General features: G+C 34.9%; 2 protein-coding genes across 6 annotated transcripts in view; one reads left to right on the forward strand and one right to left on the reverse strand.

Annotated features, from left to right (window-relative positions):
• Positions 1 to 18,562: 18,562 nt before the first annotated feature.
• Positions 18,563 to 27,636, reverse strand: LOC129001955 (nudC domain-containing protein 2-like). Its single transcript, XM_054429405.1, has 3 exons — positions 27,282 to 27,636; positions 19,160 to 19,366; positions 18,563 to 18,722 (listed from the first exon to the last, which is right to left on the reverse strand). Exons 1-3 carry the CDS (start codon positions 27,471 to 27,473, stop codon positions 18,621 to 18,623), a joined length of 501 nt encoding a protein of 166 aa, XP_054285380.1. The 5' UTR covers positions 27,474 to 27,636; the 3' UTR covers positions 18,563 to 18,620.
• Positions 27,637 to 58,200: 30,564 nt separating this feature from the next.
• The window catches only part of LOC129001948 (uncharacterized), a 57,369-nt gene continuing 43,480 nt past the window's right edge, over positions 58,201 to 72,089 (forward strand). For 2 of the 5 annotated variants that reach the window (XM_054429394.1, XM_054429395.1), the window contains exons 1-5: positions 58,357 to 58,571; positions 60,792 to 60,914; positions 62,048 to 62,117; positions 65,874 to 66,001; positions 71,124 to 71,333. In XM_054429394.1, coding sequence (XP_054285369.1) covers positions 60,850 to 60,914; positions 62,048 to 62,117; positions 65,874 to 66,001; positions 71,124 to 71,333 — 473 coding nt within the window. In that variant the 5' untranslated portion in view covers positions 58,357 to 58,571; positions 60,792 to 60,849. Of the gene's footprint in view, positions 58,312 to 58,356; positions 58,572 to 60,791; positions 60,915 to 62,047; positions 62,118 to 65,873; positions 66,002 to 71,123; positions 71,334 to 72,089 lie in introns of those variants that run through there. The other 3 variants (XM_054429391.1, XM_054429393.1, XM_054429392.1) reach the window with 2 other exon arrangements.

The raw sequence follows: 72,089 nt of genomic DNA on the forward strand, positions 1-72,089 counted from the left end.
AAATAAATAAATTCACAGATTTAATCTGTTTTGCTGTAATTGCAGGAGATGTTGATAAAATCTGCGCGACAGCAACCAATCTTCCCTATTTTGCCAATTATGTAGGAGACGTCACTATTCATCCGCTAGCACAGGAATATGTCCATGATTTTATCGTGACCCCGCAAACTAGGAAGATCATCACGATTTCGTCATGATCAAAGAAGATGCAGATGATGCCTCTGCCCTTGCGCAAGATATTAACCATTTCTCCTCGGTCATAGAAGTGGTTTAGGATTTTGCTGCGATAGGAGGAGTTGAAGATGATGTTTTTTCCCGCTCGCAAAAGATGTTAACATCTCCATAGGAGATATTCATGATTTCGATGTGATCGCAGAAGACGAAGATGATGTCTCCAGGATCGCGCAAGATGTTCACTATTTTTAAGAAGACATTCGACATTGATTATTTTCCTGCGATCGCAGAAGACGAAGATGGTGTATGCACGATTTTGGGAGTATTGCACAAAGTCTAAATATCACAACATTGTGTAAAATATCCGCGATCGCGCATGATGTTCACTATTTTGCCGTGAACGTAGAGATCTTCACGATTCCTCTGTGACCACGGCGGATGTCCAAGATTTTACTGTGACCGCAGAAGACGCTTGCAATTTGGTTGTGATTACAGATTTTGCATAAACTTATTCCAATTTTTTTCAAAACTACCTACGGTACCTAATTAGTATCTGAAGCCTAAAGGTCCAAACATTTTATTCAACCCAAAATAAATTAAAATGTCTGGCCCCGACCTAAGCCCCTAATATTATTATTTACAAATTAATGGACTCTATTAGCTAGATTCCTATGTCTTATTACCGATAGGATTGTTAGAAAAAAAAGAAAATTCATCGAGTTGAATACTTTTACTTTACTTTTTTTTAAAGAGGTTGGCGGCCTCTTTTAACCTTGCATTTGCCCGTCCAAATAGACTACAGATCTGTGCGTGGAACGTATCCAGCAAAGCAAGGGGTGAGCCGGTACAGTACAAAGGTGAACTGTACTGATAAAAGTTTGTGGCAGTGACCAGGATCCGAACCCAAGACGCTACAGCCTTGGGCCCGAAGTCCGCGACGCTACCAACTGAGCCACCGACTCACCAAATAATTACCACGTGTATTTTTAAACTCTTCAGTTCCAATTTTCAAAGAGTCAGAATATAGAGGGGCTTTATAAATTCCAAATACGGCCCTGTAAATACTATATCCTGTTGGAAAATATTGATAGAACATTTAATAAGGACAGTTTTGGAATCAAACCCTCCTCTATGGATTAGCGATAGCTGTTGGCAACTGAGTCCAAACAAATCTAAACACGGAACATGGTGGAAGCGTCAATTATATTTTACTATGTTTTTAATACTATAACAAGGCTAATCAAACCATAACTGTGGGACCACCAAAAAGTTTAGAATCATTAAACACAGGTAATTTAAAATAAGTGGCGGTCTAGTTAGGATTCATTTTAACATTTCTTTGAAACTGTTTTAGATCTTTCCGACTGAAGTGGGTATCAACTTTGGGGAGAAGATCGTCATAGAATGAATTACAACTTTAAGCCGGACTTGAACTCACAAAATTTGCTCACTTGGACTTCGCTATTTGCAGGTTTTGAGTTTCTGTCATACCAAAGGTAGGAACATTCCTTTTGTGTGCATTATGTGTTCTGCCATCATTCATCGTATTGAGTCTTCGCTTCACTGAAGAAATCCCCTTCGTTTAGTTTTAGGTTAATACAAAGAGGTTAGGGATGGTTAGAGTTATCACAGATAACTAAATTAATTTTATTTATAATTTTTATTAGATCAGGTATTTTTAGGTTTTTTTTATCATACAGTGTTAGGTGAAATTTTACTTTATCTTGTCATAAATTGATTAGCCATTGGCTTTTAGAACAGATTAGGGATTTTCAGGTTTATTTATTAGATAGTGTTAGGTGAAATTTTACTATATTTTTTTCATGAATAGATTAGCCATAGGCTTTAGGACAGAATAGGGATTTTCAGGTTCTTTTTATCAGATAGAGAGTTAGGAAGATAATTAAGATATTATTACAGTAGCTCAAAAAGGTTTTATAGCTATGATAGGTGAGTGCTAGGCCATCCTCTACGAGAAATCTTCGAGAGCAGATCTTCATATTCAAGACGCTTAATTATTTGTTTGTTTTGTGTGTGTGTACTTGGATTCATTTCCATGTCCAGTTTCAAATCATCTGATATTGTTGCACAAACATAGTGATGAACCTTGATTTGACGCGATTTCAGATATGAGTCATAAAGTTGGATAGTTATTTGAGTTGATTGTTAATATTAGTTAAAAGAACCAGAAGAAGAAGAAGAGCATGAAAATCACGAATAAAAATACAGTGGTAAGTTGTGTAGTTTTTTGTAAATTCCAATTATATTGATTCCTCAAATGTTGCATACTGTACATATATATTTATTAGGTATTAGATATTGTTTTCCTTTAACTAGGTGTTATTAATATGCCTTCTTTAAGTTAGGGAATAATTGTAGGATATACATATATTTTGTGTATTAAGTTATTTATTAAGTCATTTTTCAGTAGCCTGGTAAAAGTTTAAGAAGTTTAACCATGAAAAGCCGTAATATAACTCTTATCTACTTAGGCAAAGCCAGTAAGTAGGGAATTATTTACACCTTAAGCTGATGGGGACATCAATTGACCAAAAAATAGATTCCTATGGGATGTTTTGCATGATTAAACTTCTAAGATTCTTACCAGGGGTGGCATGGAGGGATAAATGGGCTTCGGCCCTCAAATTATTTCAAAACTCATATCGTGCAATATATTTAATAAAATTCAAAATTTTTTTGGGAGTTTTGAAAACAGTTTTTGATTATTAACTTACACCTTAAGCTTGTGTTACGGCCCTACCACAGTACGGTAATATTATGTGGTAGAAACAGGAGGCCCTCCACCTGAACATGGCCGAGGGAGCGCTTGTGGGTAGAGCGAAGAGGTAGATAAAAATAATTGTGTCTGGACCTCCTCTCCCTACCACGGGTGTCCTTTATCCAAAGTATCCCTTAAACCTCTTTCCAACCCACTGACATGATTTCCTTACTTTTCTTCTCTTCATCCTGCTAGCTTCCATAAAGGCATCGCCAGAGCTGTATTCGACTACCTAAGTAAGTATCTTATCTACTCTACCAAATAGAAACAATAATGATACAACCTTAGTATAAGTAGATGGCAGAGATCTCAACTCATAGAATATTTCAAGTATCCAAGCCAGTTTACTACAGGTTTAATGGAAAAAAAATGGATGTCAGCAAATAAGATTTTAGGTCAAGCTATTCCATATTTAAAATTAAGAAAAAGAACTGCCAACTATTAAACTGTCCCTTTAGGATTAGGAATTTTTCCCTCAAGAGATTGGAATTTTTGAAGTGACAAATGTTGATTTTAACCAATTCCACTAAAGCTGCATCACACAACACAGATAAATAGAAGTAAGTTTTGGTCCAGATCGGACCCACATATCCAAATCGGAGAGATCTGAAACAGGATCAACGAACTATTAAAAGTAATCCTAATTACTTTTAATAGTTCGTTGATCCTGTTTCAGATCTCTCCGATTGTAGCGGGTGAACTTTCCTGAGAAAATCTCACAGCAAGTAATTCAACTACTTCCAAGTATGAACTTCCCGCTTCGAGAAGATGTTAATATCAGCGGTCTTTTTTATCATTTGCAGGTAATTTTTTACATATCTTATAACTATATGTTTAAATTGATAAGAATATGATACTCAATGGATTTACGTTACGACCTACATGCTACATAACTACACAGCGCTCCCAGTGGTGTGTGCCATAACCTATGGTAACCGCAGCTCGGTTGACAGTTTATATTTAATTATTTTAGTCTATGAAGATACACAATGGATTTACAGATCAGCGTTACTAAACAGTAAACATGCAATAGTATGTTAATAAACCGATGTATAATTTGGAAAAATAAACTAACAAATAAAATAGATCTCATGATAGATTTAAATTACCTAACTGAGTACTGGCGTTTGTCCAGAATAATCAGTAAATTCTATATACCTATATCGAAGATATGATAAATTAAATTCTAGACTTTGTTGATTTCACAAGAAACGTATATATTTAATCATAATTGTGTTAATCCTTTAATCCTTTTAACCCCTTGATGTGCCTTGTTGCAGGAATATCACCGTGGTGTGCTGCTGTCTGCCAATCGTACCAAAAGCGTTTCATGGAATTTAACTCAGCTGTAAATTCTGCCCCACGTCGGCCACGTCAGGCTCCTTGAACAGTTTCGTCCCTTAAGGTAATTATCTTACAAATGATTTACTATTTAAAACAAAGAAATTAATAGTTGTTAAATACATAGACACTTTAAAAGGTCTCTTAATTTTTTTAAGGTTCTTGCTATATTGAGCTGATCTGTTTCCCAAATGAGGTTCAAGAAGAATATCTTGTCAGTGGTAAAGCAAAATTCCAAACTACATAAATACTCAGGGCTGTATTTCCCTAACAGCGGAAACAGCAGTTGCGGGACCTAGGCCTAGGAGGGGGCCCATCTATTTTTTTTTTATAAATTAATTTCACTGATTTAATCTGTTTTGCCGCGATTGAGAGAGACGTTGATAATCGGATAATGGAAGACGATAATAATGTCTACATAGCCAAGGAAAATAGTCAGAATTCACTACAATCACTATTTTTTTCATTTAAAATTTTTTGTCGCCCCCCAAAAAAGCGAATTGTCTTGCTCCTAATATCGGTCCTGCACATTCCGGTTAGTAAACCAATCCTATCCTATCTAACAACCACATCATTCTTTTGTGGTGCATTTGTCCACTGAAACTATGATCCGCGACTCTCACCCGACTGTCGTGCTTGCAAGGGCGTACATGATTAAATGGGTGCTCACCCACACCACAATTTTTTTGTCAGATGTCGTGCGTTCTCCCCATTAGTCCTAGTTCTCGTTGCACCTTCTCTCTGTGCACTTTGCATACTGCGTTTGTTTTTTGAAGTGAATAGTGACAGTTGTGAGTGACAATGGCATCAAATGAATTATCGTGTGGATCGAAAATAGCAACTTAAGTGATAATTGACAATGATGTTTTGATTGAATTAGTGGAAGCAAACCCAGTACTGTGGGATACAACTTTAAACTATTATAAGGACAGAAATTAAATGAAAGAAGTGTGGAAACTAGTTTGCTCTGCTCTGAGAGAGGTTTTTGAACAATTGGAGGGTAAAGAAAAAAAACATTTATTAGTTATTATTTATTATTATTAGGGTTTTTAATCAATTAATAACTTGATTAATTGGGTTGAATCCAGTACTTCCTTTCAATCCTACGCTGCCTAATTCTGCACCACATTGCAACCACAGGTAACAGATTCATTGTTTTACTATTTTTGATACAGGACCACTCTTAATATATTGCTCAACACACACTCACTCGTCCACAGCTACCGAGCAACTGGTCATTTACCCGATAAAAATACAGTAAAAAACAGTAAACATGCAATTGTACGTAAATAACCGATGTATAAATTGGAAAAATAAACTAACAATTAAATAAGATCAAATTATAGATTTTCTAGACTTGGTTGATTTCACAAGAAACGTATATAATTAATTGTAATTGTGTTAATCCTTTTAAACCTTTAAACCCCTTGATGTTCCTTGCTGCAGGTATATCACCATTCACCATGGTGTGCTGGTGTCTGCCAATCGTACCAAAAGCGTAGCATGAGATTTAACGCAGCTGGATCCTGCCCCACGTCAGGCTCCTTGAACACTTTTGTCCCTTGAGGTAACTATCATACACTTATTTACTATCTGAAACAAAGAAATAAATAGTTGATAAATACACTTTAAAAGGTGTCTTAAGCTTTTTTTAGTTCTTACCATATTGAGCTGATCTCTTTCCAGTATGAGGTTCAAGAACAATCTTCTTGTTACAAGTAGAATTGAAAATATATTTCTAACAGTGCATTTAGAGTGGAGTCAATATTTTAGTGGCCCCAGTTACCAAGCTTTTGTGTTTTAAAAAAATACACAAATACCAGCTGCTTTAAAACAAAACAGCTGTTAGATTAGAACCCTATTTGCGGTGCCACTTCAAGGCTGTGGCCTGAAGTTTAATGAATGTAAAAAAATATTACAATAAAAGGTTTAAATTACCTGTATCCGTCACGTTTGTAGTTAATTGACTACAGCCGTTTCGTGTTGTTAAAACCTATCTTCAGTTCAAACGTACATTGATTTATTCCATGGTCGTCATAAGGTTTAAAGTTCACAGAAATAACACATACACGTACACAAAACATTAAACATAAATTGGCCAATACAAAAAGTACGAAAACGTCTATGACCTACCTACCTTCTACCGGCACCGAACGTGTCCGATGTCTATTACGCGTTTTTCGTATTTTTTTGTTTTGGCCAATTTATGTTTAATGTTTTGTGTATGTGTATGTGTTATTTTTGTGAACTTTAAACCTTACGACGACCATTCCATGGAATAAATCAATGTACATTTGACCTGAAGATGTGTTTTTACAACACGAAACGGCTGTATAGTCAATTAACTACAAACCAGGACCACTTGACAGATACAGGTAATTTAAACCTTTTATTGTAATATTCTTTTATACAGAGGCTATAGGCTACCATAAAAATGAAAAGAATATTCATTGAAAGAGACTATATACAATTAATTAGGTCCCAGGTCCTAATATCAGAGTAGTATGTATTATATAGTTTGTATTATGAGCGACTTATCAGTATTCAAAGTATCCAAAGTATCAGGTAGTATGTCCCTGATACTAGTGATGATGTTGTCTTTCTTCTGATAAGATGGAGGGAGAGTACTAGTTGCCGACATGGACCTGCTCTGTGTCGCCGTCACAGGAACAGTACAAGCTGTGCAGACCGACTCGCCACTCTGAACGACTTTGGAAAGCGAAGTATTGGAACATGCTCTGTATATTTCTAATCTTTTTTTGTATTAAACTCCGTTTACAAAATTTTGGTGGTTATGGGGGTTCTTTAAATTTAATTACCTAAATAATTATTTTATAATTATATCTATTATAATTATTATCTAAACAAGCCTCAGTAGGCTTGTTTGCAGCTATAGATAGAGTCCAGTTCACGATTCACAAAATGCCAGTCAGTTTCATATCTTGTACAAGCCATTCTTCCAATCTGTTAAGGGTGTTTGGTCGCAAATTTTCATGTCTGATTTTTTGTTATTGTTTAATTGTACTAAAAATTAGAGATACAAATATATAGGAAAAAATGTTTTATTTTGAATATTAAGCGAGATATGGAGCTTGAAAGTAGTAAATTTTTAATCTTTGGTACCAGTTCACAGGGAGAATGGGTAATGCGATTCTCACCAAAATTTGCATTCAGGTGTGGAAAAATAAGATAATAATCACTAGCTATTTAAAATTTAAAAATTTTTAAAAAAATTTATTTTTTATTTTTTATAAATTTTTAAAAAAATTAAAAAAAAAATTTAAAAAAATTTAAAAATAGCTCTTTGTTTTTGGGAAAAATGTATCTGTATGTTGGAATAAAAAAAAATGTGATATGTTAACTCGTTTGGGCTGTGAATTCGTACCTTTGATGCCTTGCGCTGTCGGAGCACTACTCGTTGAGAGTTTGTACACTAACACCGGGGCTTTAGAATACTTTAACATCACGTAATTATTAACATCCTTTAACATTGAAAGAATACGTTTATCGTTGTATTCTAAAGCCCCGGTGTTAGTGTACACACTCTCAACGAGTAGTGCTCCGACAGCGCAAGGCATCAAAGGTACGAATTCACAGCCCAAACGAGTTAACATATCACATTTTTTTTTATTCCAACATACAGATACATTTTTCCCAAAAACAAAGAGCTATTTTTAAATTTTTTTAAAAAAATTTTTAAATTTTTTAAAAAATTTATAAAAAATAAAAAATAGTTTTTATTTTTATTTTTTTATTTTAAATAGCTAGTGATTATTATCTTATTTTTCCACACCTGAATGCAAATTTTGGTGAGAATCGCATTACCCATTCTCCCTGTGAACTGGTACAAAAGATTAAAAATTTACTACTTTCAAGCTCCATATCTCGCTTAATATTCAAAATAAATATGTTTTTCTTATATATTTGTATCTCTAATTTTTAGTACAATTGAACAATAACAAAAAATAAGACATCAAATTTTTGACCAAACACCCCATTGAAAAGTACATAGAAAAGTAAACAAGCAAAAAGATTTTAATTCTATCATCTGCTTATTATTACAACATCTCTCCCTTTCAGTTTCACTCATATCTTTTTACAGGTTTCACTAGTCTTTCAAACTTTGTTCCAATTTCTTCATTAGGATGACTAGATCGTGAAGCAGGATGATTATTGTTATTACTATTACAACAGAAACAAATAGCAGGACAGATGTCAATAAGCTCAACCGCTTAATCAGCTGTAACATACATTAAGAGAAAAGTGGTGGAGAAGCCCAGAAAAACTTACCTTAAACCGCCTGCATTTTGTAAACGGACTATTCTGATGTGATTATTGTTTTTATTGAATTATTGTTTGGTACTGTGTTGTCAATTTATGTAAGGGTATAACAAATATGCTATACTCTAACATCATTTGCACAGAGTGTTCCGTTTTTTTGTTTGTAACAATATTTTGGTGCTAGACTTAGTTAAATAGAATCGGAAAAATTCCCAGATTGTCAAAAGGTATGGCTGGAATGGAAGAGCTACGAAAAGGTTAATACAGCGCTGTGCCTCACTAACTCCCAATACCCTTTCCTAACCCACCTGAAATAACAAGACTGGATCGTAGTCTCCTCTACTCCCAGTTAGAGCTCTGAGAGGTAAAATATAAACAATAAGGAAAATGTTTAGGGAAATAACTGGCGTAAGCCTAGATTGGCCTTGTTTAGAGAATAGCCGGCTCTCTAACCCTGGCTACTGAACCGGAGCACTCCATTATGTTTGTTTTATTATTTTTATTTTTATTTTGTGTAAGTTGTTTCTTAGCGATTTACTGGTAAGTCTACTGGTCCTTGTGGAGGGTAATTCAATTCCTATCTAGATTTGGTGTATATATACGTTTTTCTGTTTTGTTAACTGTTTTTCTGTTCTGTGTACTGTAGTTATTTTTGTTATTCGTTCACAATATTTAGGTGGTTTTTGGGGAAGAATCCCCTCTACTTGATTCTTACCTTTGAAATAATAGCTTAACAGCTGATTAAGTAACATAAGGTACATTAAATACAAAAAAGTGGTGGGGGAACTTCCCCTCAAACCCCTTAATTATTGTGAACGGAGTAGTAATGCAGAGTCAACAATCATGTACACCATGTAGTTATAAGTTTCTTTTCTCTTCGTATTGTTCTGTTAACATTTTATGCTACATGACGGAAAAAGTAAAGTTTGTAAAGTCAGTAAATCTTAATGTGTTATTGTAGTCTTGTAGAATATAAATGTTAAGAAAATTGTTCTTGTTGGTTTATTTTTTGTGGTATTCAAAGGAAAGAGTAAGGGGTGTAAATTCAAAATTTGAAAGGGGTCAGATATTTTGAAAGAGGGCAGAATTTTAATCTGCTAGGGGCATACATCATGTACCAACCCTATCCAGAGGTATTATTAATTAACTTCATATAAAGTATCCCAAGTAATTTTTAAAACCTTCCAGCCTAAACGTGTATATAAAAAACTTTTGCAAATATTATGACAGTTAGCCTACTACTGGACGGAATTACACGAGGGTTGTACCAAAAGAAAGGTTATCAGTCCTATGCAGATTTTATTTGTATTTTTAAAATATTCATGTTAATTGGGTCAAAAATGGAAATTATACTTTTCTGATGGAGATTTAACATGGGGCCAAATTTCTAAGCTTACAACAGCCACCCTATTGTGGTACAACAGGCCATACTATTAGACCTATTTACACGTTGGTAATACAAAAAAAAAGATTATTGGTCCTAAATGTGCAACCTTTGTTTGTATATTTTGAGAATATTTATGTCTATTGGGTTGAAAATGGAAATTTCTTTTCTTTTCGAGATTTAACATGGGTCTAATTCTGTATATTAATAGATAAGCGTGTTTTTTATCCTTTTTCTCAGCTCTTCTGCATTGCAGGGGAAATCTGTTAGAAAAACATTTGCCTGTAGATGTGCAGAATACCTTTATAAATTAAAATAGACTAAAAAAATAAGCACAAAAATGAATTTAAATTTTACAAAATATGTACATGGGCCTTTATAGGTTGTCATGTTGGTGTTTAAATAACAACAAAATATATCACAGATTTTGTTTTCAGCGTGGGGTGAAAATACCGAGGTTTGCAACAATAGGTACTTTTGGTTGAGTTTCGACCACGAGGCGAGCTCTGGTTCTGTCATAATTCTATACAATATATTTATTTATTTATTTACAATCCTAACAAGATGTCATGGCCTGGCTGGCTACACATATTATAAACTGTGCTAAGTCCACAGAATGCGATGACTTGAAACTACGGCAGCGTGAAACCCAAGCTGACCGCAGTTAAAGAAATTGGTCTATTGTTAACAATCAAAGATATTTGAACCAACCTACGGGTCCGTGTCGCGACTTTCTTACTTTTTCCTTACTCTTAAACTGTATTGCATTGTAAATATAATGTCTAAATTTTACTTTTATTTAGTTTCACATTGTTTCAAACGGTTTTCATTATACAAAGTGTTTTTATTTTAGTTAATTTAATAAATTGTAAATCCACTTAATGAGTTTTTTCTTAATCTTCCCACTCCCGTTGGGTTGAAGAAGCCAGCTACTACTCGTAGGTAGAAAAAAGTCATTTACCGTTCCTTTGGGGACAGCTTGATTTGCAAATATATATGAATCAATTTTTATTATTATTCATTCCAGTGATAAATTGATGATGTAGTTACAATTGTTAAATAAATTATTTAGAATACCCCCAAACTACTTCCAGAGTAGGTAATGACCTACATTTTCAGACAAAACAGTGGCCAATCGAGTCGAGGGTTGAGTTTGAAGATCAAATTTATTCCCAAATAACTTAATAAGAATATGCAAAATGTATTCTTGCCACTTTAGCAGAGATAAAGTTATGAAAGAACTTAGTGATATATGAGTTGGTGTCAGATGGCTGTTTTCTTGCTTTCCTTGATGCTGGAATTCAGTTCAAATTTGTCTAATGAATGACGACAAAATATTACTTTCTTAAACTAAATCAACCCAATCAAAAACAAATAGTTGGATTATTCGTGAATACTGTATAGTAGCTTATAAAGCTTGTTTGAATATAATTTGAGGAGCCAACTGTTTATACTATTCATCTTTCAGATGATAATTTTTTTTTATTTATGGAAATTAGGATAATTTGTTGCATCTATAAGCCTATAAGGTCAAAGTAAATCTGAGCTCAATCTATATTTGTGTACCAGTATCACAAATTCTTAAAACTAATTCCATAAGAATATCTGGATGCTAATCAACACCTTGTGTATAGAAAAAGAACATACTTATGTTACATACAAATGTGTAAACAATCAAAGCTTAAATACAGCCTTGAGTAAATACAATTTTGGCTTTTGAAACAGTGGGAGGATGAACCGCCAGTGGCTCTTGAATCAAATGTAAATGAATTAAAATCAAGCAGTAAATTTGAAAACTACAGCGATTGAAATTTTAAACTTTCCCTTTACAGATATTAATTAATTACCGTATTTGTAACTTATAACCGATGTACATAATTATACACTTTTTTTACTATCCTCTCTTGTAAAACAACTTGAGAGTTAGCAGAAATCATAAATAACTTTAAAAAATTATCCTAAGTCAACATCATATGGTGTATTTTCATCTGTATAACTTAGTTACTGACTAAGACCAGCTGTTTATGGCGTAGGGGTTGGCGATCCCATCGCCCGGTGGCTTGTCCATCGCAACCAGCCTCCCTGTCTCCCTACTCTTCATCTGAGCAGGGGCTGTACTATTAATCCATGTTTCTTCAGTTTCCTAACACATGGATTAACTGTCTTCACCTACATTTCTGCTCCCTTTCCCCAAGTTATGTTACAGACCAACCTAAGATGTGGACCCTTCACCAGGAGGACTTTTGTGTGTCTGAAACGGTACCTGCAGGCTGCAGGTGCAGGTTATATTAGTTTGAACGTTTGAAGAAGCAAAACTACCAAAATACACACAAAGTAGACGTAAGTTAAGTAATTTAAATGTTAATACAAATTTCATTTACTCCTCTAACTTAGGTAACACACATTTTTATTATTAGATATTGCTTTCTTATAATTAGGTGAGATTGAGAGGGATACTTTATGTTAGGGGGAAGTTTTAGTATAGACATATATTTTGTGTTAAGTTATTCTTAAGTCATTTTTCAGTAGCCTGGTAACGGTCTCAGAAGTTTAATCACGAAAGGCCACTATACTAAACATAAAGGGTTATATACAGAGGCAACCTTGTAAAGAAAATAGAAACTCCTCCCCTCACACAAAAACTAACAGCATAATTTTAATTGTGGGCAGAACTCCTAAACAAAGTTCACTAACTTTTCCAGATTTCCTGATAATAACCCTGGTTGGACTTACTACTTACTTACTTCCGCAGCTCTACAGGCCTTGGTGGCCTTTGGCTTATGCTACAATTTGCCTCCAATTGCCTCGATCTTTAATTCGCCTCTTTCCAATTCCTCACTCTCAACATCCTCAGGTCATCCCCCACTCCATCAAGCCGTTTTCTTCTCGGCCTACCCCTTCTCCTAGTCCCTTTTATGTTCTGGCTGGCACAATAGTTCTTTGGGCTGTCTTCCTTGAGGCATTCTCTCCACATAGCCTAACCTTCCTTCTTGCTTTGATGAAGTGCACAATATCCTCCTCTTGCAAAAGTCATTTATTTCTACATTCTTCAATATCCTCCATCTATCCCCTTCCTTCACCGCCCCATGTATTCTTCTTATTATTTTCCTTTTGAACACTCTCAGTGCGTTTGTGTTTACTGCAGATAGGGACCAGGTTTCTGCACCGTACGTAACAACCGGCCTAATGAGAGTTTTGTACAGCTTCATCTTTGTGTTGCGGGTCACCAGCTTGGATTTGAGGATCCCAAGGTTAGTATAATATGCCCTGTTACCAGCCATGATTCGGTTTGTGATTTCTTGCGCAACAGTGTTTTTGCTATTCAGCTCTGCCCCAAGGTAAACAAACCCATCCACACCCTTAAAACAATAATTGCCAAGCCAAAGCAAAATCCTTCTGCTTCAGACATTTTCATGTAATGTGTCTTTTTCTCATTTATTTCTAAAACCCTGGTTATACCGGTGGAGATTGTTATTCGTCAAGTGTACCTTTTACTAGTGGTCTGCGAGTACTCCGTATTTTTGGGTCTTTTTGGACCAACAGTTTGCATGAGAGATCCGTACAGGCAGAATCAGGTCAAGCTTGGATCAAGTTGAGCTGAGCGCAAATTTCCGTGACCGTGGAAAGTGTTTATAAGATGCACGTTCGAAAATTGATGATTTTACCCTGATCGTGGGGGACGATGATGTCACGTAAATAATGTCCAAGATTTTTCCTTAACCTCGAAAGTTGTGAATGATTTTGCTAAGTCCGTGCATGAAATTCTCAATTTTGCCATGAGCGCAGAAGATGTTTCGAATTTTGCCATGATCGCATACAACGATCTAGATAATGTCCATTTTACTGTGACAGTGGAAGATGTTTACAGTTTTGGCGAGATCGCAGATTATGTTCATGATTTTGCCGTGAATAAAGAAGATGTTACAATTTTTCTGCGACCATGAAAAAAGTTGATAGTTTTGCCGAGTTCCTGTATTTGCAGATGTTCTTGATTTTGCAATTACCGCGGAAGATGTTCTTGACTTTGCCAGGACCTCGAGGGGTGTTAACGATTTTGCCATGAACACGGATGACAATCACAATTTTACCAAAGACAGCACACTAAAACAGGTTTTACCAGTGCAATTTTAAAATTCCCATATAGTTCCAGACTCAACACGAATTTACGCAAACTTTAGTCCGTATGGTCACCCTTGTGGGGTCTCCTTGCCCATATCGATGGAGGCCGATGAATACACAAAATGGTAGGGATGGACAAGATTGGATTTTAGTTCGAGACGAGACGAGACGAGATTTTTGATTTCTCATAAAATTTCGAGCCGAGATTGAGACAGGATTTCCCTTCTCATACACAACGGGAAATGCACGTTCAAAATTTTTACCTGATTTTGTAACATTGTTAGATGACTGTTTAAATATAAAAATAATGATAATAGGCAAGAATATTTACAATCTTTTATTAAAAAACATCAGCATAACATTTTTTTATTAATCACGCCTAACTTATTAAAAATGCCTACGATTAGGAAACATAGTGATATCAGTTAGGATAGAGTTAAACTTATCCTAAAATAAAATAAATCATAAAATAAAAGCAATATTAATTTTTATAAAATAGTTACTGTACTTGTTTTGACTTTTTGTAGTAATAAAACATTCCTTACACTGATTACACTTAACAAAACTTCTCGAATGTTATTAAAGTAATATTATTAAAATAATTAAAGTAATATTTACATTTAAAGAATTAATTAAATAAGAACGCCTTTGCAAAGGAAACGCAACTACAACACGCTCCTGTATTGCGGGTATTGCATTGACTTTCTGCAGGCGTTTTTAATTTTTTTAAATTTTTTTTATTCTCATCTCGATAAAAATCTCGGCCAAAAAGAAATCTCGTCTCGTGTAACGAGATTTAAAATTTCCCGAAATTTCGAGACTTGACCATCCCTACAAAATGGTAAAATAAAATAAACTCCCAAGTATGGTTTTGCATGATTAAACTTCTAAGATTCTTGCCAGGGGTGGTAAGGAGGGATAAGTGGGCTTCGGCCCATAACAAATTGAAAACTCATCAACCGTGATAAAAATTTGGTAAAATTCAAAATCTTGTTTGGAGTTTTGATACCAGGATTTATTGTTTTCACTAATGAGTATTAACATACGCAAGCTTGTGTTACGGCCCTGCCATAGTACGGTAATATTGTGGTAGAAAAGGGAGGCCCTCCAACCGGACATGGCCAAGGAGGGCTTGCGGTAGAGAGAGGAGGTACTGTAGATAATTGTGTCTGGACCTCCTCTCTCTATCTTAATTGTCCTTTATCCAAAGTATACCTTAAACCTTTTTCCAACCCACTGGCCTGGATCCCTTATCTTCCCATCATCCCACTGGCTTCTATCAAGGCATCATCAGAGAGGGTTTTGAGCTGTATAGGAGTACCCATGTAAGTATCTATCCAAGGAATACCTATCATAGGGAGTAGAAACTTAGTGTAAGTGGATAATAGAAACTTTCCAAAGCGTTATAATTGGAATATCCATAAACACCTAAGGCTACATTGATCCGAGATCATATAATTCTTTGCTCAATGAGATTAACTCATAGGATTTTGGAATTATCCAAGCTGTGAGTATGATAAAATGTATAACGGATGTCAGCAAATATGATTTAAAGTGAAAATTGTTTATCCATAATTTTAATTTCTACTTACTACAAGAATTGGTCAAAGTTAAACCGTCCCTTTAGGACGAGAAGAGATTGGAATTTTTGACGCAAAAAATACTGACTTTTTACATGCTTTACTATCAATATCAAATCTTAAATTGACGATTCACTTATTATATTTATATATTTGAACCAGTTCTACCACTGTAACTTATTTCATCATTCGTTCAATGCAGGTAATTAGAAGTAATTGCTGGTCAAGTTAAGATACCTAACAATTCTTTGATACTGTTTTAGATCTCTATGACTCTAGTGGTTGCCTACTTTTGTGAGAACATCTCATATCATGTACAACTCCTTACATATGTAATTCCTTTGCAAGGATGTTGACATCAGCTGTCTTCTGTAAAATTCAAAGGTAATTTTTGATATTTTCTGTAGCTAAATGTTTAAATAGTTCTGTATACACATAATATTCACTAATCAGCATTACTAAACATGCAATAGTAGGATAATATTTTTCAATAATCTTTCAATAATCTTCAATAATTTTTCTTAATCAAATACTTCTGTTACAAAAGAAAGCTATTAGATTAATGCTAAGTTTAAATTGGATTGAAAGTGTAAAGTATCATTTTTCTAATTTGGAAATCCTAACAGTATTTGGAATTTATATATACGAGACAATAAAATATACTAAGCAGCACCATTTACCAAAAATACAGTTAGAACTAAGTAGGCCTACCAGTTATAGATATAATACCAGAAATGCACAACATGTTATACAAAACAGACATAGGTAATTTAGAATTTTATAAAAAAAGACACAGTGTATAGAGGCCTTAGATATATAAATTTTTTACCAAAAGATATAAAAAATGAATGTAATAGTAGGAAATTTTACTTTAAACTAAAAAAATACCTAGTAGAAAAAGCAATTTACTCCTTTGAGGAATTTTATAATTTAAAATATTGTGAATAGACAATAAGTACTCACTGACTCTATTCTTTGTACTTGTACATTCATGAATAAAGGAGATTTTGATTTGATTTGAATAGTCAATCCGTCAATAGTAGATGGATGTTATTTTGGAAACATCAAGTAACAATTAAAATTATTAAGGTCATGCGTTGAATTCAATTCAAAAACCGATGTGTACATTGGTGTTTGCCTAGAATATTCAGAAAATCCATATATCATATATGTCGTAAGAATGTATAGCCTAGTGAATACAAATCTAGACTTGATTTATTGTACAAGAAACGAACGCATTCTACAGTAAATGTGCATCTAACCTCTTGACATTCCTTGTTGCAGGCATATCTCTGTGGTGTCTGCAAATCATAGCAAAAGCGTAACAAGGCCATTTAACACAGCTGTATCCAGCCCCACGTTAACCTCCTCGAGCACTTTAGTGGCAACACACAATATCCTATTAAAAACAAATCATTCTATAGTTGTTACATGCATGGTCACTGTAAAAGGTCTCTGAAGATTTTTGAGGCTCTTGCCATATTTAGCTGATTTGTTCTCTTATAAGGTTCAAGGACACTTTGTTAGAGGTTGAACAATACAGTAAACTAAAAAGAAAAGAAGAGGAAAAAGAAAAAGAGAAAACTGTAAGCTGTTAGACATTATGGATAGAAATTTGGTTAGGATCAAACCCTCCTCATGGATTGACAACGGACATCAATGGCTGTTGATGACTTAGGCCAAACAAACCTAATCACAGAACATGGTGGAAACGTAATTTTGTTAATACTATGACTTGACTAATTATCCTATAACAATAGGATACATCAAGAATTGAATAATATTTCATCAATGATCAGTTATGAACAAATAAGCAATATTGTAGTAATTTAAAGCAATAAGATCTTCAATATCGCAAAAATGATTTTATACTTTGTTCAACCAAAAGTAAAAGGATATTCTAGACTTGTTTGATTTGATATAGAAAAATGAAAGTAGGGAATAGCATTAATATTAATATAATTATTTACTAGTAAGTATATTGTTCGCATAATCTCTTGATGTTTGTTGCAGGCATATCACTATGGTGTCTGTCAATCATAGCAAAGTTTATCGAGGGAAGTAACGCAACTGTAGCCTGCACTACGTCAACTACCTCCAACACTTAAGTCGCAGGTGAGTATCATATGATCCTGTAATAATTGGACAATCCTGTTGCTGATATTTACGAGAACATGTATGCAATCATTAAGAGCAATGACATAATTGACCATGCCATATTGTGTGTGAAAAATGAAGACTTTAGAAATGAATACTGTAGCGCAAACATGGACAACATTCCTGGCCAGTACCAACAATATTTAAGCAGCGATAAAATGGTTACGGAAAACGACGTTGGGCAAAATTGTTATCTGGCCGAATTTTGTAACACGCTCTCTGATAGCGGTCTACCACCTCATATACTCAAGCTTGAGGAAAACACTATTGTTATGTTGATCAGGAATCTTGATACTGTACATCAAGTATGCATGTAAAAAGAATATACAGGGTGTTTCTGTTCACACCAACTGGTCGACTAAGTGTAATGTGAACAGTGTTGCGTAGATGAGCACCGTGGGTACAGGGTTAATTCCCTTTCTTACAATAGATATAGCTGCTATTATCTGTTATGGACTACTGTAATTCACTAGTTTTAGCAATCTAGATAAGAAAACTTATGTTGACACAATTTCATGTACCAATCTGTACATTTTATAAAATAAAGATGAAGATGATGATCATAATTAGTGATCTTGAAAAAGAGCTACTTTGTAGATATTTTGTAGACATACGACTAACTAAGACTTATTACATTGCTGGCTTTAAAGGCCTGGATTGAGAAGTGGCTGCAGTGTTTTAATGCATTATTCATGCAATTTCTTAACTCAAATATGAAACCTAAATCGGATATTAATGAAACAGTAATTATAAAAAAATGTTTTTAATGATGTATGATGAGTATTATAAAATGGATGTAAGATGCTTAGTTTTTAGTGGTGGTGTCTTCATTTCTCTGCACGCTCATTCCAGGCATTTGGTCATAGCTTTTTGAGAGTTTTGCTCGACTGAAATCCATACCAGGGTTCTAAAACAAGTTTTCAAAATTTAACTGTACAATCTGTATAAGTTAATTTACTGCAATTTACATATTTTCATTATAAGTGTATTTAAATATAAGTTATTCAACCTTAAATCTGATAGGCCTATTTAATATGTACGGTATGAAAAATTCTAAGCAAACTTTTAGCAGGTAAAAACAGCCTGTAATGAGAAAAGACCCGATATTTTTATCTTAGTGTCTAGACTTGAAACATTAAAAATACAAAGTAAAAGTTAAAACTAAAAATGTCATCCAATATTCCTGTTTTATAAAAAAACTTAAAAACCCGAAAAACTGTATAAAACTGAAAAATTGTTATTTTCCAATCAAAGTTTGCAAACCTCTTCTAACTTGGTTCTCTGTTGAATGGAAACAGGGGTCAAAATAGATGAATATCATTTAAAAAATAAAACTTAAGCTACCTCAATCTGAAATTTTTCTAGATCAAGCTTCTTTCTCATCTCGTGCAGTGTTAAAGGATCTGGTTGGTAGCTTCCGTCCTTTAAAATGGATTCCCATAAAGTATCTTTTTGGTCATATTCCGCTTTAGACAGAACTATATTTAGAGTACAACCATCTTCTATGGTCCACACACTGTCATCAGGGTGAATTGGTTTGTATAGATGACCCTAAAAATAAACCCAGTAAAAATAGGCCTAACACTAAGTATTTTTTTAAATATTTAAGTATGTTAGCCTTAACACTAATACCGAAACCCTACCAAGGCTGACGTTAACCGAAGCCCCCGGTCTGTGAGACCTCATTTGAAAAATAATGGACCCCGCTTAGACACACACAAACCGAAACCCTCGGCCTGTGAGACCCCGCTTTCAAATACACTAACGATGGGCTTCTGAGACAGGCATGTTATGAACAGACAACCTGTCAAGGTCACGGCACCCATGCAAAATGAACAAACAATATAAACTTATCAATAGGTAGGAGAGGAAAAGGGGGGAAGGTATTGGGGGAATGGAATCTCCCAAGTAGCCTAAACAGTGTTGCCAACATGCGTTTTTGAAAATTCCCGTGGGCCTGTCAGACCGGGGTTTTGGTACAGTAGTATTGGAACATTGACAATTTTGCTTATGTACTGTTTAAATGTACATTGTCTCAAGATCATATGTTCTACTTGTTATATTAAGCTGTGTTCATGTTTATGTTTGTGTGATCAAAATAAAAGTGTGAATTCCTTTCTTTAATATAATTTGTTTCTCATTAATTTAATAGTTTATTCTTATAAGTAATCAAGAGAAAGAATGCCTTGGACAAGTACGTATCAATAGGTTATGGGCCCAGCACGCTTGGTTCGAAGTACCCAACGACATCCCAGGACACGAGCTCCTTCTGGTTTATCCACCAAAATCCAAGTTTTATTTTCATGAATCGATTTTATTTCATCGTCCATAGCAGCCTTCCAGTCAGATGCATCATCCAACACCATTGCTTCCTTGTAAGACCTTGGAAACATCTGTGTTTCTGATTGAACCAGCATCAGATCAAAATTTCCACTGCTCATCCAACTTGGTACATTTTTCACTCGTTTTCCTTGTCGCAACACGTCTTTTGTGGTTTCATTTTTAGACAATACAACACACTCGTCTTGCTCACCTCCATCCAAAACAATAGGAGTTGCCACTTCATCAGTTTCCACTTCCATGGTTTCATTTTGAGACAATACATCACACTGCTCACCTCCCTCCAAAACAATAGGAGATGCCGCTTTGTCAGTTTCGACTTCTGTTGTTTTTGAAGTGATGTCAAAATGAACTTCATCGCTCGAAGATGGTTCATTATCAGGAGCAGTACTTCCTTGGGATGTCTCAGATTGAAATATAACATCATGGCTTATAACAGTTTGCCATTTGCTTGGTACATACACTCTGTATCCATCTCTCAAACCATGATACCCAACAAAGATTCCTTCAATGCTTTTAGCATCCCACTTTTTCCGCTTTTGCTTCGGCTGATGTACAAAGCAGTTAGTTCCAAATACTCTGAGGTGTTGCAGACCTGGAACACTCTTACCCGACCACAATTGCAGTGGTGATTTGCCATCTACAGGACTTGGTCCTGTAAGATTAAGAAGGTAAACTGCAGTATTACAAGCCTCACCCCAAAGAAACTTCGGCAAGCCTTTCCTCTGAAGCATAGAACGAGCAGACTCCACAATCGTTCGATTATCCCTCTCAACAGAACCATTCTGTTCAGGGCAGTAGGGAGAAGTTGTACGTATCTTAATACCATACTCCTGAATGATTCTCGTAGTTTCCTTTGATAGGAATTCAGACCCGTTATCAAACAACATTTCTTTTATGATCTTTCCACCTTGTTTTGCTTCTGCAAGAAAGATGCGCATACAATCAGCTACTTCACTTTTATTCTTTATGAAAAATACTTGGCGATACTTACTGTAGTAGTCTTTAAACAATACAAAATAGCGGTTACCTCCAAGAGAAGTGACCTCCATAGGTCCGCAGACATCTGTACTGATCAGTTCACAAAGTGACCTCCATAGGTCCGCAGACATCTGTACTGATCAGTTCACCAACCACCTCAGGACAAGTTGGACGAGAATGAAATGGACCACGATGAGATTTACCAAGAACACATCCATTACACAATCCCATGTCTCCAGTCACATTAATTCCATTCATCTTTAAAACTTGTTTAACATGGCGTTGATTCTGATGACCTAGCCGTTCAAGCCATAGCTGTAAAGAATCTTTCTTACATGCAAGTTGTACAGTGGGTTGTATAGGACAAATAGCACGCATGTTAAGAAAATATAAATCCCCATGCAAACGTCCAGTCAATGTAACAATACCATTTAGGGTAAATTTACATCCAAGATTGTCAGCAGAAAACACATGGTTCTTCTTCGCTGCCTTGCTGACTGACAACAGATGAGCTCTAGAATTAGGTACATACAAAACGTTTTCTACAGTCGTTTGAATTAGCTCCTTACCAACTTTAGTTTCAACAACAATGATCCCAGATCCCTCGGCATAACACTTTTTATCAGAAGCATTATCACTGAAGCCAGACATAAGTTGTGGTTCTGAAAATTGTGAATACTCTGTAAAATAATCTTTACACCACGTTACATGATGAGTAGCACCACAATCCGCAATCCAAACGTCCCGATTTGCAAAAGTTAACTCATTACCGCTCATAAAACTATGTTTTGCAGACACATCCTTCTTGTTATCAGATGTAGATACCGTAGACTTCTTTTTAAGTGGACAATCAGGAACCTTATGCCCTTTTTGTTTACACTTAAAACAAAATATCTTAGAAACTTGCTTTACTCTTGTACCCGTGGGTTTTGAAACATATAAAGCAGTTTTAAGTAACTCCACGTTATCACGCTGCTCTATAGTGCGAAGCTTTTCAACTAGTGTTTTAATTGTTCTATCCTTAGATGGCATAGCTTCCCATACATTTCTGAATTCACGAAAGCTTGGCCCCAAAGTAGATAAAATTCTTGCAATTAAAACTCTATCACTAAGCTTTGATTCCTTTTGTTTCTCAAGTGCATCATTTAATTCGGCAAAATGTTTTTGAAGCTTTGCAACATGGGTAGCTATGTCCTCATTAGGATCCCGATCCCACCTAAAGAACTCTTCTAGCAAACGATCTAGCCTTTGTTCACTAGACTGATTTTGGTGGATAAACCAGAAGGAGCTCGTGTCCTGGGATGTCGTTGGGTACTTCGAACCAAACCTAATTCTGATGGTTCTCATGAAAAATACAAAGCTCGACTAGTAGCCAAGGGATATGCACAACGTGAAGGAATTGACTATAATGAACTGTTTAGTCCTGTGGCACGTTATGACACCATTAGATCTGTGCTAAGTACGGCTTCCGTTTAAAATCTGGAATTGCGTCAGTTTGACGTGAAGACTGCCTTTTTATATGGTGATCTTTCAGAGGAAGTTTACATGGAGCAACCTGAAGGTTATTCTGATGGAACTGGACGTGTGTGTAAACTACAAAAGTCATTATATGGTCTGAAACAATCTCCTCGTTGTTGGAGCTTGAAACTTACAAAGTTTCTTGAATCTCAAGGTCTTAAGAGAAGTAACTCGGATCCCTGTCTCTTTTATAAAAACAATCACGGGAAGAAGCTACTTTGTACTTATTTATGTAGATGATGGATTAGTAGCTGGGACCGACAATAGCATCATTGACGACTTCATGAAAAGCTTATCCAAAGTTTTTAAAATCAAATCTGGTGAACTTGACAGTTATTTAGGATTACAGATCAAGAAAAGTTCAAGTGGAATATGGATTGGTCAATCAGCCTATACTAAACGCATATTACAACGTTTTGGTATGAGTGACTCGAATTCCATTTCTACACCATGTGAAAAACCTGTAAACAACGGTCCAGTGGAGTCTGTCAGTGGAAAAGTTCCATACCGTGAGGCTGTTGGAAGCTTGATGCATTTAAGTTGTGTATCAAGACCTGATATTTCCTTTGCTGTGGGATTGGCTGCGAGGAATATGTAACATCCTACTCAAGCGGATTGGTTGAGTGTCAAAAGGATATTTAGATATCTTCGAGGAACCATAAATGTTGGTATCTTGTACAAGTCCTCACCGTGCAGTAATCTGGATGTTTTCACTGATTCTGATTTTGCTAGGGAGGAAAGTACTCGGAAATCAACGTCTGGGTTTATCAGTTGTTATGCTGGAGGTCCAGTGAGCTGGCGAAGCGAGAAACAGCGTTCTGTAGCACTGTCTACGACAGAAGCCGAGTTTGTGGCTGCATGTGAAGGAGCTAAGGAAGCAATATGGCTCAAACGTCTGTTTGAAGAAATAAGTTGTCACTCACAATTGACACCTGTTCTGAAAATTGACAATGGCAGTGCCGTGAAACTCATAAAGAACCCTGAGTTTCATCGCAGAACGAAGCATATCGAAGTTAAGTATTACTTCGTCAGAGAAAAATTCTTGGAAGGACTTGTTGATGTAGAACATGTATCTACAACATATCAACTTGCCGACATCCTTACTAAACCTCTCAATCGAGTAAGGTTTACACAGCTTAAAGTAAACATTGGACTTTGTGACATTTAGTTTTCAAAATTGTGAAGGGAGTATTGGAACATTGACAATTTTGCTTATGTACTGTTTAAATGTACATTGTCTCAAGATCATATGTTCTACTTGTTATATTAAGCTGTGTTCATGTTTATGTTTGTGTGATCAAAATAAAAGTGTGAATTCCTTTCTTTAATATAATTTGTTTCTCATTAATTTAATAGTTTATTCTTATAAGTAATCCCCCAAAGATAATGTGAGTCCGGAAGAACTGTGTAGGCCTATCTATCACATATCCAATGACGTGACTCCCTTTAGGCACTGGCGGAGGGTGACACCCAGTGAAATTATCGGCATTGTGACTAGGTTTAAGAAGAAACAGAGCCGGGATATCTATGGTATATCTGTAGAGCTTTTAAAAAAGATTATAGAAGTTATTGTACATCCTTTGTGTCATGTCATCAATGTATGCCTTGAGAAAGGTTATTTTCCAGACAAACTAAAGGTGGCTCGCACTGTCCCAGTTTACAAAAAAGGCGATCCCACGGCCATGAAAAGCTATAGGCCTATATCGATTATACCTGTCCTGGCAAAGATCTTTGAAACTGTAATGAAAAACCAGATAGTCTATCACTTTGAAAAAAATCATCTCTTTCTTGATGCCCAGCACGGGTTCCGTCGTGGTAAATCCACAGTTTCTGCTGTCCTTCAACTGGTCGAAAACATTCTAGACTCCTTTGAGTCTCAAGAATCCACAGCCTTGGCATTGGTTGATTTAAGCAAGGCGTTTGATTGCGTCCCGCATGGCCTGCTGATACAAAAGCTCTCGGCATATGGAGTAGAAGGAGAAGTTCTAGAAACGTTTCGTACCTACCTCCATAATAGAAAGCAAATTCTCACAATCGATGGGGCAAATTCTGAGCCACTTGAGGTATTTCACGGTGTGCCACAGGGCTCGGTGGTTGGGCCTGTGCTGTTTCTGATCATTATAAATGACCTAGGCCTACTGGGAAACATCCTACTATTTGCAGATGATACCTCCATTTACACTAGCGGCCATGATCCAGAGACAGCCTTGACAATAGCAGAAGCGAAGCTTGTTGCCGTAAAATCATGGTTCGACAAGAGTAGCCTAAGCCTAAATGAAGGTAAAACTCAAAAGATAGTATGCAGTCTTTCAAAATACCATAATGAAACAGATGAGGTGAAGCTCCTTGGCTTCCAAATAGATCCGAAACTAACTAACTTGGGAGAAGCATGTTAACTACATCTGCAAAAAACTAAACCGTGTGATCTGTCTCATACGTAGGCTGAAACGACTTGTCTCCAAGGATTTTCTTGTTACAGTCTACTTGTCACTGTTTCATAGCCACATCATCTATGGTCTTGAGCTGTGGGGCCATGCCTCAACCTGCACTAAAATCCTAGTCCTACAGAAGAAAGCTCTCCGAATAATAGACTCCGCCAATGATGAAGAGCACTGCAAGCCCATATTCAAGAAATTAAGCATATTTACAATCTTCAACCACTATATCTTAGTCAGTCTTCTTCACATTCATCGAGATTTACCAACGCTACCAATACGAGCAGACCAGCATAGTTATAATACCAGAAGGAAGAAACACATTGACCTACCTTTCTGTAGACTTACCAAAAAGAAAGACTGCTACCCTGTCCTGGCTATGAAATTTTTCAACCTACTCCCGGCTGCCGTCAAAGAACTAGAACCAAGGACGTTTGAAAATAAAATTGGGACTTGGCTTAAAAACAACCCCTTCTACACACTTAATGAGTATCTAGAAGCCGACCACTCCTCAATAAAATGAAGTGACCTGCCGCCAAATTTTAATCAAGATCTAAGAATTAAATTTCTCAAAGTTTTTTTGCTGTAAATATATGTTTGTGTAAATAGTATTGACGCCATCTATCCAGTTATACTGGTCAACGATGAAGAGAAAAGTATGAAGTATGAATCAAGAGAAAGAATGCCTTGGACAAGTACGTATCAATAAGTAGAGTCCTGCAAACTCGGCACTCGATAACCCGGCAGTCTGGATAACTCGGCCATCATCTGGCTCAGAAAATTAGTGATTTTTTGAGTCCGAGTTAAACATGGACTCAAGCCAGCTCAAGTCAAATCATTCTCAGCTCGTACAAATGATTTGTTTTACTATATCTGATGACTTAAGTCAAAGTCAAAGATTTTTGAAAGCTTAATACTGACTTGTAATATAAATATAAATAAAAGAGGTAGTTAATTAGCTTACCAATTATATTGTTCTTATTTTTAACCCTAGTTCCCGATAACCCGGCAATTCACAAACTCGGCACCCTTCCAGTCCACATTACGCCGAGTTTGCAGGATTCTACTGTATTAGTGTTAAATTATCTAACTTAAGTTCTTTTAAAATTATGTTGAATTAATACAATAATTTATTAGGCCTGATTTATAGAAGCAAATGTTGTAAGCATCCCTACCTACGAGTTTACCACATAGCACGCTGATATGCGAGAAGTAAATTTAAATCAAAGGTTTACCTTCTGAAGGTATCGTAGCATTGCATTGCAAATTCAAGACATTTTTGAACGGCTACACCATTTTTGATTTAGTTATCAGTTACGGTTAGGGTTTTCGCCAATGTATTTCGCTAATTAAAATTAATGTAAGTTAAGTTAGTTTGATGTACGGTACACATAACTTATTAACTCTTGATTAAGTTAGGCCTAACTTACTATTAAGATTTTTTTTGTTCGTCCCGTTACACAATGGTAACTTAGGCCTAAGTTATTGCTGAGTAGGCTAATTTTTATGACCAGTAGGCCTAGCCACAGACTAACCAATACAAGTACGGTAACTTAAGGGAGTATGTTTTATCCATAGCCTAAGTTAAGCTTAGTTCCAGGTTTTGTAGCTTATCTTGGCTGCACTTTACTTTAGGTCTTACACTCATTCGAATGAAAATATCGATTAATCAATATATTGATTGATAATTTCATTCGAATAAGTGTAGGACCTAACGTAAAGTGCAGCCCTTATCTTTATTAAGTATGTAAGCCTATTTTTTTAAATAAGTTATTCATCTGTCCTGGGACTTTTTGCCATTATTCATGCTGTATGAATCTGAACAGATGATGTTTAACTTATGGCCTCTGGGGACCTCGAAACAAAAAAAAGGAAATTGGTCCGGGGCCCAGATCCTACACGAGACCTACAACAATAAAAGCTTATTCCTTAGACCTATAGCCTATGGGATATTTGCCAATAAAGTAACATAAAATCGTAATTGTTCTAAACGCTGGGCCTAACCTAACCTAACATAAAATCGTAATTGTTCTAAATGCTGGGCCTAGGCCTACTTTAAATTGTTAAAAACGTTCGTTATTATGGACAGCCTGCTATTTTAAGTAAAATTAGGCTACATAGGTCTTCTTGGGGTAGGCTACTGTTTTTCTTAACGATTAGGCTAAGTTAGACCTAAGTTTAGCATATATCACCTTGAACAATACTTTGTCATATACAATACATTCGACATTGTTGGTTTTAATAGTCACTTTAACATTTTTCGCTTTTGTGTTACTTGGCAAGTCAACTGAAATGTAAACTTCATCGACTGTTTGCCACCAAGTTCCCCAGCTTGTTTTGAAGGATACAACTCCACTTTTTTCGTCAAAATGACTTAATGACATGATGACAAAAAATAGGTTAAACACAGGGTAACTAATTGTTAATTGAGAAGGTTAATAGCTGGTTAATAGGTACACACCACATCACTAGAGATAGATAAGTAATTGTAAGAATCTGAATAGCATAGCATCAGCATCCTATAAATTGACATTTTCCACAGATAGTTAAGTCACCTCACTTGTGTTGACTTGACAATAACGTTCAATTTCTTATAAGCCAATCATCGATCCCCGGTTGGGGACGCGACTCTCGGCTTTTCAAACAATAAGTATATCAATGTGTTTATCTTACATCTAATTATTCTAACTAGTGTACATGTTGCTCGAATTCGAGCAATTGTAAAGTATTGCAGGATTTGTAAACCAATAACAATCATATTAAGCTATCAACATTTTCAACAAAATCACACCTACCTTCCCTGTAGCAGCAAACCTAAGTAATCATATTAAAATTAACTCTTAAGCAGTGTTTCCATCCGCAAGAAAAAAATATCCCTGGGCCAACGTCAAAAAATCCCTAGTTATCCCTAGTCCGTGTTCTAATAATCCCTCCAATTATCCCTCTTCATTAAATCTAGATAACTTATTATTTTTGCAGCAATACCAATGGATATCATGTATAGCCACCTAAAATATGGTAACTGGTGGTATTATTCTTTAATATCCCATATTATTTATAAAGTAATACTATATAAAAAACATTTTTGCACCAACCACGGCCATCTTTAACTCCAGGCAGGCCGCGGCCTGGTAGAATTGGCAACGTTGCAAGTACCGTAGTATTGTTTAGCGCCAGACGTCCCATACCCATAAGTTAACATGGAAATAAAACATAATGTAGAATCGAAAACCAAAACAATATAAATTGAAAATCTATTTCTATACATTCAATGTGGAGTCAATATTTTCATAGCCCAGTAACCAAGCTTTCGTATTTATTATAAAAAATACATAAATATCATTATAGCTTAGCGTTCTCCAAACAATCACCTTTTACAACACTACGAGAGGTCGTCCAGTGGTCGAAACTCGACCAAAAATATGTAATGTACTCACTTATCTATTTTCACCCAACACTGTAAATAAAACATGTGATTGGAGTTTCCTCCATTTGTTTTGATTTTCTGTTTATATTTCGTTGTTATTTCGTAACCAGCATAGCAACGCATAAGATCCATGTTAATTTTTTCAAATTTTTAAACCCATTTTTTGTGCTTATCTTTGAGCCTATTTAAATTTATAAAGGGATTCTGCACACCTACAGGAAAATAGCTTTCCAACGGTATGCGTAGATTTTCCCTACGATTCACACGAGCTGAGAAAAAAGGTTTTAAAGAAACATGCTTGCCTATTAATATATAGATAGATACTTGCAACGTTGCCACTTCGAAGGCCGCGGCCTCCGGCCTGGAATTAAGGGTAGCCGTGATTAAAAACTGCCTATGTGGTACAAAACAAGATAAATTAACTAAAAAAAAAATGAAACCAATAGTTATTTTTAAAATTTTATAAACTAATAATTTTCATTTACAAGTAATTACAATTGTTTCAAAAATGTTACTCAAGTGTCCAAATTTCAAACTTATAGTCTTTTTCAAACATGGCCACCATGCATTGGTGAAAAGGTTATACCAAGTTACTTTAACCAAAAAACATCATAGAAATCACCGGCAAACAAAATTAAAACGAAAACAAACATTCGACATTTTTGACACAGGGCACAGGGCTACTAAGAAACAAATACAGTAATCTCGATCCGCCATTACATTCCACCGACCGACTTGTCCTTCGCTTGTTTCGTGCAGTGTTGGCTGTTACTCTTCCCCTTGTCTGTTCCGACTTTGAAACACTACGTCACTACCACTACCTACAACCATAGATAAAACATACTCCTTGAGGAGTATCTTCTACAATCGATTTGTTACCAAAATCTGGGGAAAAAGTAGTACAATCAATGCGTTACGGTGTCAATACCTTGCAAAATTAGCCAAAATAGTTCCTTGACGTTGTTGAAATACAGCCAAAATGTATTATTTGATCAATATTTCAATTTTATAAAGTCAAAGGCCTGAAATCCCTAGAAAATCTAAAAAATCCTTCAATTTCGCTGATTATCCCTAGTTATCCCTCAATCCCTTTCCAATCCCTCGAAGGCCCTAAATATCCCTAGAAAGGGATTTTTATCCCTCAAATGGAAACACTGCTCTTAAGCTTTAAATAGGAAAAACATGACCATTTTCAGGGAATATCTTTGTAGAAATTAAGCCAATGTAAATGGGAATTCGCTTAGTCTGAAGGTTTGCTGCGGATACACAATTTTAATAACAGCAATGATTGAAGAATCTGAATTATTACTTATATCCATGAATTTATCTAACAGTTATTTCCTGTAAAATATTATTACAGCAGCTCAAAAATATTGGAACAGACTCGGTCAACAAATTACCGAATGGTATAGTTACCATATGAAAGAATCCCATACTAATGACATTAACATAGTTCCATTTAATCAATTTTAAATGGGCGAGTGACACATTTTATTTATGTTTATGATCCATACCGTTCCTGTACTAATAATCATGCAGTATTTAATATGTCTGGTCCAGCTGTGTGGAATTGTGAAATCAAAATTAATTTGACAGTTTAGTTCTGTTTGTTTACATTTTTAAATTTTGTGGGTTTGTTCTTTGTTACCATGGATACCATCAATAAATATTTCACTTTTAATTTCTGACAACAGCTGGAGTTCCATAACAAATTTTGTTTCCCATGTTAATCTTATGGAGAAATACGAAACTTTAAAGGGCCCCGGGGCCTCACCACTCTCTAATTATTTCCCTAAAAAGAAAGTTTCCTGCACAACTTCACGTTACGCTCTTTCCAATGACACCAAAAACATGTCGATCGGTTCAGTAGTTTCAGAGGAGTAATTGTTACAAAAATCCTGCTTGCGTATTAAATAAGTACTAGTGGTCGTATTATATTGTCTGTGGTCCTGTGGTCGAAACTCGACCAAAAATAATTAATGTACAGACTTCTCTATTTTCTCCCCACACTGTAAATAAAACATGTGATTGGAATTTCTTCCATTTGTTTTGATTTTCTGTTTACATTTTGTTGTTATTTCGTCACCATCATGGCAACCCATATGGTCCATGTTAATTTTTTGAAGTTTTCAAATTCATTTTTTGTGCTTATTTGTTAGTCTATTTAAATTTTTAAATGCATTCTGCACATCTACAGGAAAATATCTTTCCAACAGTATGCGCAGATTTTCCCTGCGATGAACACGAGCTGAGAAAAAAGGTTTTAAAGAAACATGCTTGCCTATTAATATATAGATAGATAGATTGAGTTCATCGGTCTAGCCAAGTGCGGTAGTCATGTACGGTTAGGGTTCACTTACTCTACGAATCATTGACACAATGAGCCTCCAAATATGTAATTCTTAAAACACATGGCTCACTTACTCTACAAATCATAGTCTATACGAGCTTCGTAAATAATATTGAAGGTTCACTTGCACTACAGGCTCGTATACTATACGAGCCGATCAAAAATATCAAATAAATTAAGAGGGTTCACTTACTCTACAGATCATTGTGCCTATGAGCCAAGCGTATGAATTCTTGAATAATTCAGGAATAAGCTCGTATAGTATACGAGCCAAAATACTGAATTTAAATAAATTACAGGAGTAGGCTCGTATACTATACGAGCCTATTTCATGATAACTATTACACAAATAGAAGACGGCTCACTTACTCTACAGTTCATTGGCACAATGATCTGTAGAGTAAGTGAACCCTCTACAAATATTAGAAGGCTCACTTACTCTACGGTTCATTTAGCTACTCGTCGCGCGGTTTGCAGCGCATCGTTGCAGGCGTGTATGGTAAACCAATACCGCAGTTCTGCCGTTCTGCCTTACTTCTGCCGTTTACTAGTCTTGCAGCGTGAAAGAGAGCTTGTTATGTTAATGCATTGTTGAATTTTTAACTTGTGTACTCGTTGCTAGAAATCAAGCAATTATCAAGTACCGGTACAGGAGCTATTTTAAGAGTTATTACAGACTTAATTTTCAATTAATTAAAAAGACTCACGTAAAAGCTTATGCAACTAATGGAATTACTTACTGTGTTATGAACATTTCTATATAATTAAAGTTGTAAATATTTTAAAATTGTTTAGAAGATTGCCTTTTTAGTGTTTTCTACAAACGTGTCTCAACTTATACACATAGACTGGTGGAGTGGTAATTTATATTTCTAATCATTTAACTTTAAATTATGAACGCTTTCAGTCACGTGAAGTTGAATTAATTAAACTGACATTAGTTTTTACCATAAATGATAAACCTTTTGAAATTGACTTAATAGCTTTGTATAGAAACTATAAATATGATTTTTATTTTTTCCGCAATGATTTGCAACGTATTTTGAGTAATTGTAAAAACACAGCTATTATGTTAGGAGATATAAATTTATGCATTTTAGAACAAAATAACAGTGTCATTGATTATTTAAGTATAATGAACTCATTTGGTTTTGAGTCGTTTATAAATGAGCCAACTTGGGGGAGAGAAAATTGGGTAAAGTGTTTAGACCATGTATTCATCAGAAGTAAGACTAATTTAATTTTTCATAGTAATTTAGAAAACTATGACTTTACTGATCATGCTGGAGTTAATGTAAATTGCGTAACAAGTTGTGATAGTGCTTTGAAAGAGGAGTTTGTCAAGGCTGTAGATCATTCAATTTTAAAAAGAAGGTTGGCTGAAGTGAGCTGGATGCCAGTGTTTGATTGTGAGGATGTTGATAAATCTCTAACAGTTTTTTACGATATTTATAATAAATGTATTGAGCAATCAAGTTTTTTAAGGCCTATTAACAGTAAAAATAGGCATCGAACTCCATGGATATCGGACACACTAATTAAAAAGATAAATGAAAAAAACAGACTTCACTCTCGATTGAAAAAGCACTATGACATACATTTGTTTAATAGATATAAAGAACTCTCTAGAGAATGTTCTAATTTGAAAAGACGGGAAAAAATTAATTATTACTCATCTAAAATTGAAGCAGTAAAGGGCTGCATCAAAGTCTTATTGGAATATATGCAAATCTATTATGAGAAAGTCAAAAAATGAACTAACATCGATTAATATAGATGATGAAATTGTACAGGTTGAGGGTAATGAAAAAATAGTTGCTGACTCATTCAATAACAATTTTACTGGTATGCCGGATAAGCTGATTAGAGAATTGTATGGGCCGGGATTCCCCGCCATGCCGGATATCGGTCTAGCGTGCAGCTCAAGGTTACGTTTATCTGAAATTACTGAGGTAGAATTAGAAAGTTTAATCTTAAGCAAACCAAATAAACAGTCTGTTGGCTTTGATGGTATTTCCATAAATACTATAAAAGAAAATGTTAAGATTTTTGTCCCAATATTACGTCACATTTTTAATTTATGTATAAAGCTAGGTTACTTTCCTTCTAGTCTAAAAACAGCACTCATTGTTCCAGTATATAAGGCAGCTGATCCATTGCAAATGAATAATTACCGACCGATCACTTTTAAATACCTTTGCTAAGCTGTTAGAAACTTGTGTGAAAAGCCAATTAGTTAAATATTTTTCAGATAACAATTTATTTTCAAATAATCAATTTGGGTTCATGAAAGGTAAAAATACTGACCTAGCAGTTGAAAGACATATAAGCGAGATAGTTAATCATGTTGATGAGCGTAAACCAACAATAGGAGTTTATCTTGACTTTACTAAGGCATTTCACTTAGTTAATCAAGACATATTATTACATAAACTAAAGTTATATGGAATTCAGGGAAATAGTTTTAAGTGGTTTGAGACTTTTTTAAATGAAAGAAAACGGATGGTTAAAATAAAAAACGTTTACTCAGATGTATGTTCTCAAAGGCTTGGCGTCCCTTAAGGGGGAGTGCTTGGACCAATTTTATTCACAATTTATATTAATGACATGTTATCAATGGATTTAAAATCGAAGATATATGCTTTTGCTGATGATACATCTTTAGTATGCAGTGCTAACAATTATGATTTACTGAGGATGAAAATTAATAATGATTTGGACGTAATATCAAATTGGGTGATAAGAAACAAATTAATCGTCAATACTTCTAAATCTAATGCAATGATATTTACTTACAAACCTCATTTGACAGAGTCGTTGAAAGAAGAGATCGATCTACGTTGTCATTTAGTTACTTGTTTTCGTGATTGTTGCTGTACAAAAATAAATTTTGTTGATTCGGTCAAGTATCTTGGCCTTCATATAGATTCAGATTTAAAATGGCATACACATGTTAATCAACTATGTAAAAAACGTAGAAAAATTAACTATAATTTCTTTCATTTGAGACAGTTTATTACTCCTAAACTTCTTAGAACGCTATTTATCCTGGTTTGAATCTACTCTTAAGTATGGTTTAATTCATTGGGGAGGGACGTTTTCAACAATACTTAAACCAATTGTAATAATGCAAAAGCTTACATTAAAAACTATTTGTGGTGTAAAGAAATTTGACTCAGCTGCACCACTGTTTCAGTACTTGGACGTAATGCAGCTAGAGAAGATATATTTATATTCAAATAGCTGTAACCCGCGGGCTCTGTCCCGTTTAACTTCTTAATTTTCAAGATTATCTCGTTCGCATGGCTCAATCACGTCCTGGTTGAAGTTTGTTCGCTACGCTCACTCACCTTTAGGTTGGAGCTCGTTCGCTGCACTCACTTGCCTTCAGGTTAGCTCGTTCGCTACGCTAACTCGCCTCCAGGTTGAATTTCGTTCGCTACTCTCACTCACCTTTTGGTTGCAAATTAGCTGTTGTCATAAATGTAAAAGAAATAATAGTGCTGCACCCTGTTGGTAATCCTTGTAACTTTAATGCCATTGAACATCATAGAACAGAACCAACTTGTTTAATTGAAACAGCTGTTAAGATTCAATAATTCCATTTCTCATAAGGTTAACATGGGAAACTCCAGAGCCACTGGGGCGGAGCCCGAAAGGATTTTTGAACTAAGAATATGCCTATATGTTAATCGGGAATGTGAGCTATCATCATGCCAAATTTCAGCCCAATCCGACCAGTATTTTTCGCGTTCACTTGTCACAAACATACATCCATACATCCATCCATACATCCATACATCCAAACTTTCTCATTTATAATATTAGTAGGATAAAAAGTTTACTAGTTTATTTCAAACAGTTGTTATTAATAGGAGTACGAGAAACTATACTGAGGGTATGCTTATGATACCACCTGTTATGAAAGACACAAGCAGGTTACAGTGTTACCATAAAGTAGTAAAATGTTTTAACTTTAATTTTAGAGTACTCAAAAATATGCAGGATTTGAAAATTGAATTATATAAAAATAAATTAAAGGAATTGATAAAGAATAACTCAATCAAACAAAGTGAAATAATTAATTATCGAATGTAGCATATACCGTTAAACGATTTGTAAATATAAAATAGTATGTAAGAGTGAATAGCCAGTGAAGGGATGAACCATAAGTGTTTGAGAAAAATCTAATTAGATATAAGGTATCAGTGACAGTGAATTTAAAGTTAAACAGAAAAAAGACAGTTAAAATAAAATGAACCTACTCAAGACAGTGTTAAGTTTTTCAACCACACGTGTTTTACAACACATGGTTGAATATTTGTATAAAAAAATGTTTTTTATGTGAATAAAGATTTTTGAACTGAACTGAACATAGCCGCATTAATGTTAATGTGCATGTGCATTTTCGCCAATGATAATGTACCAATGTCGACCGTACCAATGTCTAAACTTTACTTTCAAATGAATTTGTTGTTAAATTTTTTTATGTTTATACATCATACAGAATTTAAATGTTTTTACGTGACAAAAATAACGAAATATAACAAGCTACATTACATACAATATAATTTAGGCTTGAGCTAATGGAAAACTGTAGTTTTCGCATACTTGTCTTAACTTACAGATTCAATTACATCCTTTGTTTACCAAACAAGATATTTACATTTATTGAAAAAATAACACTGAGACAGATCAATAATTGTAAATTACGATGACAACTGCATTTACATAACAATCCTTATACAAAGAAGTATGTTTTTGTGACAAAGACCGGCCTTTTACAGTAATATGGTTTACAGTACTTATTAATTGCGCGGTTGTTAAATGCCCTTATAAACATATGGAAATTAAAAATTTAAATTATTAAATCATTTTCTTTACATACTCATGAACAATACAAAACGTTCGCTGACCCCTCATAGGAATGAAAAGTAAAGATGATCGCAAGATCTCAAGTTCAAGTCACGTTCTCATGGGCAAAGACCTGGCTGAGAACAAGCCAGGCATAGATTGAATTTCGATCTGGAATGCATCGTAGAAGAAATTGTAACCGATGGGAACAATCGACGAGAAACAATATTGTTCCCATCGATTCCGAGAAATTTTACATGCATAAAGAAATAATTTTACTTACGGTCAGCACCACGCCATCTGGAGGCTGGTCATGAGGGGAGAAGCCAATGAGGACGATGATCGAAGATATTCCACCGATGATTGGAGGGTAGGCGTTTCCCGAAGACATCGGGGGGAAGAACCGATAATCCAGGAGGGGAAAGGAGGTCTTGGGGAAGAAAAGTGTTAATCAGTCTTGGAGAGGTCTCAAGAAGTAGCACTTCAAAGAAGAAACCGTCGGGAGTCCCGGATCGAGTAGGGACAGTGACTTAACAGGGTAGTTTGAAGCACCTATTAAGATCCCGACCAGACTCAAGATCACGAGGACACAACCACGGCTATTCTTCAAGACCAAAGGCACCACTACACTACCACGCTACCAAGGACCAAAGCAACCCGAAGAGGACGGCCCATAGGACGAGCGACCGACGACGAGAGGAAGGACTACGCTTGGATCAACCCTTGAGTCTCGAGCGAACAACCCCGGAGTCTACGCCCGCACCAAAGCACAGAAAACGTACTACTATAACCATAGGGTTATAGGTACGTAGTAGTAGGTCATAGTAGTACGTTTTCTGTGACCAAAGGAACGCCCCGGGGAACCTTCCAATCGTTGCCCAACTGCCTCGTCTTGTGGTATGTCCAAATATCTTCACTCAATTGGTAGCGTGCACAACTTAAATGTTAAGGAGAAACAAAGATAATAAGATATAACAAAATCTATATATAAATGAAATAAATAAACTATAAGAAAGATAAAGTAAATATATAAAAATAGGGCAGACGAAGTAGAGTTACTTTAAAATTCATATAAACTTCATCCCTCAATTAAACTAAAAGGGGTCAACCTAAACAAGAGCAATTTTGAAGTTTGAATAAAACAGGATTCAAAACGAATCCAAATAAATAAACCTGTTAGTTAGACTATTAATATAGACGTGTATATAATAATAGAGGCAATTTCAAATATGAGTAAATAATTGAAAATTAGGGTGTTAACCACGTAAGCACGTATTTTAAATGTATGTTTAGTTAATATATATTATCAGAGGGATGAACTAACTTGTATGTAAATATTGGGTTTAATTTAGCTTAGAATGTTTTAAGTGTTTACGATTCATATAACTAATAACATTTAAGTCTCAAGGGAAATATTTTATTTCTTATCATTTTGTATAAAGAATTTTTTAATACAATTTAAGTGTTAAGGGAAATTTTCTTTAAATATCCTTATACAAGAAACAGAGTATAAAAACAAAATAGGCTCTAAATAGTCATTTATATTATTTCAATTTTATTTGTAATTTTTCTATTCTGAATAATAATAATATCACTGTATAACAATTATCTTCATTTTATGTACTTATTTTATGTGTGCACATTTAGTTATTTTTATTAAATCATAATTATTATACTGGAACTGGTGTTCACTTATTCCACGATCCTAGAGGTCCTCCACCTAGTGAGTACTCTACCCTAGTTACATTCCCCCCTTTGAAGTAAATTTTGTTTGGTCAAGGTTTTCGTAAGTTTCTTTTACCTCTACAGAGGAGTAGAGGCTAGAGAGTTTTACACCCTCAAGAACTAACTGTGTAAATTTCTTTAGTGTGTTACGTTATATGAAAGATCCATGGTTTAAAAAGATCAAAATCACTCATAGAGAGGCTTACTGATGTGATGAGGTGAGGGAATTTACTTAGCTAAATCCTATACTCTAATACGAGCAATGTTTGCTTGTATGTATGTATGCTTGCTTGCTTGCAGAAAGATCTCGAAAACGGCTCCGACGATTTTCTTTAAATCTTGTAAATAGTTTATTTCTGGCCTAAAAACGAGTTTACTGCAGTTAGAACTGCCAACAAAAATCTAATTACGTAGAAAAATGAAACTGAAAGTCACATTTTTTTAACATTAGTCTTATGGGTTGCTAAGTAACCATCTTGAGTGAATTAAATAACAAGTACAAAGTAAACAAAAGACTTGTAAGTTGTCTATCCACAGTATACAGTACTAGCAAAACAAAATACAGTACAAAAGGAAAAACATCAGTTGTTACTATTGAGCAAAGATTATACTGAAGATTACTGATACATTGTAGTCAAGGGTAGCAGTATGGAGTGTGGGATCTGTTAATGACGATTAGATTACGGAATCTGCAATCCGTAAATGCTATGGGAAGGGAGGGAAACAGGTCCGCGACGTAGGAAGTGGCAAAGAAATAGTCAAGGCAAGCTGTCCGGAGTGTGGGAACTATTTATGACGATTAAATTAAGGTATCTACAATCTTAAAATGCTATTGAAAGGGAATAATACCCCCGTCGCAGCAAACCTGCATACTAAGCGAATTTCCATTCACCAGGCTCGATTTCTACTAAAATATTCCCTATAAATTTTCAGATTTATTTCCTATTTAAATAACATTAATTTTAGTGAGTAGTTAGGTTTGCTGATACGGGAAAGATGTTGAGGTGTGTTTTTTTCAATTGAAATATTGATAGCTTAGTATGAAATAAGCCAAATTGCCAAATTCGATTGAAATATATCCATAAACAAGCAAACTAGAACAGTTTATTTATTCTCCATAAGAATAACATGGGAATTTTAAATTTACAATTTCTTTAATTTTCTCCGTAGTCAATGAACATTCAAAAAAACTTCAATATACTAAATTATTTGTTTTTTTAAGCTCTTCAAAATGGTCTAGAGAGAAATTTAGAAATTTAAAGTTTTTAGGGTCAAAAATGAGAAAAACCCATTTTTACCCCATAAAACCCCCCATAAACCCCTGATCCCATGGTCCGATTATGCTGGTTTGCGAACTCGTTCGAATAAATGTAGGTTTACACGTTTGTACCAAATTTCATCAAAATCGGATCAATTTTGCTCGAGTTATCGCGCTAACGGACACATATATAAATATATATATATATATATATATGAATTTGAACGGATGGTGTTTTTGGCCTCTGGGGACCTCAAAACGAAAAAGTAAATCGGTCCCGGGTCTAGGTCTTACCATGAGACCTACGGTAATAGCTTATTCCTTATATGGGAAATTCGCTAAAACAGGCCCACGATGTAGGAAGTGGTAAAGGCGAGTAGTCCGGAGTGTGGGAACTGTTTATAACGATTAAATTAAGGTATCTGCAATCTTAAAATGCCAAGGGAAGGGAGGGAAACAGGTCCGTGACGTAGGCAGTGGTGAAGGAAGTAGTCAAGGCGAGTAGTCTGGGGTGTAGGAACTGTTTTTGAAGATTAGATTAAGGTATCTGCAATCTTAAAATGCTATGGGAAGGGAGGGAAACAGGTCTGCGACGTTGAAAGTGGCGAAGGAAGTAGTCAAGGCAAGTAGTCCGGAGTGTGGGAACTGTTTATAACGATTAAATTAAGGTATCTGCAATCTTGAAATGCTATGGGAAGGGAGGGAAACAATTCCGCGACGTATGAAGTGGTGAAGGAAGTAGTAAAGGCGAGTAGTCCGGAGTGTGGGAACTGTTTATGACGATTAGATTAAGGTATCTACAATCTTAAAATGTTATGGGAAGGGTGGGAAACAGGTCCGCGACGTATGAAGTGGTGAAGGAAGTAGTCAAGGCGAGTAGTCCAGAGTGTGGGAACTGTTACGACGATTAAATTAAGGTATCTACAATCTGAAAATGCTATGGGGAGGGAAGGAAACAGGCCCACGATGTAGGAAGTGGTGAAAGAAGTAGTAAATGCGAGCAGTCCTTAGTGCGGGAACTGTTTATGACGATTAAATTAAGGTATCTACAATCTTAATTGAGCGGAGCGAGCGAAGCGAGCGAAGCTCTTTGGGATCAACTTCAATGCAAACAATATAACACCATCACTCAATAACGGCTGAACACAATTCAGCCAAACTTAGCAAGACTACTTAGACTAATAATGAGATGGTTTGTAAACAAACAAATTTCAATTAGATAATGGTAATGCAATTTAAAACGAACTTAAAATTTAAAATTTTTAACATTGGGCTTATGGGACTAAAGTAGCTATGACAGTTTTTTTGTTTACAAGAAAAATGTAAACAAGAGAATCATAAGGTATTTCTGAACTTTCTATACTTTTCTTTTAAACGATTTTAAACCATTCCTATGATTTTAATAAACAAGAAAATGCCGTTAAAACATTTTTTTAAGGCACGGAATTCAATGAAAATCGAGGAAATATACTGAACTACTTTCTCAATGCGCGGAGCATAAACAAGGAGCGGAGGGATACGGACCGGTGACTACTTTCTTGGGAACCTATTTGTGTTGCCAGCTGATTAGAAACAGCCAATGTTAGAAATCAGGATTTAATAAGCGATATATCGAACCGCATCGAAATCGGTATTTAATCCGATAATACCTCATAGGTTATATTATGTTTAATTACATCGACGGTACAGTAAGTTATTACACTTATTGATAAAACGCAGATTGAACACTGATTTAGGCATGTGGGGAGGTAGGTCGGGGTTTATGAGTATTCGTGACTACATTAAGTGTTTTGAAGTAAGGTTAGATTAGGAAGGTATAGTGTAGGTTATAGGTAGGCGATCGGGTTGTTTATTTGTGTTGCACCATATAATTTTTTAACTTTTGGAATGGAATAGTTGGTTAAGGTTAAACGGGGAAACGATTTCAAAAATGCTTGCATATGGTCTTAACTTAACAAACCATCTACAGTATTCTAGCTTTGACTTTATATAAAGTCAATGATTCTAGCAAATTATTACATACTGACCAAAAGAAAAGAGAACATTTGGATTTGTACCTTTGACCATAGCAAAACTAACATATAATTATGGAATGTTATCATTATATACTATTCTGTAATATTAATAATTGTTCGGCAAATCCTCATTTTAATGGCTCGGCTGAAAATGGAATCTGCATTTTGTGAAACAGTAATTTGGTAACAATTCAGTTATTTCAAATGTTGATAACAGTAGCCCATCCTATACAAATACTGTTATTTGATTGCCAAGCCACGGACTATACATACGTCCAGTTACAACCGTTGATAAGTAAACCTGGGCTTATAGAAGTACACTTTTAACCACGGTATGGATAATTGTCTAGGCCTGTCCAGAAGTAGGCTACTAATTTCTAATTATATTATCTACATTGTATATTTAAGGCATGTCTTCCCTACTTATTATATTATTCTGTTTTCACTTAAATCAGCTGAATGCGATGTTTACTTATTACTTATGTTTAGGCCTACATTTCAGCCATTTTATGATGCACGGTTGAATTTAAATGTCAAATTTCCCCTCCTGTTGTTATACTTTAATACTCGTTTTTTATAGTTACTGTTTTTTTATACTTAAATACTTTAACCGATTGTAAGGGTGAAAAATGTAGCCCAATGTTTTTTTGTTGTAGGCTACAGTTGCATTTGAATGTTAAATTACCTTTCTCATTTTTATACTTTACTTTTTGGATGTTAATATCAGATTCCAACTACTGTAATATTTTCCTGGTCAAAACTACCATAATGCACTTCTCGAAGAGGTAAATTTGAGTTATTATAATTTTAATCTTTAAAACCAGCATTAGTAAATAAATCTATTGACCTTTTTACATTTAGTTACTTATACAAATATCAAATCACGTTTGTTCCGCTCAACTGGCTTTCACCTCTCTGAAAGCAACCCTAGTATGCTATGGGAAGGGAAGGAAACAGGCCCACGATGTAGGAAGTGGTAAAGGAAGTAGTAAAGGCGAGCAGTGTGGAGTTTAGGAATGGATAAATGTATCTGCAATACTAAGACTGCTTTCATAGTAAACTAATGATTTTACCCGAGCAAGGCTCGGTCCCCAGGTACTATATAGTAATCCTGGTAATTATATCTCAGTACAATTATATCTATTGTACCAACACGTACAATAGATATAAGATAATTCGATAAGAAATTATTTTAAGAGTTATTGTAGTATTCAGATTTTCCAAAGATTTCGTAATTGATCGTTATATTGCAAAACATCAGATGATGCAGAACAAAATATCATCATCATCATCATCTATATATACTAGGTGTGCAATGCAGTTGTATGCTTGCAATATTGAGTGGAGCAAGTATATTAATAATTTTTTAAGTCAATGCTACGTCTGTTATATGTAAATGGAATGTCTACTTGCTGTATCCAAAGTCAATGCTAAATCTAGTTCACGTAATTGAGACATCTCCTGGTTGAATCCTCTTATTCAGTGGTACGTTTGGTTCACATAAACAATGGAATGTCTACTTGCAGAACCCAAAGGTAATGCTACATTTGTTATACGTAAATGGGAAGTATACTTACAGTATCCAAAGTCAATGCTCCTTTTGGTTAACGTAAATGAGATGTCTCTTTGCAGTATCCAGTGTCAATGGTGCATTTATATCACGTAAACGGGATGTCTAGTCTACTTGCAGTATCCCAAGTCAATGGTACAATTGGTTCACGTTAATGAGATGTATACTTGCAGTACCTATCTAAATCCAATGGTCTTTCTGTTTTTATAAATTAAATGTCTATTGATGTATCCAATGCAAATGGCACATTTTGGTTCAAGTAAATGGAATGTCTACTTGCAGTATCCAAAGTCAATGGTACATTTGGTTCACGTAATGAGATGTCTCCTTAACGAATCCTAAGTCAATGGTACGTATGATTCACATAAATAATGGAATGTCTACTTGCAGTATCCAAAGTCAATGGTACATTTGGTTCACGTAATGAGATGTCTCCTTAACGAATCCTAAGTCAATGGTACGTATGATTCACATAAATAATGGAATGTCTACTTGCAGAACCCAAATGTGTTATATGTAAAGGGATGTCTTCTTACAGTATCCGAAGTCAATGGTCTATCCGGTTCTAATAAATTAAATGTCTACTTGAAGTATCTAATGTCAATGGCACATTTGGTTCACGAAAATGAAATGTCTACTTGCAGTATTTAAAGTCGATGGTTCATCTGGTTCTCATAAATTACATGTCTACTTGCAGTATCTAAAGTCAATGGCACGTCTGGTTCAAGTTAATGGAATGTCTACTTGCAGTACCTATCCAAAGTTAATGATACATTTGGTTCACGTAAATCGGATGTCTACTTGTAGTATCAAAGTCAATGTCTCTGTTTCTTGTAAATGGGATATCTATACTTCCAGTATCTAAAGTCAATAATGCATCTGGTTCACGTTAATGTAATGTCTAATTGCTGTATCCAAAGTTAATGATATATTTGGTTCGCATAATTTGGAATCCCTATGTGCAGTATTCAAAGTAAATTGTACGTCTGGTTCACGTAAATGAAAAATGTCTACTTGTAACATCAAAAGCCAATGGTGCATAATCCTTATTGGTTATACATTTTGTAGCAAATAATGCTCAACGGTATCAATCCGATTGTTCTTCCCTTTTGTTCTCTATTTTGCAATGTGCTAGTTTAGATGATTTATTTGTAAACACATGTTACAACTTTTGTTTACCTTTTTGAACGGAGCGAAGCTCTTATACTACACTCCTGCTTTAGTTTTACAAATACTCCTCATGAACGGCTGAAGCGATCTGCATGAAATTTAGCACAGTCATAGTACCCAACCACGGGAAGGTATAAATCTGAAATGGAACAAATCGGACCACGGGGGTTTTCCCTATGTGAATTTAAACTTTTAGAAATTTAACATGGGCCTTATGGGTTAAGTGGATGTCATGACAGTATTTGCAAGATAACAATAAAAAGGTATTATTCCCCTAAAATGAAAGTCTCCTGCACAACTTCACGTTACGCTCTTTCCAATGAGACCAAAAACATGTCAATTGGTTCAGTAGTTTCGGAGGAGTAATTGTCACAAAAATCCTGCTTGCGTATTAAATAAGTACTAGTGTCCCTTTTGCTCGAATTCGAGCAATTGCTAAGTATTACAGGCGTTATTTTAAAACGAATAACATTCATAATTTCTGATGACTTTAAAAGATTCGACTCAAAGATTATGGAAATACTCAATATGTACATAACAGGTCGATATAATCAACATTTCTTGTAAATATCTTATCATTTTTCAAAAGATGATCTTGTTTTTTAGAGTTTTCTACAAATAGACTTACTCATAGCCGCATTAGGTTGTCTATAATAACGATTATAAACGAAAAAAAAACATTATTTCTATTTCTACTCCTTGGTGGTGTTTTACTACTTTCCTATGTTTACATAGTTTGCAAATCGACTCTAGATATTTCATTTCAACAAAGTCAGTAAATGTTTGTAGTAAACTGTTAAATTAGCAAACTTATTGACTGTTTTCAATTCACATATTTTCTTTTTCTCACTTTTAATTTCTGACAACAGTTGGAGTTGCATAACAATGTCAACAAAACACACCCTACATGAGCATGGTGGTTTTTTGTGTTTATTACCATGTTAATCTTATGGAGAAATACGAAACTTTAAAGGGCTCCAGGGTCTCACTCTCTAATTATTTCCCTAAAAGAAAGTTTCCTGCACAACTTCACGTTACGGTCTTTCCAATGACACCAAAAACATGTCAATCGGTTCAGTAGTTTCTGAGGAGTAATTGTCACAAAAAACCTGCTTGCGTATTAAATAAGTATAGATATATGGATTTGCTTATGTTAAATTTATTATTTTAAGAGCAACCATCACTTAATTTGAAGACGATAATTAAATAATAAATAATAATTAGTTGATTTGGAATTAGGTAGCTGGTGCCCATTCTACGTACGGGAATCTTAGTAGAAATTTCTTAAATTCAGAACAGGAGTTGGTTTCCATATTTAGTGTGCACTTTTCCAGATATGCTGGGAAAACTATTACTGTATAGGAATACATATAAACCTTCGCAAATACAATATCTGACAGTTTCAAGCCAAAACGAATGCTTCGCAATTAAATGTTACCCAATCTTGTTAGTCCATATTTTATATCTAATGAAGGAAGCAAAGGAACTGCTTTATAGATCTACTAGCAACAGTGCCCGTTATGGTTAAACACAACGGTCTCTAGTAAAATAATGGTTATGAAATCCATACACCACTTTACTCACTAATATTAACTAGTGCACATGTTGCTCGAATTCGAGCAGTTGCAAAGTAATACAGGAGTTATTTCAAAACGAATAACAGTCATATTTAAAATGAGTTTAAAAGAGTCAACTCAAAGATTATCAACGTGTAACAAAAAAAGCTATTCACGATTTATATAACATTTATCAACGTTTCCTGTAAATATTGCATCATATTTCATACCCTGGAGTTGCTTTTTAATGTTTTCGACAATCATTTCTTGACTTATAGCACAGAAAACATACTAATATTTTCTGTGTAAATAGCCATATAAGGTTGTCCATGTTTATCTTTGTTATTGATAAACCTAAAGCATTACGGCCGGTTTTCTCCTTCTCAAAATGCCTCGCTGTACAGGCAACACAGGTCATTGATAGGGGATCAATTGAGAACGAAAAGTCGTTTTGGGGCGCATTTGTAACCTAATAGTTGAGATTGTCCAGGGTCAGGTGCTGACTGTGATGAGTTAAGCCTTTTACGCGCCACTGTTCTGTAGCTGCGGTCGTTATCACGATTACGCCTCCTGTCTATGTTTCGTTGTCGTCGCGTCGGTGGCATTTAAAAGATAAAAAACAACAAATAAACAAATTATAGCTACACAAAACAACGATAAATGCAAAAATTTTAGTTACAATCATGCTAACCCGATCCTTCATAGCGACAAAAAAAAAAAAACAACGATAAATACACAAATTTAAGATACAACCTTTGACTATTAATACAACAACATACAACCATACTAACACGATCCGTCTTATGGGTTATGTTTACACAGACTCAAATAGTAAATAAATGAACTCAATGCGTTTCATTGAATTGAAAAATAAATAACAGCAATTAAATTATACAGCTGATCAAAATGTAAACAATTATGTTCTTCATAAGGATAACATGGGAACTTTCAAAGCCACTGGGGCAGAGCCCAAGGGTCTTTTAAAAAAATGTAAGGCCAGTTTGCAAATCTACGCGACACGATCTTTTCAATGAGACGTCAATGGATAAAATCGGTTAAGAAATGGCGGAGGAGTTCAACCGACAAAGTTTCATGTAGCGTATTAATTATATAGATGGTACAGTTTAAGCACAGTACCTGGGGACCGAGCTTTGCTCGGGGAAAATTATTAGTTTACTCTGAAAAGTATTGCAGATACATTAATCCACTCCCAATCTCCACACTGCTCACCTTCACTACTTACTTCACCACTCCCTACGTCGTGGACCTGTTTGCCCTCTTTCCCTATACCATTTTAGAATTAAAGATACATAAATGCCACAGACAGTTCCCACACTCTGCACTGCTAGCATTACTACTTCCTACACCATTTCCTACGTCATGGACCTGTTTTCCCCCCTTCTCGTAGCATTTTAGGATTGTAGATACCTTAATGTAATTCCCATAAACAGTTCCCAGACTCCAGACTGCTCACCTTTAATACTTCCTTCACCACTTCCTACGTCGCGGACCTATTTCTCTCCCTTCCAACGGCATTTTAGGATTGCAGATACCCTAATCTAATCGTCATTAACAGTTCCAACACTCCGGGCTGCTTGCCTTTACTACTTCCTTCACCTATTCCTACGTCGCAGACCTGTTTCTCTCCCTTCCAACGGCATTTTAGGATTGCAGATACCCTAATCTAATCGTCATTAACAGTTTCAACACTCCGGGCTGCTTGCCTTTACTACTTCCTTCACCTCTTCCTACGTCGCAGACTTGTTTCCCTCCATTCCCATAGCATTTTAGGATTGTAGATTCCTTAATCTAATTGTCATAAACAGTTTCCACACTCCAGACTGCTCGCCTTTACTACTTCCTTCACCACTTCCTACGTCGCGGACCTGATTCCCTCCCTTCTCATAGCATTTTAGGATTGTAGATAACTTGATCTAATCGTTATTAAGATTAGATCAAACAGTTATTACTACTTCCTTCACCATTCCCTATGTTTTAGACCTGTTTGCCCTCCTTCCTTATACTATTTTAGAATTGCAGATACATAAATGCCACAGACGGTACTCACACTCTGCACTGCTAGCCTTACAACTTCCTTCCCCATTTCCTAAGTCATGGACCTGTTTTCCTCCCTTCCCATTACATTTTAGGATTGCAGATACCTTAATTTAATCGTCATAAACAGTTCCCACACTCCAGACTGCTCGCCTTTACTACTTCCTTCACCACTTCCTATGTCGTGGACCTGTTTTCCTCCCTTTCCATAGCATTTAAGGATTGCAGATACCGTAATCTAATCGTCATAAACAGATCCCACACTCCACACTGCTACCCTTGACTATAGAATAGAGTAATCTTCAGAATAATCTTTGCTCAATAGTAACAACTGATCTTTTTCCTTTTGTACTGTATTTTGTTTTGCTAGTATACTGTGGATAGACAAATTAAAAGTCTTTTGTTTACTTTTTCCTTGTTATTTAATTCAGCCAACATGGTTACCTAGCAACCCATAAGACTAATGTTAAAAAAAATTGATTTTCAGTTTCATTTTTCTAAGTAATTAGATTTTTGTTGGCAGTTCTAATTGCAGTAAACTCGTTTTTAGGCCAGAAATAAACTTTATACAACATTTGAAGAAAATCGTCGGAGCCGTTTTCGAGATCTTGGTGCAAGCATACATACATACATACATACATACATACATACATACAAGCAAACTTTGCTCGTATTAGAGTATAGGATAACATTAGAATGTTTAGAATGTAGAAAATTTAATCAAAGAAAAATTAATTAGATAACAATAAGCTGTTGAATTATTAACACATGTTTCGTATGATTAGATTATAGATACTGGTAAACCAATTATTACCATCTATAAAAATAATATTGGTTTTTCTTTTCCGAGTCGGGTTAGCTCTTCTACCCGACCGATTTTCATAATTTTGGCCAACTAAGGACGTACCGCAGATTTATTTGAGCTACTGTATTGTTTATTGAGATCGGACTACCTAAAGCACACTGCTGAATCACGAATCAACGATAATTACCTATCTGCAATCAATGATACGTAACTCTATTTTTATTTAAGTTATTTTATATGTCTTAAAATACTTCAAAAGCTTTCACTTGAGATATTGATAGTTTTAATCAATTAAGTTCAAGATACTGTATCGCTCAATCATAAAGTATAAATTGCATTATATCTTGGATATGGAATTTAGTTTTAAATATATTTAATTAATTCTAACTACGTTATTCTATTTGTTTTGACCTAAGAACCTTCATTGAAATACCACTCCCATTTCATTAAAGCACACAGCTAAATCACGACCAACACAAATTGTTCAAAAAATTGAGTTCTTTATCATCGATTTATATCATTATTTATATATATTTATGATCTTGCTTGCAACCTCAACAGTACTTTCATAATTATTTGCAAATACAGTGTATTCACAAATTAGGTTATCCAATGACCTATTAATTAATAAAATCGGTTCAGTAGAACTGTAGATTTAATTGTACAAAGCTTAAGAACAACATCTTTAATTCAGTATTTTCTCACTACTATACATTTGGAGGTTGCTTAACGTTTTTGCAAATAACTTTGAAATGGCGAGGAAATCGACCAAAGTGGAGCGTGATATTCTGAAAGAGAATAACATTTCCTACAAATTACCATTATGTATTTCTTGAAATTACAAGAAATACATACTGTTTCATTAAAAAGTAGTGTAAAATTATACATATTGTCATATTTGATAGATAGATTGGCATTAATTTGGCTAGTTACGTATACAGACAAATTAATATTTACGTAACAAACAATTTACAGTATTTATTTTGCTTTTTGGAAATGCCACATTGCTATTTTATTTGCATCATTTGTTGCAAAAGAAGCCACATGACCATATAAACGAGTAAGCCCCTAACATTACGTAGAGAGATTAATTGACAACTTTATGTAGCCTATGTATAAGGCTGAGACAACTAACTGACATCCCCCATGTCAATGAATTTTAGCTTTAACAGTAACCCCACAACCAATTTCTCAAAACTATGATAGAGGGTTATTCATTTGCACAGAAGTACATATGTACGATATGAACTGACGCGACAAGACGAAGGAAAAATCAAAAACGGATATACATCCCTTTGAAGTTACAACGTGCCTTCTCAACAAACAGATATTTTTTCTTATATAAAATCATAGATTAATCTGCTTTACACTGGTAAAATAGCGGACATATAGAAATCACTACTAAAAAATTATAAAAATTTAGCATTTTTTTTTAAACCAGAGCAGGTAAAGTGTTTAACTGCAAAAGATCCACCAATACGATTTCAATAAACCCTGCTATAGTAGTGTGCTGCTCCTAGTATATCGAGCTCTAAATATTTGCGTTACCAACGGAAGCGCAAACAATGGCATTGTTTCCTATTGTACAAGCCTTCGAGCGCCCGGTTGGCGGTTTTTTGCTGTGTCTGTATACTCACTACTGCTTGATTTCATCGCAGAGGCGCAGTGTGCGTGATGTTAAGCGTCACAAAAATGCAAATACCCCATTTATATTATTGAGCGAAGCACTTATAATTTTGTGCTTATTTTTGTATTTTAATTTATAAAGGCATTCTGCACATCCACAGGAAACTATCTTTCTAACAGTATGCGTAGATTTTCCCTGCGATGCACATAAGCTGAGATAAAAGGTTTTAAAGCATACTAGCTGTTACCCACGGGCTTCACCCACCCCGTTTTAATTCATAAGTATTAATAAAATTATTGATTGGTTAAGTTAAACTTGAATAAACAAAACAGAATACAGAAATACAAACAAATAATTACACCTGATTTTAATAAGGAAATACATTGAAAGAATAACATACAAATAAGGACAGCTGAGGTTTTTTTAACATTATGTATAAGGAAAGTTTCCTTTGGAAAGAAATTACGACCTTAAAGGGTGATTTATGAAATAATGGATAGTTTTGCGCAAGGTTTTTCTCGTCATGACGAACATTTTAAGTTTATGGTTTATGGGGGTGTGACTTGTAGTTTTCTCAAAAGTTCATGGGTACTTTTGGCTTTATATATAGATTTCTGCTTGCCTATTAATATATAGATTCACTTAGATCAAGCATCTGCAGTTGCTCGCATTTCACGGATTGTGGCCCATTCTGTAAGTAACAGCTGTGTTTAAGTCGTATACATAAAGTTGGGCATACTTTGGTTCAATGTTAGCGGTGGGGCACACGGAAGATTTCTCAGGTGCCGTTTGACGTCACTAACTGCTGCGTCTGAAGAAACAGACAATTTTATAATTTTCTATTATTAAATTAAACTGTCATAACCTAACCAAACGTGCTGATAATGGAAAAATCGAATAAAGGTTTACTAATCTAAAAAATAGTTTTGTTCATAAAATAAAATTATAATTGCCTAAAATTCAATTTTATAATTTTTTAATTATAAAATTAAACTGTCATAACCTAACCAAACCAACCAAACTTGCTGATATGAAAAAATTGTTGATAAAAAGTTAGTGCCGTCGGCGGGATTCGAACCCGGCACATTCGGATTATTAGACCGCAACGCTATCCACTGCACCACCGAGGCCGATGGCCCAATTCGTATCGTTGCGGTATTGGTGTTCCCTCAAAGTGACGTCAGCAGTTAGTGACGTCAAACGGCACCTGAGAAATCTTCCGTGTGCCGTTTCGCAATGCTAGAGGGTATTAACGGTCCAATCAGATAGTAGTATGTTTTCTGTGCCGATGGTAAAAGTAGTCCGAGTACTTAAAGTTATATAGACTAACTGAATGATGTCGATTCATTTTGACACATCGTTTTTAAAAATCCATCCATTATTAACGGAGGAGTGGTGTTTCGTAGAAATCACCTTCACGTATTATACAGTATATAAGGAGTACCATAAGATATTTTTATTAACATTTGATATTATTACACACCAAGTTTAACATGGAGGATTCGAAATGTTTAATGTCAAACTTTGTCTCAACTAATTTGAGAGAACGGCTTGATAAATAAAGGCATGTTTATTTATTATTTGTTTTATTAATTAGTTTGAAATAAATAGAAGTAGGGAAACTTCTTTTTTTTAGCAGTAGCAAAGCTCTGCCAAAACAATTACATATAAAAACCGATGTTCATAGTTTGGTTTACTGATATCAATATTTAAATGAAGTATGATAGCATTACTAAGTGACAAATTATCAGTTCACTGAGAGATTATGTGAACACGAGACATCTTCTATATAAATAAAATTAGAGTTTTGTCTGTACATTATTTCTTAGTACGATCTAGGACTTGCCTGAAATATTGTGTTCAACTGTTACGGGCTAGAACTAGCGTAAGATGTGTTGGTGGGATAGAAAAAAGGTAGAAAAATTACAGGGTCACGTGACTTTCTCTCAGTAACACTCTTAAATTGTATTTTAGCTTTTATTATGGTTTAAAACGCAATACCATAGATCCAAAATGTTATAACACACATATTTTTCCTTTGTTCAGTTGAATTAGTGATTAGGGTAGAGGCAGCGTAAAGAAAATGAGCAAAATACAGGGCAGATAGTGGCGTACACAGGGTAGTATTTAAAGGCTAAAAATAGATCGTTTAAGGAGTTTTCTTATCGAATAAATTCCTACTGTGTGTATTGATGTCATTAGCATTGTTTTTCAAACGTGCTATTATCTCACGTCAAAAATGTGCTAGTATAATTAACGACTAGTGTACATGTTGCTCTAAATCAAGCAATTGCAAAGAAGTAAAGTAGTTATTTAAAAACAATTATTAACTTATTTAAAAACGAATAAAAGTAATAATTTCCGATGAGTTTAAAAGACTAAACTCATAGATGGAACGTACCTAACATTTCCATATAATAGCCTAAACATTTCTTGTAAATATTTTACCATTTTTCAAAAGCTGATCTGGTTTTTAGTGTATTCTACAAATATTTCCCACTTATAGCCACATAGGTAGTCCATGTTGATCTTCGTCAATGATAACGTAGTCAGCATGGTACTACCCATTGTCACCAGTACAAATTTCAGTAATTTTTTTATAGAGATACAATTTTGTTTACAATAGGTACTTAAGAACTGCCTGATTTTCTGCATAACCTCTCTGTCACAATTTTATTTGCCTCAATTGGCATTAATTTGGCTAGTTACTGTTACAACGTAAGTTATATTTACCTGAAAATATGCAGAATTGTAAGGCCTACTGTTGTTCAGATGGGTTTGTGTTTCCCTTGAATGTGAATAATGCGAATCCTTCAATGCAAGTTTTAATAAGGTTTCTTGGATGTAGTCATATTATTTTAAAATCACTTGACTTTTATGAAAACATATATAATGTCCTTGCCGTACCAGTTTAATTCAGCCTTAGAGGGGTTTCCTTTGCAAATCATCATAAAGTTAAGTCCGTGTTTCCTACAAAATAGTAGCACTTCCGATAACATCCTTGTTCATTGTTTGTGGGAATCTTCGTATTGTAGGTGTTCTTCTTTTATATAGGATGATAACGATAATATTTTTAAAAAATCTCGATTTCTGCTACTTGGTGGCGTTCTATGACTTTCCTATGTTTCCTTGGAAAGCAATTACGACCTTTAAGGGCAGTTTATGAAATAATGGATAGTTTTGCGCTAGTTTTCTCGTCATGACGAACATTTTAAGTATATGGTTTATGGGGGTATGACTTGTAGTTTTCACAAAAGTTAATGTGTACTTTGGGCTTTATATTGATAAACTAGTGGCTTGTAGGGACATAAGTCCCTAAAAAGCTCAAATGTAAAACAAACTATTGTAATATTTAAACAAACTCAGAATAAAATTATCTATGTGTCAGAATCGATACAGTGCTACAATACTACATGTACTCATATTAGTACCCTGGCCCAGTTATTATTTCTAATATTATAGCTCTACTCCTTTTGTAAAGGCACAACTGAATTAGTGTAAAGGCTGCCCTATAAGTTATAGTTGATTATAGTTTCGTTTCTGATCAACATAAAATATAAACTACTCTCTGTGTCAGCTTATGTGGTGGTATTCCTCCTAAAGCTGTGGTTGATTTTATACACTCTTTAAAATAGGCCAATTTAAACGTTCAATGGGTTCATAGTTTGTTAAGACCATAGTAAAGTATTTATTTGTTAATCCGTTATAATTTTTAAGTTAATAACACAGCGCTGTCTGATGTTATGATGCAATGTACAGATAGCCGACAGCTAAGCCATATCAGCTATAGTCATGTTAATAGTATATTATTTTTCATTCAATGGATGTAAATTTTGTTTGAAAACATTTTACCGTTTATATTATTTATTTAGCCTACAGTTAAAAAAGCGAATCATCGACTGATTACTTGCCATTGGTTAGGGTTCCATTATCATGTTAATGAAACCAATCAAGAAAACAAATTCATCAGCATTGATATAGGTACATATTTTTGGTTAGTGAAACATAAAGAATCGGAAACTACCTCCAGGGTTTACTGTTATATATTCTATCTTTACTATCTATATAGATTGTATATATATACAATGCATGTTGGGCTATATTATTTTAACCTTTTTTCCTTGGAGCAACAGACAGTAGATACCTGGTTAAAATCTACTCCAAACAATTTTATTTTTCCGCCCATTGGAATTTGTTATAGTAATTAATGAAAGGAATATATGTATTGCCTGTACAAACCTATTTCAAATTTTATTCCCAGGTTATTCTCTAGAGTAACTGTTAAGGGGATCCAGGCTTCAGAAAGTGAAAAAATTGCCAAAATTCACTTCTTTTTTTTATAGTATTTTATTGTTATTTGGTTATTTATGTACAAGAAAATATAAGTTTTATAGGTATCCTACACGTTTTTCATAACAAAAAATATATTTTCCCCAGATACTACATGCGCGCGTCTTAGTATTTTCTAGGACTTCGATCGCGATTCCCCAAAAGTTGTGGTTTTTAGTGTTTTGTAACAGAAAATTTGATATATCTCAGCCAATTTTTGTCCTATCATGTTGAAATTTTTACCAGATGTTCTTTATAGTATTTACAAACTTTTGGGTATAATTATTAATATAAGTCAAATAGTTAAAATAATAAAAAAAATTTTATTTGAAATATAGTATAAGAATTTTTTTTTTGTTTTTCAACCTTTATAAAATAAAAACTAATTATCCTACTAACAAAGTAATACCCAGGATTTCAGTAAGTGTACATAGCTACAAAAAGACACCTAGTTGAACAAAATTGATCAACTATTTTATGAGTTATATCAAAAATAAAAATGTGTTACGTTATGATACATAAAAATACATAAAATGGTACTGTGGTACATAGAGTGGCTACAACAAATAAAATAACAGTTTTTAGGCCCATTTGATATAATAAATATCTTAAAAAAATGATAAACATAAAAAATTTAAAAAATGTATTTTCTGAAGCCTGGATCCCCTTAAGGTTATTCCACTCGATAAAATCATAGATTAAACACTACAATTACGTGTCAAATTAAATGTTATGAAATTTAAAACAAAAGTTTTGAATACATTTTCAACATATGTTTTGAAATAAAAACAAAACAGAAGTTTTCTAACTAATCTTGCATCGTTGATTATTTAGTCAATGGGGCTATTTCATGTTAAACATTCCTTCAGCACAACAATAACCTACTAATGTGAAGAAATGTAATCAAAGTAAAATAATTTTGTAAACTTCGTGAACATATGTTTAAAGAAACCAAATCTTAAATGTTTCAGCCATTCTACTTCCATTTACTTTGATTTTAACCATCTCCCACGATTCTACTAAATTTCATGCGCTTGGCTAATTTACATACAAATACACAAATTTGCAAATTGCACAGTAAAATTAATTTCAACATTCTAAGACATAACGACAAAAGTCTCAATTGTAGGTAACGTCATCCCTGGTTTTATATAGTATACAGTACATTGCAGAATTTACTGGCAAATGAGTTAAATCCAAATGTAATATTGCTTACTGGCTTAGATGAATCACGATCAGCTGTATTGAGGTAAACAAAAATCAACAGACAAATGGCTTCTAATGCTATTCTTATGGAGAACATTTTACCTTATATTATTGACTAAGTCAAAGGTTTTATCTAATTTTGTGTTAAAATTTGGGGAATTTCACTATTTTTCCGGGATCGAGACCTTTAATTTGAACCCTCTCCCGTCGTTCTACGACTACCCAGTCGCCCACAATTTTGACGCAAAGAATCGGCTTTCGTAATTAATATATAGATAGATATTTAATTTCCACAAAATCAGTTAATGTAACCAATGCGTTTCGTTGAATTGAAAAACAAAGAACACAATTAAATTAAACAGCTGATGTAAACAATATTATGTTCTTCGAAAGGATAACATGGGAACTTAAAAAGCCACTGTGGCAGAGGCCAAGGGACTTTTTCAAAAAATTTAGGCCAGTTTGCAAATCTACGCAACACGCTCTTTCCAATGAGACGTCAGTGGATAAAATCGGTTAAGAAATGGTGGAGGATTCAACCGACAAACTTCGTGTTCGCGTATTAATTATATAGATTTCATATGTGCATGAAATGTTGGTGTGAAACCAACTTGTATAACTTTAAGCTAAATGGTTTAAGTTACCTGGCTTCGTCAAGTGATCCTTCTTCAGTATCACACTACTATAGTTTCGGACTTGAAAATAAGTCCATCTTCAGAAAACGTCAATAGGTCATCTAACCAAATTGGTTAGATGACCTATTGACTTTTTTGTTAACCTGAAGATGGACTTCCAGAGGCTACCTCACCATGTATACCTTTGAAGTAGAGGCTATATTTATTCCCAAAAGGTATCAAACGCCAGATCCTGATCAAATCTTTTCTATCACTTTAAAGTTTGTTTCGTGTTTTTAGTCTTCACGTACAGAGACTTAAATCTTTGTATTAAATTGTTAGCAATCATAAATCGTGGACAGAATCTTCCACAAAAGATAAATACAATATAGTTCAACACCCTAGAACTCCTAAAAAAAAAAAATATATTTTGTTAAGGCTTCGTCATAATGTTAAAAATACTCAATACAACAAATTCATTAATTTTACATATGTAAACGTTGATAGTTGTGTGCGTATTGTATTTTAATATATCTTCTGTATACATATAGTCCTCTATATTTTCTGTGTACACAAATGCTTCTGTATACACGTTTTTGCAACTCACAGTAACTGAGAAATATTCTAAACTGGTGAACTGTTTTTATAAATTTTTGCCATTATTTCTCAACCCGTGCTTAAAAAATTAGTGACTCGTGGATAAATCCAGATACGAAATTTAATCTAAATCGGACCACAGGTTTTGTCTGTAGCTCTGTATCTGGATCATACAAGTGTGTATTATATAACCTGATATTAGTCAAAATATGTTTTATTCTATAACGTTTAATTTAATTAAACATAAAAGTCATGCTCCCTCCAGTCGTAAGTATTCAGTCCAAAAATGTAATAAATTTACTTGTGCATACATATTTATTTCGTTTTAATAAATAATTGAGGTGATGCAATACACTTATGTAGGCAGTCGCAGCAGTCGAATCCGGGCATAGCGCCTAAAGTTTCACGAACGCAAACCGCGCAACGAGTAGCTAAATGAGCCGTAGAGTAAGTGAGCCATCTAATATTTTGAAGAGGGTTCACTTACTCTACGGATCATAGTGCCAATGAACTGTAGAGTAAGTGAGCCATCTAATATTTTTCTGCAGGCTCGTATAGTATACGAGCCTATTCCTATAATTTATATTATTCATTATTTTGGCTCGTATACTATACGAGCCGATTCCTAAATTATCAAATAATTCGTAAGCTTGGCTCATAGTCACTATGATCTGTAGAGTAAGCGAACCTTCCTACTGTATTTTTAAATATAATACACGAGGCTCATAGGCACAATGATTCGTAGAGTAAGTGAACCCTCTTCATTTATTTTTTATTTTCGATAGGCTCGTATAGTATACGAGCCTGTAGTGCAAGTGAACCTTCAATATTATTTAAAAAGCTCGTATAGTCTATGATCTGTAGAGTAAGTGAGCTGTCCCCTCATGTACTAGCTACTCAACACTCCCTGCGAGTGTCGGTGCATACCACTGAGCTAAAATTATAACTGGAGGTAGCACTGCCATGGCAGAAGTCTGTCAAAAGCGAGTCGCTGATTTTGTTAGGTTGGTATAGCAGTAAGTTTTCTTACCATAGCAATAACATGGCTTCTTATAACTAGGTTGGTATAGCAGTGAGTATTTTTGTCATACTTGAATACTTTTAATACTTTAATAATTTTCTTTGAAATGGTGACCATACAAAGTAGGTATTTTAAGCCAAGTATAATAATAGTTATAGCAATAATATGGCTTCTTATGGACACCCACCTCACGCAAACATGGCGGCTGGCGACACGCATCTTTGACATTCAGTGCTACCTCCAGTTAGAATTATAGCTCAGTGGTGCATACAGAGGATTCATAGCAAATGACTACGGCTTTAAATAGCAATATTGTCCTTTAAACCTTTCGTTTATCGATTGTAGTTTTCTTTTGTCATCGTTAAACCGGTTTATTGTGCCTGAATAATTTAGTATCTATCTATATATTAATAGGCAAGCATGTTTCTTTAAAACCTTTTTTCTCAGCTCGTGTTCATCGCAGGGAAAATCTGCGCATACTGTTGGAAAGATATTTTCCTGTAGATGTGCAGAATGCATTTAAAAATTTAAATAGACTAACAAATAAGCACAAAAAATGAATTTGAAAACTTCAAAAAATTAACATGGACCATATGGGTTGCCATGATGGTGACGAAATAACAACAAAATGTAAACAGAAAATCAAAACAAATGGAAGAAATTCCAATCACATGTTTTATTTACAGTGTGGGGAGAAAATAGAGAAGTCTGTACATTAATTATTTTTGGTCGAGTTTCGACCACAGGACGACCACTAGTTACAAATAAATAAATAAACTAACATGTTCTATGTTTTAGTGACACCTAGCGGTTACTACTAGTACTAGGTAAACTGCTGCACACTAATACACTCTAGCGGCGAGTTGGCGAACTGCGGCGCACTTTGGCTAGTGAGAGTACTGAGTAGAGTACGATCGTGAGACAACGGACAACGACAACCCATCAACCCATCTCGTCACAGGTCAAGATCAAGATCTGACCAAGTCCAAGTGTGTAGTGAACTGAACGTGAACAACAACAACAACGACTTGACATCTTTAGAGGTTAGAATTTATTGATGTAAACAATAAATAACAAATGATTACTGTGTCTGCTCTGTCGGGACGGGATGGTGATTTTCGATTAAGTGCTGATTTGTAACTTATGTTATGACTTTTATTGTTTCGTTGAGCTTTCTATTTTCTAACCTAAAAGTTTTGAATTTGTAAGCTGTAACAATGAATACAAAAACTTATGTTATAGTTTGTTATAGGTACTAAGTAATTTACAGTTGTAACAAACTAAATAGAAGACAGGAGTAAGAGTAAGTAGGCTAATATGATTTTGACTATAGGCCTACTTAAGTTAATGTATTTTATACTCTGGCTTAGTTCAGCACCATTAAGTTAGTTACCACAGTCACACCTAAGTTAAATAATACAAAAAGTTTAAGTTACTGATGGGATTCTAACCAGGGACCTCTTGAATATCAGCCGAGCACTATCCACTTTACATAACAAAAACCGATGGCTGAAAATCGTATCGTGGTAAGTTAATGGCGTTCCGGGTCCCCACAACCCAGAGACGTCACTGCCGGATGCCTAATCCACGTCCGGTTACCGTCGGACGCTTATCCTCTGTGTAAATAAGTTAGAGGGTAATGTAAACTTTTAAAAAAAATTTGAACAACGCAGAGTACTTATTATTTTGAATTTATTTCAACCTTATCACGCTAAATTCTTCGTTTCTACATATTTATCAGGCCCCTAAGACTCTGTAGGGATTTTTATCCTCAGTATTAAATCATATTGCACATAAGTTATATTTATTTTACATACCAGAGCCTAAAAACGTTAAATACTTATTATTTAAAGTTTAACTTGAGTACTTAGTTTTATTAAATTGGTTGGAATAGAATAAGTTACTCGTATGCCCTAAATTACAGCTTCAATTTTAAGTTAATGTTAGGCAAACTTTTCAAAAACACTTTAACTTGCGGATGATAAAGGTCCACCTGAGTGTCTGCAGGATTTCCTAAGCATTTCTAGAGCTCTGGGCCTTTGATAAAATTTAATTAATTGATCAGTCAAAACTGAACGGTTTCATATCGACCCCTGGAGTACTTAGGCCTACCGGTACTTGAATGATAAAAAAATGGTATGTAGTAATGAGCACTGTATAAAAAGAGATACTGTAGTTTAAAACTCTTTGACTTAATAAATTATTTAAAGATAGCCTATTTAACGAAGAATTTTTATTTGAAGGATAATTTATTCAGATCAATTCGCTAGCATTATTAATAGTATCAATTTATAGAATACCTGGCAATAAAGTTACAAAGGAATTTCTAAGGAATCTTAATAATATTTATCTGTCCCAGGACTTTTTACCCAGTATACAAATTACATTTTACATTAGGATTTAAGTGCATTCAACTTTTGCCGTAACCCTCTTCAATTAGGCTATGCCTAAAGCTTTCAATATTTGTTCCAATAACTTACTCTCCGATATATTATGAAAATATTTACAATGTAGGCCTAACTTACGTTAAATACAGGTCCTAAAAAAGTACATATGTTCTCTAATCTTATCCTCCTAAACACATAATTTTTCCTACAGTCACCCGACAAAGTTGGATTCCTTGTACTGTTTATGGTACAGATAGCTGCTAATTGCTGCATATTTATACTTTGTCGTACGGTTTATACTTTGGCGCACATCAGGATTCCAACGAAACAACACAAAACTGCGTGGTTCTATTATGCACGTAATCCGTATACGCTTGGAAATAGGTTGGCAACACTTAAAGATAATAATACTATGAGCAGCTGATTGACTATTTTAACTACGATTTAACCTGTCATTTCGTGTTTATAGTTTCGGTATTTCTGAACTTTCTGGGCTTTTCTTTTAAACGTTTTTAAAACCTTCCTACAATCTTAATAAAAACAAGAAAATACCTTTAAAGCATTTTTTAAATTTTGTTCTGCAGGCGCGGAAACCACTTCAAATTACAAAACATAAGGAACTATTTTCTTAAGTCGCGGAGCACATTGCTTGCAGCGGAGTGATATGGACCGGTGACTACTTTCTCTAGGGCACCTATATTTGTGTTGCCAGATGAATCTAAAAACCAAAAACGTGTTGTATAGTGTTTGAAAGACTAATTATTTGTACGCTTTATAGTGACTGTAGGAAAAATATAGGCTAATGTGTAACACGAGTGCAAAAGGCCTTTGCTGCACTCGAGATCATTCCTGTTCTCGTGTGCAGCAAAGTGCCACTTTGCCCACTAGTTACACAAATAACTATTATACTTGCTTTTACTGCTATTATTATCTTATAGGCTACTGCTTAATTAATATCCTATAACTTTTCCACTTTTTACTGTATGTTTTGTAAATAAAATATCTAATTAGCTTAAGTGTTAAAATTGTATGTATGAATGAGCAGATTGATAGCTAATTCAGTTGTATGTAAAAAGAGATAGATAGATAATTTACTATTATTTTCACGATTCTCTATTCTCACCTTATAATTGCAGTCACAAGATTGGGATCAGTCAGAGTGCTGTACCGGTAGCTCAATTGTCCAAGATAACCATGAGACCCACGCCTGACAAGGGAGAGGGGCCTGCCGCAAAGAGGAGAAGAATGAACCAATATCAGTAAGTTTGTGCTGCACACAGTTGAGGAATCTTGTCTTGTTTAAAAGGTTTTGACTATGTCCAAATAGGCTAGTTCATCCACTAATGTGGTTAATTATTGGTAATTCTCTAATATATTACAGTACCGGTATTTAAAAATTAAATGCGAGTTTTTTGTTTAGGAAACTAGTCGCTGCCATAGTTGCACTGATAGGCTTACTGTAGTTTGATCTATAAATATGCGACTGAGAGAGATAATTGGAGGAGATAGCTTCACTTGCCTATTCCCAACTTCACTTAACTCCGTTTGTTTTTACGATGTTAAATTAATTTTGATTCTACTGTAATTAGCTCATTGTAATTACCACTTGGCAGCTATTAGGTTTTCCATCTTGATGACAATGTTTATTGTATACCTCGTACCTAGGGCCGAAAATGAGGTTTTGCTGGCTCAAGAGCTGCTAAACCATTTTGGTCTGTGGTACAAATGCTATTCTTCACCACACTATACCCTAATACCACCATTCACCACAATAATAATGCACATTAACAGTCAACACAACTACAACTATAAGGTTACCGGTATGTGAAGAAATAATTTGAGAAATCAGCAAAAATAATAATAAATAGTAGCGGTGACAATAAAACAAGTCTATGGATGCAATGCTATGGATACTGATTGTGTATTTAATATGCATTAATTAATGTTTTGAGGAAACTTGCGAACAGCTAATTTTCAGCCCTAGGAATATAAGAACCTGCTCGGTGCCCAAAATGACGATGACAGCTGGCATGGACAGCAATACTTCTTTAAGCAATATTTCTTTAGCAATATTTCTTTCAGCCTCTAATAAATGTTTGTAAAACGGCTAAAACCATCGTAGTGTGATCAAAAGTTCTTTTTTGAGCCTTTTATATGTTCTAATTGATAAAAATTAATATCCACAAAACTAAATAAAATTAATTTTTCTTTATTTTCTTTAATTCTAAAAAAAAATATTTACTATGAATGTCATGTAACAGCTAAAAATGTTTCTTTAAGTAAAACCTTGATAGGCCTATCTTACTTTTTAGCCATTAAATAGATTCTAATAAATTTTAGTTTTTTTTTTTATATTATAAAATAATCATATTAACAATAATTCATGTTGCAGGTCAGAACAATGTTCTGATAACAAAGATTCCAATGAGAAAGACAAGACTGAATATACCGGTATATTAGTTGTAAGTATATAGTTGTGTACATTAATAAATTAGGGTGAGTTTCATATCAGCAGGGGTTTCTGTATAGCAATACATTTGACTATTGATACAATACAATAGACTTCAGTATCCAATAGTCATGGCAATACTTATTTATTTATATCTTTAAGTTAAATTTTAAGTTCAAGTTTTAGTTTTGTTTAAGGAAAGGCTCTAGGCCAGGATATTGAAGTGTAGAATAAGGTGAATAGCAGCTAGCTTACCTTGACGAAGAGAAGGCTTAGAACATAAAGCAGACACTCGTCTCAAGTGTAAATAAAGTTGATAAGATGTTACAAAATGGCTGCTGCCATGGTTGTTGCCAACTACACAGTCTTTCCAAATATCACTAGTTTATTTACAACTATGTACAACACATACTTATATTATAAGTCCCCAAGGGAAGAAATTGTGTTCTGTGTGTCTTACCTTCAATACCTGTACTTCTTCAAGCAAAGATAGCTGCTAACCTCTTTATTCTACAATTTTATATCTGAGTTTTTGAATTCATTCTGAAGAAAAGCCAAGTAGATGTTAGGGATTTTTTAGATTATAGAGTTCAGCTACCGGGAGAAGATAATAGTGTCCACACAACCGCAGGAAACCATCAGAATTTGGTCGCGACTCGGGAAGATGATAATGTCTACGCAACCCCAGGAGATTTAAACTGAATTTAACCCTGATAAGTGATCGCAGAAGACGACGGTACTGTTTATAAACGTGGGGGGTGTAAATGGGAGGTTCCCCTTCCTTCTGGCTATGATGGCGGGTTCTGCCTGTCAGGGATTAGATAGGTCCCGAGTGTTGCTTGCACTAAATGCGTCGGGGCGCTCCATTATGGTCCTCTAGGGCTTTGTACCTGGTGGAACCCAGGTGGAGTGACGCTTAAACAAGCAGCCGGAATCCCTGGTTAGGATTGAGGGGCAACCCTCTTTCCGAAGGGTCTGCTTCGGCAGCCGGCGAGCCTGATGACCTTAAGTCATCCGCCCATGATGTGCTAAAGGTTGATGCGTAAGCTTCGGCCTACATCATGGGGCCCGGGTATGTCTCACGATAGGTACCGGGTGCGTAGTCAGGGGGCTTCGTCTCTCATGACAAAGAAATAATAATAATAATAATGGTACTGTTTATGTGACCGCGGGAGATATTAATGATTTTGCCACGATTGCGGTAGAGGATTATTACGTTACCGTGACTGTGGAAGTCGATGTGTAAACGGCCACAGGGAATTATTATAATTTGGCTGCAAGTGCGAGAGACCATAATACTGTCCACATAACTGTGAGAGATTTCTTGATTTTGTCGCGATCTTGGACACAATAATCTACACGACCAAGAGAAGATAATTAACTTATGTTTGAAAGAGAGCTGGAAGAGTTTTTAGAATTTTGTTGCGATCGCGGGACGATGGTGATCTTCACGACCACGAGACATTGTTAGATAATGTCTACGCAACCGTAAAGATGATAATGATGTGGACACAGCCGTGGCTGATGATGACGATATATCCATACGACCGCTGGAAATAGTCAGAATTTTACCGTGATCGCGGAAGACGACGGTAATATCTACACGACCGATGAGATGTTCATGTTTTCCCCCCGATCATTAGGGGTCTGCGGGATTCCCAAAACATGAGATTGCTCGGGGTGAGATATCTTGCATCATTGTATTTCTTTTTAAAACCCCTTAAAAATGAGGGTTCACTTAATAGGGGTTGCTATTTATACAAATAAGTCACCCCCTCCCCCCTACTCTGTTAGGGTGGTTGTTTAACAGAGTAGGGGGTTTGTAGGGGGGTTTCAGCTGTTTATGAAGTGAAAAATCCCAAAAACCTTTGTTAACAATCAATGCTACAAACAGGATATTTCCATCTATTTCTGTAAAAAAAACATAATGATGTCTACACCATTGATATATTAGTCTAACTGGATCGCACCCTGCCACGAGAGTACAGCGCCGAAAACGAGCTGGTGCTCAATAGGCTCCCCCCACCACAAGTGGTGTACCAAGCGGCGCCAGATACTGTATCGTACAGTGACTTTGGATTTAAATGACGCACTTTGACCTGTCGGATTTAAAATTATCATTGGCTCAAATGAAAGCCGCTAATTTAATAAACATCGTTATACCAAAAATGTTAGGTTATATACATCGATGGTCTACAAAGCCGCGGGAGATGATTATCCTCTGGGTTTCCCTTAAAATATTTTATAGTCAGGGGGTAATCAAATATAAAAAGATATCAATTTTTAATTTTAATCCTGGACTTAAACAAAACAAGTTAGATCCTGATAAAAAAAAAAAAAACAAGAAAATAGAAAAAGAATCCTACTGCTTTTGTAAACAAGTGGTTATTTTGTAATGAATGTTTTTGCTGTTATCTTCTGTTTATTTTTATTTATTTTTCTATATAGCTATTCTGTGTGTTTATTTACTAATGTAATAGACCATTTCAAGTTAAGATTCTTTTGTGGTTTACATTAATCTTTTCATCAATTTATCAACCAGTTTATCAGTAACAATGCTCAGGCAACTATTATTCTCTCTATATTAAACATTACGTTAGCCCTTTTAATTTCTCCCCCTATACCTATAGTACAGCGGTTCCCAAACTACAATTTAGGTGCAATTTAGGTGGGTCGCAAAGAGCCATAATTAAACGTTGTGTATTTTATTGGGACTCCGAACAACTGGAACGGTCTGCTGTGCACAAGAATAGTACCGTGCGGGCAAGATGGTCGCATGACCGTGATTACGTACAATGTACAATAATACAATTTCAGAACATTCACTCAACTTGTTTCAGCTAGGAATTTAAATTTGAATTGTTTGGGAATTAGGGTTACACATTTTTTGTATGGATTTGAATAGATTTGGGCGTGATACTCTATTACTGTGATAAAGAAAATGTCTTTAAGGTTTTTGTAGCCAAAAACTTACAATATTGTCACAATATGCCAACCTAGACAAATTGTTTGTCATTCTTTACAACGTGTAGATTATCATGCTACGATTGGGAACGAAGATTATGACGTCACCGTGATTGTTGGAGATGATCAAGTTAGTGCCGCGGTTATAGAAAATAGTTCATCTGGATTTGTGATAGATACACAATACACAAAAGGGCCTGACCGATTTTTGATAAATATTTAATATGTTGTGGCCCTTTGAATTCTTAACAAAATGGTTTAACTCCCATCCCTGTAAAAATTACGGTTCAAAAGTTATTACAACTTTTGTGATTTTCCATAAGAAATATCATAGTTAGGCCTACTTACCCAAGATGAAGGCTATGGACAAGCTAACAGGAGAAAGTATGTATCAGATTGCTGATGCTGTTTGTTTTAACTGTATGCACATTTTCCAGACAGAACCTTTATTCATTATGTTGTTTCCGTAAACTTAACACGTTCCATTTAACTAATTTTTTTTAGTTAACATAAACTGTATTAAATGCACCTAACAACTAGCCGGGTTTTCAATTGCAACACACATTTTCATCTTGAATATTGTAACAATGGGCCCAAGGACGTTTCCAATCTCAGTCATTGGAGAAGAAGGCGTAGGCTACATGTCTGTGAAAGTGCGTAATAGGTGTTCGCCTTACACCCCAAGACTGAAACATTCCTTATTTACTGAATATCCCCTGTATTTAGTCAAATTTAAAGATAATATTAACATTATGATTTTACTTTGCAATCTCTCGTAGTAAGCTAATATTTGTGTCCATTACAGTGGGAAGACCAGTGGCTAGCAGATAGTTTGCCTTCAGAACGTCTACCCAGCCTGGGTGTGCAGTATTGCTGTTATCATGATGGCAAAGGATATTACTACCATCAAACCATGGAGTTTGGCAACATACGGTAAGAATTTAAAGTCCAAATCTGAATAATAAATACCCCCGCCGCAGCAAACCTGCAGACTTAGCGAATTTCCATTTCCCTGATTGGATTTAAACTAAAATGTCTCCTTAAAAATATCACACTTATTCCCTATTTAAACAGAATTAGTTTAATGAGTACTTAGGTTTGCTGCAACAGGGAGAGTAAAAAAGTTTTTTTATTGTAAAATGTTAAAAGATACTGTGGTTTAGTAAGAAATTAATGTATTTTAGCGAATTTCCCATATAGGGAATAAGCTATTACCGTAGTACTCATGGTAAGACCTGGACCCGGGACCGATTTTTTTTTTCGTTTTGAGGTCCCTAGAGGTCAAAAACACCATCCGTTCAAATTCATATATATATATATATTTATATATATATATATATATTTATATATGTGTCCGTTAGCGCGATAACTCGAGCAAAAACGATCCGATTTTGATGAAATTTGGTACAAACGTGTAAACCTACGTTTTATTCTAACGAGTTCGCGAACCAGCATGATCGGACCATGGGAACGGGGGTTTTTGGGGGGTTTTATGGGGTAAAAATGGGTTTTTCCTACTTTTGACTCAAAAAACATAAAATTTTGCAATTTCTTTCCAAACTATTTTGTAGAGCTTAAAAAAACAAATAATTTAGTATATAAAGCGTTATAATGCACCTAATGGTTACGGAGAAAATTTCAAAAAATTGTAAATTTAAAATTCCCATGTTATTCTTATGGAGAATAAGTAAACTGTTGTAGTTTGCTTGTTTATTAACATTTTTTGCCCAAATTTAGAAAATGTTTTTATTTCTTACTAACTATTAACATTTTACATAAAAAACACTTTTACCCTCCCTGTTGCAGCAAACCTAAGTATGTGTTAAACTGATTCTATTTAAATAGGGAATAAATGTGATATTTTTAAGGAGACATTTTAGTGTAAATCCAATCAGGCAAATGGAAATTCGCTTAGTCTGCAGGTTTGCTGCGGCGGGGGTATTTTTTTTAATTTGATCAAAATATGTTCATAAACATTTAAACAAGCAAACTACAACAGTTGACTTATTCTCCATAAGAATAACATGGGAATTTTAAAATTACAATTTTTTAAAATTTTCTCCGTAACAATTAGGCGCATAATAACGCTTCACTATACTAAATTATTTGTTTTTTTAAGCTCTACAAAACAAAATGGTTTAAAAAGAAATTGTGAAATTTTTGTTTTTTTAGGGTCAAAAATGGGAAAAACCTATTTTTACCCCATAAAACCCCCCATAAACCCCCGTTCCCATAGTCCGATCATGCTGGTACGCGAACTCATTCAAGTTTATCCCGCCTTACACCTTCAAACCAAATTTTATGAAAATCGGACAAAAATTACTCAAGTTATCGTGGGACACATAGCCTATATATATATAGATATATAAAAATTTGAACGAATGGTGTTTTTGGCCTCTGGGGACATCAAAATGAAAAAGTAAATCGGTCCCGGGCCTAGGTCTTACCATGAGACCTACGGTAATAGCTACTTCCCTATAGGGAAATTTGCTAAAAAGATTTTGAATTCCAATTTTTATAAAATACATTACAGAACCTACCGTGAAATTGCATTTTCACTACTATTTTATTAAATAACCCTCTAATTGTACTTTTATTGCGATGAAATGGGGCAGGATATTCATCTTTACACTGATTTTCTAGATGGGAACGACACAAACCTTGATCATTGTCACTTATAGACAGTAGACTATAGACATATTTCTTTATTATTATTTCTTTGAGTAATACAATAGCCCCATGTCTGTTTAAATTTCTTGCTTTACAAATATTCTGGTATTAGTGTTTCCTCTCATGGTGTTGAGGTCTTGGAGCATTGATGATCTTGGAGTCAATGTAGGATGGTTTCGTACTGAACTGAGTTGTATGATGAGCAGGAAGGCTGAAATCTGTTGCTCTCTGGGCTGGTATGGGGGAAAATCTCCATTCCTGGGAAGGTCCAGGTGGTCAGTGTATAGATCAACTGCACTGATGTAAAGTGCTTTGACATTGACCGTTGGGAGCTTTAGTGATTTGAAGGCTTCTCTGCAGCTATCTGCGAGGATTATTTACCATTTCCCTTTCTACAGTAGCTCCCTCTTATCCGGACTCCTCGGGACCGAGGCCAGTCCGGATAACAGGTTTTCCAGTTAAACCGACCTCCCCAAAAACTTGTTAAAACGGACTGTGATATTCAACTTAAATTTAGGAGAGCATTGTATTTAGACACGTGATCACTGGTCTCAAATCTTTCCCACGAGAACAGTCGTTTCAGTAATGCCCACTTCCTGCCAATCTAGTCCATTTAAACCAATGTGCTGATAAAATTGTCCGGTTAAAGAGATGTCATTTCCCTGAGTGTAGTCTGGTTAAACCAATGTCCGGTTAATAGGTGTCCGGATAAGAGGGAGTGTACTGTACGTCTAATTGTAGGTTTGGCTCTTTTTTCAGTTTTGATCTTCGATTATGTGCCATAGTGCTTTGGATTTATTTTCTGCCCTTATTATTTTGAGGGTTATTCATTGGTAATATTTCTTGTAAGATCTCTAAGCTTAGTGTCATATTTTTTTGAGTCACCATTAATTTCCTGAAATTTTTATTTCCTGTTCAAATCCGCACAGTGCAGCTAGAAATTCTTGTTTTAAGAGGTGTGCCTCATAATCATACTGAACTTTAAGTTTACCTTTTTGCTTCATTCTTACTTTATTCTAGGGTAAACATAATTCAGTAGTTTCCGAACAGCTGTCAAATAGTTATTTGTGTAACTAGTGGTGAAAGTGGCACTTTGGTGCACACGAGCCGCAGGCGAGTGTGGAATGATCTCGAGTGCAGCAAAGGCCTTTTTCACTCGTTTTACACATTATATTTTTCCTACAGTCACTATAAAGCATAAAAATAATTAGTCTTTCAAACACTATACAACACGTTTTTAGGTTCAGCTGGCAACACAAATGGTGCCCTAGAGAAAGTAGTACCCGCGGTCCGTATCACTCCGCTATTTTTCCTTCGCAAGAAATGTGCTTCGCGTTTTGAGAATCTAGTACCGTATGTTTTTGTAATTTGAAGTGGTTTCCGCGCCTAAAAAAAATGCTTTTAAGGTATTTTCTTGTTTATTAAGATCGTAGAAATGTTTTAAAAACGTTTAAAAGAAAAGTCCAGAAAGTTCAGAAATACCGAAAAACACGAAATGACAGGTTAAATCGTAGTTATAATAGTCAATCAGCTGCTCGTAGTATTATTGTCTTTAAGTGTTGCCAACCTATTTCCAAGCGTATTACGTGCATAATTGAACCACACTGTTTTGTGTTGTTTCGTTGGAATCCTGATGTGCGGCAAAGTATAAACCGTACGACAAAGTATAAACCGTACGGCAAAGTATAAATATGCAGCAATTAGCAGCTTTCTGTACTATAAACAGTACAAGGAAGCCAACTTTGTCGGGTGACTGTAGGAAAAATGATTTGTATGTTTTCCTTTGTGTTTTTTCACAGTTTCCAAGTAAACTTAAGCAAACTCATCTCTCAGACAGACTGTCCAGGTTTTTCTTATATATTTTTTTTTACTTTCTCGTGTCAGCGGGACCACTGTTTGCACAATACATGTTTGGCCAGTATGATCTGATATTCCTGTCAGGGCCACAGCAGCAATCACAGTGTCTTCAGGTATGATGGTACAAAATGCAGTCAATAGTACTGGAGGGGCTGGTTATTCTTGTAGGTGGAAGAGGGAGTCGTCTAGCTCCAAAAGTAAGCATTCCATATTTTGCCCTCAAAATAAGTATTGACTGTTAGTGTTAACCTGTCTATGTTGACGTCACCTATTAAAATTAAGGGTAACAATCAGTGTGAAATGAGGTATGTGGGATAACACATCAACTGCTAGTTTGAATGTCCTTCTGGTGGCTGATAAATAGTAAGAATGTAGAAAGTTTTGTTTTTTATTGTAATTTTTATTTATGCTACTTCACAAATTAATTCCATGCTTTTGCTAGATTTTCTCAATTTCTTCTGCCTCAATTTTTGCTGTCTCCTTAACATAGATTGCCACACCACCCTTTCTGTGGTCTTTCCTGCAAAAATGTTACTAGATTATAGCCACTGATTTTAGTAAGTTATAAAGTATCTGATCCAAGTCCGTGCTCCGTAAGTACTACTGCTGTAGGCTGATAGCTGCACTAAATGGTTTATTCTTTCTACCTTTTTTGTTAATCCTTGAACATATTGATGGGAGATTATGATGGGGGTGATTTTGTTTTCGGTTTGTGTTTGTTTTTACAAAAAAAAATCTACGATGTTGAAATTGACCCTCCACTGACATTCGGCAGTTCGCCTTTGTATCAGTAGAAAGCAGAGGTGCAGCAGGCTGTTTAGTCGACAAATCAGCAGCGACAATGGGGATGGCCTCTTTGTCATTGCTTATTGAACTTTGTCCTACTCCAGAGATATTACCATTAATTAATTGAAGAAGTTTTGTTCTGACCTGCTCTATATTTTGGTTAAAAAAGCTTGAACTGATGTGGAGGGATCTAGTTTAGTTGCTGTGGTTGGAGGCGATCTAGTGACCTTGAAAGTAGAGCAAACTCCTTTTGGGATTTTGGTGGTTTTAGTTTTTTTTATTTGTTGGTTGTGGTTGACTTTGGAAATGTTCTGGCGCTTCTTTCTTCAACTTGATTTGTGCTATTTGCAAGGAAACTGAAGTAGTTTTTCTTTGTAGGTGCCAATTAGTTTGTTTTTATTATATGTTTCTCGTGTTGGTGTGTTGACTGGCTTGCAAAGAATCTTCTTTTTCTCCTCAGGTATTGTTGAGAATCATCTCTTGTTACTTACTTGGGAACTCGCAAGCTTGTTGGGGGACGTGTGTATTGGACGTGGTAGTGGTGGATGGAATAAGGTGATGTCTCTGAACAAATCCTGTCCCAATAAAATCCTGAAATAAATATCTTCTGAAGTTTTCAAACTTATTTCGTCCAAAAACTTAATAAAATTTCAGCATAAGTCCATCCCGGAAAAAATCTGATTACATAATAAGCGTTCAAGATACATATTTAAAATAGATTCTGTTATCCCATTATTCGCAGGTATCTTGCGTGTGCCGAGGTAATGTGTCCAGTGAAGGCTAGTATGAACACGCAGAAGGAGGCTCCTATCATCGTCTCTGGTCTCAGGATGGGACACAACCACCGTCCTGATTACATGCTGAGAGAGGCCTTGTTGTTTGTGGATGCCGTCAGAATACGAACACGCTCAGGCATGTCCATATCATCCGCCATCTCACTCGAGATCGTCAGGTAAATAGTATGGATCAAGGTTGAGTTTCCGTTGATTTTTTTTTTTTTATTATTAACTTCAAATTTTTATACAGGTAGCCTACATATTAAACATTTTTGTGTCAATGGAAAATATTTTTTTTTAGTTTTTACCATGCATATTTTCATTAAAAATTAGTGTGTTGTATTCTGATGGTACATATGTATTCATATGCTTATTTGTGCATTTTCATAAATTTTTGCTATTATGGTTAGCCTGCTGTTAAATGTATTCTTAGAAACCCGGCCTAAAGCCATATTTACTTGTGATGGGTCGGTTGCTGATTTTATCCGGTCGGTTTGATTCCGGCTCGGTTCTTTTGCAAGTCGTCAGTTTTTGGTTTATCGGTTATCTTCTTTAGTGAATTATTTAAATACAAATTTGCTCCCTACTCATGCAAAGTTAGTTCACATGTTTAAAATTTAACTTGTACTTCATACGAGAACTATTATATTTTGAAGCAAGATTAGGTAAGAATGGGGGTTTTTATTGCATCATTACCCATAAACAAAAATTAGTAATTAGATAAACTTTTTATTTTATTTTTTATTTTCCAACAAACTATGGTGATGAGCACGGCAAATTGCACAGTAACCGATAAACCGAAACTGACTTTTAAAGTCAATTCTCAGTTTCGGTTTTATTGCTAAAAGCCGGTAAAACACAACAACCGAATTTAACAACCGACCTATCCCTAATCTTAACTACAAAAAATAGTAAAAATAACAATGTTTTTT

Source organism: Macrosteles quadrilineatus, unplaced genomic scaffold (assembly GCF_028750875.1).
Source record: "Macrosteles quadrilineatus isolate MER2022 unplaced genomic scaffold, UCM_ALF_1.0 Scaffold_9__3_contigs__length_116548681, whole genome shotgun sequence".
Taxonomy (NCBI): domain Eukaryota; kingdom Metazoa; phylum Arthropoda; class Insecta; order Hemiptera; family Cicadellidae; genus Macrosteles; species Macrosteles quadrilineatus.

What these genes read in the sequence shown, in the direction of transcription:
- LOC129001955 (XM_054429405.1), bottom strand. Translation starts at nt 27,473, where the DNA reads ATGTCATTAAGTCATTTTGACGAAAAAAGTGGAGTTGTATCCTTCAAA. An exon ending in ATGACAAAGTATTGTTCAAG is followed by an intron (nt 19,367 to 27,281) that starts GTGATATATGCT and finishes GTTTATTTTTAG; the next exon opens with GGTCATCTATACAAACCAAT. An exon ending in TAGAAAAATTTCAGATTGAG is followed by an intron (nt 18,723 to 19,159) that starts GTAGCTTAAGTT and finishes AACTTGTTTTAG; the next exon opens with AACCCTGGTATGGATTTCAG.